The following is a 72,089-nucleotide window of genomic DNA, read 5'->3' as shown; positions in this document are numbered from 1 at the left end:
ATTGATTATACATTTTGAGGTTATTGTAGTAGCTGCTGGTCTAAATGTAATTTCTGCCAGTTTGAAATACTTTATATTTCCAGCCCCTCCCTGCCCTTAATCCTTTCTTCTTTCAGACTTCCTTATTTTTGTCAAGGATATAATATTCTTCATGTCATTCAGATTCTCAACTTTGGAACTATCTTCTTTTTCTTATGCTCCCTCAGCCCACATATTGGATCAGCTGCCAAGTTTTGTCAATTCTAGCTTTACTTTAGTCTGTCTTCTTCTCTTCATTGACAGTCATCACCTGAATTCTGGCCTTCATCACCTTCAGTGTTGGTCTCTTAATTGTTCTCCCTGCTTTGCCTCTCTCCTCTCCAATCCATCCTCCATACCAATGCCTAAGAAATTTCCCTAAGGCACAGGTCTGACTCAGCCTGACTCCAATCTATTTTCCCAATCTTTATACATTATTCCTTCCTCACAATTTCTTCAACCAAGCAAACTTTTAGACAGTTACAAGGCAGAACATACCATTTCTTTTCTCTCTAATTTTGCACAGTCTATCTAACCCCTTTGCCTGAATGCCCTCCTTCCTCATCCTCACCTTTTAAAATTTCGATTGTCTTCAAAGTTTAGCTCAAGCACTATTTTCTATAGGAACCCTTTCCTGACCCCCTGCAATATTAATGAATTACCTTTTAAAATCACATTGCATTTTTTAAAATAGACTTCTTTATGTAAATGTCTTTCTGGTAGTAAGTCATCTTTAGGAGGGGGAATATTTAGTTTTGTCGTTTTGCCTTCAGATCCACTGTGGATCAATCCTTTCAGTATTTTGGAGTTATCTAGTTAAAGGTTATAATTGAAGTAGCAATAGAATCACCAGGGAAGAAAGTGTGGAGAAAGAAAGGAAGAATGAGGAAGATTATTTTTTACCTCAAGAAAGGGAGAATATGAATAACTGAAGGAATGTGAAAAATTGTGGTTAACAGGTAGAAGAAAAACAGAGGAGAGCAGTGTCATAGCAGCCAAAAGAGAAAAAAAAGCATCAACAATAGTGGATCAATGGTGTTAAATGCTGCAAATTGATTAAAAATGATGAAATCGAGGGGAAAAATAATGAAATTGGGTCTTTAGGCAATCATTGGTATAATCAAGAGAGGATGATTTCATCAGAATTGTGAGATTGGAAGTCAGATTGCAGGGTGTTTAGAATTGAATGGGTATTGAGGAAGTGGAGTGAATATAGAAATACTTTTTAGTAGTTTGGTAGAGAAGGACAAGAAAGAAAAAAGCTTGAGAGGGCAGTAGTAATAAGGGAAGGTCTTATTTTATTAATGAATAAAAGAACATGTTTGTAGGTGGAGGGGAGTGAGGGAGGAAAAGAAGGGGGGAGAGAGAGAGAGAGAGAGAGAGAGAGAGAGAGAGAGAGAGAGAGAGAGAGATGAATAATGTTCTGGAAAAGTTGATAGAGCAGCTGATTGATCCATGAAGTTAAAGTAATTGAGTTTTTAACTGATGCTAACTTTGGACAAAGAAAACCCAGCCTAATGAGAGAAATTTTTTCCCTTTACATGTTGGTGGACATCATCACAAAGTGGTGGATGAGACCTGCTGCCTGGGTCAAGGGGGTTTAACCTTAAATTATGAAGATACTTATAAAATTTTAGAAAAAAATCTCCTTAAATATTGCTAATCCAGTTGTATTAGGTAGCATGGCATGGGCAAAGCAACCTGAACTTGAAACCCTCTGATTCTCTTGGCAACCTCTCTAGTGTTGTTGTTGGCACATGGGAAATAAAGGCAAAAATATGGTCATGCAGGAGAAAGACAATAATCTTGCACTTTGGGCTTTGTTTTCAAATTTGCTGAGATTCTTTGGCAAATGAATAACAAAATCCCATGGATTTGGGGGACTGGGAAATATTTCTGAGGATGAGACCCAAATAGTTCTGGGGGTTTATTGAGAGGAGTTCCTCCCCACCTCTGAGATGGATTTAGAGACTTAAAATTCCCTTAAGGGAATTAAGTAGGAGTTATAAAAATTTTCAAATCTTAAGTCAAATAGAAACTCAGAATAGAGACCCTGTCCTGATTAGCATAATGTCTGTAGATGCTACTTAGTTGGCAGAATATTCTATGTTCAAAAGGAGACTGGCTTCCATATATGTGGAAGTGGTTTTGTTTTGGATAATAGAAGCCTCTCATAGCCAAGGATCTGAGAATAGACAGACTTTCTTTATATAGGAGAACATTACTTCAACAGGTTGTTCCCCTCACACCTGGAATGCACCTGGTTCATTGCACAGAGGTTATCTAATAAATTTTTATTTATTGAAATAGAGGCCTTTTGAAAGGACATATGTGTGTTGTTCAAGAAACAGATGAGCTTGTTTTAGAAATGTTCATCACCAGAAAATAGCTAGGGCTAATACATTTCTCTCTCTCTCTCTCTCTCTCTCTCTCTCTCTCTCATACACAGAAACACACTTTTCCACTGTCTTTCTGTCTCTCTGTGTGTTCCTCTTTCTTGCTCTTTTTCTGTTTCTCTTTCTCACCCTGTCTCTGTCTTTCTGTCTCTGTTTCTCTATCTCTCTGTCTCCCTGTCTCTCTCTCTCTGTCTGTCTCCATCTGTCTTTATCTCTGACTATCTCCTAGACCTTAGCAAGTCAAAGACCAACTAAATGTGGAAGATTGTTCTGTCATATGAGGACACAGCCATACTGACCAAACCATTGTTCTGTCAAAGGATTGGGGTAATCAGGACACCAAATCTCCAGAACCTCCAAATTAAAGATCATCTTGTCATCTTATCCATCCCTTTAAAGGGGGGGGGGTGATTCAGCTTCTATTTGAATAATTCCAATGACAGCCAATTTACTGTCTCTATTCCTCTCTGAGTGGAGACATTCCAAAATATCCATTCATTCCAAGAAAATACAAAGTTGTGAGGAAGGGAAAGTCATGTTTTCTGAAATTTAAATTTATTATTGATTGAATAAAGAGCATTTTCAGATGCTTTATTCCAATGGAGGAGGCAACTGATAGAGGGAAGTGGTGGTCAAGCAGGGGTATTTTGATCTGAGAAAGAATGGTAAGTATGATGGGGGAGACATAAGGAAGCTGATTGATATATCCTTTCTTTTTTATTATGAACTTAAAAGCATCATCAAATGAATATTTAAATGTACTTAGAAGAACAAAGGGAATTCTCTATAAATCTGTGAATTTCTTTTATATTAAGTTAGTTTTTTTAAAGCACATATTAAAAATAGCACAATTTTAACAGGTGTCCTACTTGTCTGTTTATATCCCTTTCTGAAATTTTTCTTGCTTCTCATTATTTTAAATGTTTCACAGTTATTTTTATTCTTCCTTTACTTCACTGCCATTACTTATTAATTATATATTTCCTCACCCTATAATATAATAAATGCACTTCCTTGAAATAAAATATAGTCAAGCAAAAGAGATCGACATATTGGTAATATCTGAAAAGGGACATCTCATTCTAAACCTCTTTGCTATGAGACAAGAAGAATGCTTCATTATCACTATTCTGAAATTATGAATTTACTACAATTGTTAAATATTTCAGAGTTGTTGTCCTTGACATATTTATAGTCATTGAATAAATGTAATCTCTGGTTGTGTTAACTTTACATCAGTTCATACAAATCTCAGAATTTTCTGAATTCTTAATATTATTCATTTCTTATGGCACAATAATTTTCCATTACATTCACATAGTATAATTCTTTCAACTATTCTCCAATTTATGAGAGTTCTTTCTTTACAAATCTTTGATACAATAAAGATACAATACATGTATTTCTGCATTTGTGAGTTCTTTCCATCCCTCTTCAAACTTTTGGAGTCATATCCTGACTAGTGATAATGTTGGATATTCTATACTCAGTTTGGTGACCTTAGGGACTTAATTTGAAACTGCTTTGTAGAATGCTTGATCAATTTGTGACTCTAGTTCATTGGAATTACAGTGTTTCCACAGCCCTACCAACAATTTTTATCTCTTTTGACACATCCTTTCCTAAAACAAAACTAGAGCAAAAAGTGAAAAATCGACTGAGGAGTGGGGCTGGTGAGTGGGTAGGAAAGAAGGGAAATGACCTAAGTGAATGACTGGATTGTATATGAAGCATGGTCTGATGATCTGAGATCTAGGAATGTAAAACAAACATTTCTCCAATGTTTAGTGTTCTAGCCCTTCTTTTCTTATTTCTCATGTAATGCTTGGCTAACTTGAAGAGAATTTATACTTCTGTTGAGGCAACAATTCTCTGGTTTTGAGGGGGAAATAAAACTTTCTTGAATGCAAATTTCCTATACATTCAGCATTTTCCCATATGTCAGGATATGAATTTGTTTGATTCACATCCACCTGGTCTTTTTCATATACCTGGAGGGGTCTATCTACCATTGAGTCAGTTTCTAGTGGTTTTTGCTGAGGACCTGACTCATAGACTTCTTACTGGGCCCTAGGGCCCAGGATGATCCTAATAGGCCTTTAATAATACCAGTAGTTTGAAAGGGATGTGTTTCCATGGCTTCAGAGCTAATAATGAGGAGTAGATTTTGCATAGGAGCAAGTCTCTCTCCCTGAAGGCTGTCCAGAAATGAAAAGGTCTGGCTCAATCCCCTGTGACTTCACAAATCAAAACATACACCCTGGTCAGCACTCCTCTCAATATGTTGTCATGATGAAAATATGGAACTTGGGGAGATATTCTGTAACTGGTTCCAGTCTTCTAACCATAGGATTAGGAAGGAGATGCCTTGGAAAAGACCTGGATCTGCCTTGGTATAGGATCCCTGGCCAGATTGTCCTCAGCTGTTTGCTGATGGTTTGGCTCCTTTGTTGACTGGTGAAAAATAGTGAAAGAAATCTCTCTGAGACCACGAGGTCTGATGAAAATATCCTGTGGTCCTTGGTCTCTGTGACTGTTTCTTAGTTCTAGGTGAAGGGATTGCAGAGGGTTTTTTAGTCATCTTGGCATCAAAGAATGGTCTTCAGGACTGTCCTGCAGAAATATTCCATGAGATAAGACTTCAGTTAGCCTTTTGATGTGAACTGAATTGTATCGATATTATGAGAGAACTGGGTTGAGTGTGCTCCCAAGGCAATGGGGAGAAATATTTTATATCTTTGTTCTTAATATATCTTTGAAGTAAATATTCCTTTGTAAAATTTAATTGATATTAAGTAGTTAAATGGTTTAGCACAATATTCATTGATACCTAACAGTAAGAAGAAAGCTTGGAGCTTGTATAACAAAGATGAGATACACCACCCCCATCTCCATCTCCTCATTGTACCCCAGAACCTTGAGGAGGAGATCTAACTGACTTTGCTCTGAAAAAAGGAACCAGAACATATATACTACACTTGTTTTTGTATTTTTGTAAACCTACTGCTTAGTTCACTGCCTATTACATATTAAGCACTAAATAAATGCTTTTCAATTAATTAATTATTTTTGAGGGGATATTTGATCTGGAATTGGTCCTTTCTGACTCTGATTTTGTGACAGAAGTGATTTCACAAGTCACTCATGGAGGTCAGTCTCATAAATTTGCAGTCATGCCATGCAATAAGTAACCCTTCTTTTTATTTCAATAGCAGCAATGACTTCTTATCGCCTGACTCTGGCATTTTTTTTTCTTACCAATGTACTGATATTATAAGATTTTAGGACTAGAGGAGGAGAAAATATATTTCATAATAAATTAATAAGATTGTTTTCTATATTTAAATGTTCTTATTAGAATGTTTTGACACATCAAAATTTTGTTAAGAAAAATCAAGTTTACCTTGTGGACAAAGAATAACTGAGTCCAACTTCTTACTACTTTGCCAGATTCAATATACAGTGTTCTGGTCTTGATACTGATTCCTTGATAAAGATAACAATTATCAACTAAGCACATAATGTCATGTTTCTATAGGGGTTCTGGAAAATGCTTCCCTAATAAAAACTCTGCAACACAGTAAAATTACTATTCCAGTTTTCAAATAAAAAAAAGAAAACTAGGACTCAGGAGGCTGAATGTCTTTCCCATGGGCACAACTGGAATCACAGTGTTCTATCATGTAGGAACCTCAGCCACTAGTCCAAGTCATTGCTGAAAAGACATTTCTTCTAACAGGATTCTATCTTCTATCCTCTAACTTTCCTTCATCACCTCTTTATTGCCTCTGTAACAGGGGAACAACACATTGGCCATTAGCAGGATTGGGAATAAAATCTACATGGAATTTAAATTCAAATAATAGATAAGCAATTTGGCAATGTTGATCAAGTCACTCCTGATCCAAGTCCCCTTATTCTATTATGCTACTTTGTGTCCCTTAGGAAACAAAACATGAAGTTGACATCAGAACTATCAATCTAGTTAGAGGACATAAAGTTGTTCATCCTTAGTGAACATTAATAATAACAATTCTAATCATCAAATATCAGAGTTGGAAAGATATTCAATGATCATCTAAGCCAATCAGTAGTTAAATAAAAATATTCACAGTAACACATTAGACACAAGGGCCATCCAACTTTTGCTTGAAACCCTCTAATGAGAGGGAATCCATTACTGCTTACAAGAGCTATTTTACTCTTAATTGTTAAAAGTTTTCCCTTACCTCTAATTTTATTTATTTTTACAGGTTGAATCTCCCTTCAGTTTGGAAGTAAATTGGCTAATTCTGGATCCAAACCCATCACTGATCCCCCAGGCCTCCTCTCTCCCACCCCACCCCACCCCACCCTACCCCACCTATGATTGACATGGAAACTTTGACCTCTTTTTCTGATCTCAGTCAGTTTGCTCCTTTTTAGGTAACTTGGTCAACCCCTATCTATGCTAGTGGTACTGATCTTAACATGGGCACCAAATTGTTTAACTCACAGCTCTCAGTGAACTCAGCATTCCACTAGCCTCAGTTTCCCAAGGAGGAAGAACTATGGGAATGCTAACAAACAAAGCTGTTAACTCAAGTTCATCCTCTTACTTCTCATTCTATTCTCTGAGTCAAGGGGAACAAATTGAATTTCTCTTTCCTAATATAAGTGTTTCAGTACTTGAAGATACTTATTATGTTCCTCCCAAAGTCTCTCTAGGCTAAATATCTCCTCTTGTCTCAACTGGTTCTTATATGATATGGTTTTCATATAATTTCAGATAATATAGGATGATGATAAGAAATATTTAAAGCTTGGTTCATAGAGCTACCAGAATATTCCTTTCTTCAGTTCATTTCCTTCATCTGTAAGTTTATAAAGGTAGCAGAAATATTGTCCTTTCTCTAAGTGAAAGGAAAAAAAGATTTAGATACTGAGGTCTTAGGAACATTTGGAAGGCATATTGGGAAAGAATAGAGACAGAAATTCTTTTTCTCTGAATAGAGAAAGAAGATATAGGGATAGAATCTCTAATCTCCAAAAGATAGAAGTCATAGGTTTATAGAATTTTGGACTGGAAGGAATTTTAGAGAAGGTTTAGTCCAACCTTATTTTATACATTGAGAAATTCAGGTCCTATTAGTGGGTACATGACTTACTTACGATTTCCCTGTTAGTAAGTAGCAGAGTCAGGATTTTGATCAGAATAACTGATCTAGCCTTTCCTTCTACAACAAATTAAAAACTCTCCTTTTGTGAAACTTTTCCTGAATGCTGAAGGTGAGGAGATAAGAGAAGAATAATTTAAAGTATATATAAGACATCTTCTGCCTTTATTCATTTTCCTGTTTAATTGGAATGTAGAATACAACTAGATGTGATCAGAGACTTAGAAGGAATTATGGTTATCATAGCCCCAGAACTAGAAGGAACCCAGAGGCTGTGTTCAACCTCTCACTTACTTTTTTTTTTTTTAACAAACTAGGAAGCAGAGGCACAAAGAGGTTCAGTGATTTGTCCAGGGTCACAAAGTTAGTTAATATCTAAGGCAGAATTTGAAACTAGCTCTTCCTTAGTCCATGTCCAGTGCTCAATCTACTCTACCACATTGCCAGTCTAATACACAATATTGCCATTTGAAAAAAAAATATTATGTGAAATTTAGTGGTGGGTTTCTAAGGAAGGTTATTATCACCTGGGAGCATAAGAAAAACTTTCCTGGAGGAGGAGGCATTTGTTTTAGATTTTAAAATATGAGTAGGACTTCAATAGGTAAAACAAAAAGGAAGGAAGATGCTCCAGGCACAGGGTAAAACAATAGCACAGACCAAGAATAGCAATATATATTAAAGAATAAATGTACCTAAGTCAGAAACAAAGGGGAAATTGGAGTGCCCAGATTCATGAGATTGGGAAAAGGATTAAGAATATGAGAAAAGTGATCTTTGGCTATAATGTTCCATATACTAGCAGCCTAAAGAATAATAATCACCGTCCAACTCTGGATCTTGGGTAGTGAATTGAGGCACGGACCTGATTATTATTTGGCTTAGGGATCTTATAAATCAATCAGTCATTTCAGCACGAATCAGGATATTCCTGTAATACCCCATTAATCACTCCTTTTGGAAAGGTAGGAAGCAGCAGGAAGCATATGAGTTCAGTTGTCTGGCATCTCTAGTCCCAACTTTCCATTTTTGTATTTTTCTTGCTAGATGATGTCGTAAGTTTGAATCAAGTTGGAGATGGTCCTAGTTGAGGAGTCAGTTTTGAGAATGGAATGCTAATAGTTAGTCAGCATCAGGCAAACTGTGAAACCAAAAAAAAAAATTTCCCTTATTTGCCAAAAGTTTGCTCTATCCCTTGAATCTCTGTGTTTTTTTTTGTTTTTTTTTTTAGACAAATTACTTAACCTTTTTGGTACTACCAGTTTCTTCACTGGAATAATGAGAATAATAGTATCAACCTTTCCCCTCTTCCCTCACTTCTGATTATGGTCAACAGATAACAATAGCATAATGCTGGCTACTATTAGCATTATATTTTCTAAGCATTTTTTGGACCATAACTCTGTGGAGTAGAGAGTATAGGTGTTATTGTCTACATTTTACTGGCAAAGAAGTTAAGAGTAAGTGAATTTCCCAGTATCCTGTAGCTACAAAGTTTCAGAGTTAGACCAAGTCCAACATTTTTTCCAGGACATCACATTACCTGTAAAATAAGGGAAATATTATGACTCAGTAAACCAACTGAATCAAACCACAAATTCAAAAAAAAATGTATATCTTAAGACAAAGCAATGAATTTTAGAAGCCTGGCTCAGAAAGACTAATTGGAAGAGAGATTTGGTGTTATTTTTCAGTCCGTCATCCTTTTCTTCAAAAAATTTAACTATAAATGAAGTCTTTCTCTTTGTCTACTTCTTTCCAAAAACTATATCAAATGAAGCATGGGAAAATGTTTTCCCCAGATTTTGGAAAGAGCAAGGCTAAAACCTTTCTTGAGAAATTATGAAACCTAGTTATAGTTAGTGAACTAATATTATTGTATAGGCAACTGAATTCCTTAAGGAAAATGTCATACTAAGCATGACTTTAGAGGACCAACAATAAGGCATTCCCACCTCCTCTCAGCAGTCATCCTTTGTCAGAGATGACCAATGTGTTAAACTGTTTTATGTTAGGTCTATTTCTTTGTTGCAAGAAAGAGTTCTATTGAGATGTTTGTGGGCTGAATCATTGGAAGGACAGGTATATTTAAAAATAAATACATTTTAAATAGAAAAATAAATCTAATATCATATCACAGATAATGAATTTCTTCAAAAGTAGGGAGGAAAAAATTCCAGAACCAGATGAGGTAGAAAAGACATGAGTTAAGAGGAAAACATTTAATTAGAATCCTCTTTTCATGTATAAAGTTGTCCTGTTGTTGAAAGAAACCAATATTTCTTTCTAATATTGGACAGGCAACACAACACTTAGTTTTTGTTTGGGGCTTGGGGAGCCATTATTTTGGGCAGTTAGATGGCACAGTGGATAGAACACTAGATCTGGAGTCAGGATGACCTAAATTCAGATCTGGCCTTTGAAACTAGCTATTTGACCCTGAGTAAGTCATTTAACCCTGTTTGCCTTGTTTTCCTCATATGTAAAATGAGCTAGAGAAGGAAATGGTAAACCACTCTAGTTTCTTGGCCTCGGAAACTCCAAACAGAGTCATGAAGAGTCAGATATGACTGATAACTGAACAGCAGATGTTATTTTATATTTGCATGGACTTTAAAGGAACCAAGGAAACATTTGTAATCCTTCTTTCTGGGATTTGGAAAACATGTTCCTAAGGTATGCCTGGGTCAGATGTACAGAGTACAGTGTGTGACCATTTTATAATCAACTGGAGCATTCTTTGTCTTGGTCCCCTGGTGTATGATGTCCTTAACCAAAGACAAGTTCAATTTTCATTATAAAAATGACAATTAAGTTATTTCTAACTCTTTCTTGTTCCTAGGGAAAAAAAGGAATTTGATTTATTTTTGGTCTTTGCTCCTACCTTTAGGTTTGGCATCATTTTAATTACATGCTGCTTCTTCTCCAAGGCTAGGATATTCTTGCTATCTCAGTGTGACAGCATGGTCCCTTATATCCCTAGCTGAAATTTGACAAATGGATGGGAACATTTGCAACATGTTCACTTTATCTGTGATTGTAGCTGCCAACTCTTGAAAATTAATAAGGATATTTGGATAGATATTAGGGAAAGCCCTTAACAATTTTAAAATACATTGAATTTGGAAAGATGAAATGGAAAATGTTTAGCCTTACACTAGAACATAGGGAGCAGAGAACAGCTTTTGAACAGGTACAGCTGGTGTACATCTTAGTGTGGAGGTATTTGCATTTTAGCTATTAGTGTCTAGTTGGCCTTATCCACTAATGCTGGTCATGTACTGATGGTTGGTTTGAATGATTTTCTTTATGGAGATTTTCTGATCAATCACTTACATGATTATTCCATTTAACCTGTATTCCCTAGATCATTTCCAGGAGTAATTTATTTTATATTTTGCTAGATTGACTCATTCTTTTCTACTGTCCTTTGGTCTAATTACTTAAATGATCTAAATCAATTTGATTTTAGTTATGATGTCTCTTATGATTTTCCTCTCCTCTAATTTTACTATCATCTGTAAATGAGAGGATTTTATTCTCTCTGCCCACATCACTTCTTTATTATGTGGGAGATATGCCTCAATCTTCTTATTTGAAAAAATCTAAGTTATTGTATTTGGATATGGCTCATTTCCCAATTTTATATTCAACAAATATTTATTGAGTCTGACACCATATTAGATTTTCATGTGTTCTCTGTGTATTGTGCTTCCAAATCTGTTTCCAAGCCAAGTGTCAACCACCCATGCCCCCAACTATTCCCCCCAACTTTTTAACCTTAATAGTGAATTTCAGCTGAGAAACCTTGTCAAATATTCCAAACCCAAATCTTGTCAAATATTCCAGCATCAAATTTGACTCCACTGAGTTACTTTCAACACTACCCTTATGGTGCTTAGTAATAGGGCCAGTAGGTTAGATAAGCAGAGAATCTGTGTTTGTGTGTGTATATATCTGTGTGTGTACATGTGTGTTTATAACCCTACTTTCTTGCTATAATTAAACTTTGCTATTCCAGGTGTTCTCCCATCACAAGCCTTAACCTAGTTTCCAAGGTCTCCCCAATACCAGATGTTAAATATGTTTGGGCCTGGTTTGTGTCTTGACTTTTTTCCTTTTTAAATCAATATAATTTGTCATTTTTTCCCAATCCTGGGAATTTCTCCATAAACTTATAAACTTAAGGAAGAGTCATCAAACTTCCTTAGTTTCTCTGACCCCAGTGAACTAAAACCAGATAGTAAATTTTTATTAGCTTTCAGTGATGTTTAAGATTATCTAGTATTGGAAATGGAAATTATTTACTCTTGGAACCCTGCTTATTTACATGGGATTGTAGTTTTAAAGTTGGAAGGTGCCTCAGAGATTATTCAGGCCAGCTCCTTCATTTAACACATGAAGAGACTGCAGCTTAGAGAATTCAATGACCTGGTCCAAATCACACAAACACAAGTGGCAAAGCTGATGTTGCCCACTGCACCATTCCATCTTCTAGAAATATCTATTCTTTCCACTCCCGAGTATAACTGTTTGCCAAAATTTTTGTTTATTTGCAAGTTCTCAAAGCTAATTATTAAGGCATCAATTTTGATAACCCAGATCCTATTACAATAAATTCTCTGTGTGACAAAAAGATTTCTAAGACTCCAATGCTGCTTCACTTCTTTTGGGTGATTCTTGATACAATAAAATCCCAGTTCAAACAGGATTTGACTCCTTTTCTGGAGGGAATGGGAAGATATTTTCTGAAGCCATTTAGCAGCTCAGGGGCAGAGACATTCCAAGAACACAGGAATTCGAGATTTGTGTATATTTGCACTGATCACTCGACCATGGTATGGTGCAAACTTCGGGTTAGATTTTGAGTGACAGAGATTTGAGTCAACCGTGACATTGAGAAGGAGATTAGATTACCTGGGTAAAGAGTTTATTGAAGGGAAAGACAAAACAAAGCAGGAATGATGGTGGCAACTGGGAAAGGCAGAACTTAGTGTCAAGTGGAAGGAAATGATATTAGTCTGTTGTCTGAAAGGGCAGAGACAACATGGATTATGCTAATAAATCCATGAAACATTTTTCAAAGCAGTATGTGATTCAAGACTCCACAGAAATCTTTCTCCTATTACAGAAAAAAAATATGGTCCAAGCTATTAAGAAGAAAGGAAAAGGAGAAAACAGACCATTATAGAAATCATTTTACAGGCACTAAAATATCCCTCGTTTTGCAAGATGTTCTAAGTGAAAGAAGTTTCTGGGTTTATGATAACAGACCAATCAGTTACTTTTGCATAATCCATTTTTTTCTTGGTCTTGATTTAGGATTACATTAATATAAATGGATACTCTTCCTCTACCAGTGTGGAACAACAACTGTTGACAATTTATAGTATCAGAGGCCTGGGTTTTGACAAGTTAAATGACTTGCCCAGAATCACTTAGCCACTGTGTTAAAAGATGGACTTGAACCCAGGTTTTCCTTACTCTGAAGACAATGCTCTGCTTTTCATATAATGCTTTACTATTTATAAAATGCTTTCCCTTTGGCCTTGATAAATGTTCCTTGGATACTTCCCAACAAATGGTCAAAAAATTCACTGCACAAAATATATTTTGACTGAAAACCAATTGAAAGAACTTTCGAATGGGGTGATTGTGATTGATCTCATTTTAATTCTTCCTTTAGAAGTTACCAGAGAATTAATAGGAAGAGAGATTGCTTTCAATTAGATAAATATGACACTTAAATTGTCTATAAAATGTGGAAAGAGAAGGGGACTGAAGTTTAACAAGTTTAAATGACTTGTCCAGGGTAACAAAATCTTACTCTTCCAAAAACATATCTTGAGTTTTCCCCATTAGACCAGTACTGGTTCCCTCACATATGGCCCTGCTTCTTTATATTAGATATATTGACTAAACTATTCCCATTGGTATTAGAATGTAGACATTTATCAGAAAAAGTGACAATTTTGTTCACAGCTCTATTGCACTCTTGCAGCCAGAGTAAATCTATTGCAATTTCACTCTATCCTGAAATAGTTGGGCTACAGCTTGACACTGTCAGAATCCATGTATGCTCATAAAAGGAAGGCCTAGTTAAAATCTTTTGAACATTAAGTCCTAAATGTTCTTTCTGTAGAATATTCTGCTTCCCTTCTTTCTTTCCAAAAGTGAATTTTTAAGGGCCTTGTGGATTTAGAAAAACCTGTAATCTATCCTTGCCTCTACCAGTTGATTTGCCTGTCTCATCAGAAATAAAAAAGGAATCCCTAATATAAACATTTGGCCTGTTGTGAATCACTTGCTCCTTAGCTCTAATAAATTGGTTGAAATAGGGTTATTTAAGAAGATTTCAATGTATTCCATCAATGGAATGCTTTTTGTCACAGGTTCTCATCTACCACATTAGGGTAATGGACAAAAAAAAGATCAATTTTATGTCTTTGCTCTATTGGCTGATTCCCCTTGCCTCATCTCCCACTGCCCCTCTTCTCCCTTTCTACCTTCCCAATACATTTGTTTGAATGGAATAAGGTTGGTGATTTTTTTTTTATTCTGACATTTCCTGGAGAAGAAAGCAGTGTTTTCCTAGATGATTGTGTGTGTGTGTGTGTGTGTGTGTGTGTGTGTGTGTATGTGTTTGTTATTTGTATTATGTATGTGTTATTTATATTATATGTAACACTTTTAGGGGACACGAGGAAGCATTTGCCCAGAACTTTTATATAGAAAAAAATAAATCCATATCTGCTTGAAAAGATTTCATTTTCCAAATATAATTTTAACCAGTGGTAAAATCAGATTGTAATTCTGAGTTTTGGAATCTAGGCCTCACTTATTTTCTATCATTTTAACAGTTGATTCTGAATTTGAAGAGAAGTTGCATTGACTCTTGACTTTAGGTCATGCATACTGTAACTCTTGTTTTTTTTTTTATTCAAATTGATGTGAAGAGTAGAGGGACTTGGGTAGATACTTTAAAAAGCCAGGAGTCATATAGCTGTGGAATCCCAGACTTTAATTCACTATGGAAAAAATGATGGAGGAAATAACAGGTCAAACAGTGGCAATGACATTCTGCAATTGGTCCATACTTGTGGGCAAGTTCAAATGAAATAATAGGATCTTAGATGGTAGATTAGGGGAAATAACCTAAATGAATTCTCTCAATATTTCAGTGCAAATGAGTTCAAAATAAGACTCAAATCAAATTTTGGAGCAGCAGAAGCAACAGAAAGTTGGATGAGACATTTTTTCCAGTCTAAGAAAATTTAAGAGGTCAGCAGGGAAAGTCTATGCCATTGGGGTGGAAGTTTGCCCAGAGCCCACACGTAGTAGAGGCCAAAACAGCAGCAGCAACAGTTCATAGCCCCAAGAGAAAAGGGATCAGACAACTGGTCACAACATGAAGAAATAGACTGGAAAGATGAATAAACAACAACAAAATGATCTGTCTATAAAAAGCTATTCTAGTGGCAGGGAAGACCAAGACATAAACTTAGAAGAAATAACATAAATTTAGACGAGAAAATTAGGAAAAGAATATGAATAGGTTTATAAAAGAGGCACTAAAATACTGAAGAAAATAACATCTTAAAATAGAATTGAGCCAATGGAAAAAGAGACACATAATTACACTGATGAGAACTCCTTAAAAAACAGAATTGGTCAAGTGGGCAAAAAAAGGTACAAAAGGTCACTGAAAAATATACTTCCTTAAAAATTAGATTTGGGCAGTGGAATCTAGTGATTACATGAGACATTAAGAAACAATAAAACAATGTTAAAAAAAATGAAAAGAAAATGGAAGAAAATGTGAGATATTTCAGCAGAAAAACTGTTGACCTGGAATATATATACAGGAGAGATAATTTAAGAATTATTGTACTACCTGCTCCAACATCATATTTCAAGAAATTATACAGAAAAACAGTTCTGGTAGCTTAGATCTAGAAGATAAAATGAAAATTTAAAAAAATCTACCAAACACCTCTTGAAAGGGATCTCAAAATGAAAGCTTCCAGGTATATTATAGTCAAATTCCAGAGCTCCTAAGTCAAAGAGAAAACACAAAAAGAAAGAAACAATTCAAAATATCATGGAGACACAGTTAGGATCACACAAAATTTCATTTTTCTACATTAAAGGAGTGGAGGACTTAAAAAAATATTATATTTGGGAAGGCAAAGGAGCTAGGATTACATCCTAGAATCATCTACCCAGGAAAAAATAAGCATAATTCTTTGGGGATTAAATGGACATTTAATGAAATAGAGGACTTTCAAGCATTCATATTGAAAAGACCAGAGTTGAATAAAAGAAAATTGACATTCAAGAGAAGCATAAAAACATAAAACACAAAACATGAAAGTGTAATTATGAAAAACTCAATAAAAGCAAACTATTTACTTTCTTATATGGGGAAATAATAAATGTAGCTTCCAAGAAATATATAATTATTAGGGCCATTAGAAGTTTATATATATATATATATATATATACACACAAAAGGCATAGAGGGATAAGAGAAGTATATACTGGGAGAAGTGGGAAGGGAGAGGTAGAATGGTTAAATGTTTCTCTTATATATAAAAGAGGTTCCTAAGAAAGATCTTTTATAATGGAAAGGAAAATGAGTTGGGTGGTAGGCAATGCTTGAACCTCACTTTCATCTGAATTGTTTTAAAGAAGGAGATTGTGTATAGAAATGTAACTTAACTTACCCAGTGGAGAAATAAGAGGGGGAAAGGGAAATGAGAAAGGAAGAAGGGGTGACAAAGAGGAAGACAAATCAAGGGAAACTTTGTTTAGAAGCAAAATAGACTTTTGAGGAGGAACAGGAGAAAAAGAGAGAGAGGAAGAAACAGAAGAAAATGAGGTAGAAGGAAAGAAACAATGAGTAATCTTAGCTATGAATATGAATGGGATGAGTTCACCTATAAAACAGAGGCAAATAACAAAATGTATTAGAACCTAAAGTCCAACAATGTGCTGCTTACAAGATACCCTCTTGAAACATAGACATTCACAAAGTTAAAATAAAGGTCTTGAGCAGAGGTAATGGGTTAAGTGACTTGCCCAAGGCCACACAACTAGATAATTATTAAGTGTCTGAGGCCGGATTTGAACTCACTCCTGACTCCAGGGCCGATGCTCTGTCCACTGCGCCACCTAGGTGCCCCCTTGAGCAGAATTTAATATTTAGTTGGGGAAAAAAAGGCAGGGGTAGGAAATCATGATCTTAGATGAAGTTAAAAAAAAATTAAAAGTGAAAATCAGGGAAAATACATTATTTGTTAAAAGACATAGAAAAATATTTTCACAGCAAGTTTATCTGATAAAGACCATATTTCTCAAATATATACTTAGCATAGAACTAGGTTAAATTTATAAAAACAAGCAAACAAGCTAAAAGCCATTCTCCAAGTGGTAAACAGGTAGTTTTCTGAAGAAGAACTCAAAGCTATCTATAGTCATGTGAAAAAAAGTCCTAAATAACGATTGGTTAGAAAAATGTAAATTCAAACAATTCTAAAGTACTACTTCACACCTATAAGAAATGTCAAATACTGGAGGGGATGATAGAAAAATAGGTACAATAATGATCTTCTAGTAAGTTAGTGAACTAATCTAACCATTCTGTAGAACAATTTGGAACTATGGCCAAAGAGCTATAAAATTTTGATCCAGAAATACCACTATTAGGTCTGTATTCCAAAGGGGCTAAAGAAAAAAGAAAAGGACTTATTCTAATTTTTTATTTTTAATTTCTTTTGGTTTTTTTTGTAAGGCAAAGGGGTTAAGTGACTTGCCCAAGGTCACACAGCTAGATAATTATTAAATGTCTGAGGTCAGATTTGAACTCAGATCCTTCTGACTCCCCACTGTGCCACCTCTAGCTACCCCAAGACTTACTATTTTTTTAAATTTTTTCCCCTGGACTTACTCTTACAAAAATGTGTTGAGAGTTTCTTTTTGTGGTAACAAAGAATTAGAAACCAAGGGTTTGCTTACCAATGAGAAATGGCTAAACATATAGCATGTGATTGTGTTTGAGTACTATTGTATTATATTGAAGAGAGGTGATTTTAAAAATCCTGGCAAGACCTATATGAACTAATACAAAGTGAAGTGATAAGAATGAAGAAATCACTGTACACAATAATATCAGTGTTGTAATGGTGAATAAAAAGTGCTTGTTGAATTGAATTAATAAAGCAATGAACTGAGAATAAATTGGTTGTGGACAGAATGATTCAAGATAGGCATGACAAATGGAACAGAAAAACGTTCACTTTCTCTTAGTTTTTCGTTGTCTCTCCCCACCTAATCCACTTCTACTCTATCCTTGGAGAGGTAATGTGAAGGAGTGGATAGAGAACTGGCCTTGAAGTTAGGGAGAACCAACTTTCAGTCCTAATTCGGACACACATATAGATTACATGAAGCTGAGCATGCCATTCATCCTCTTAGAGCTCTAGAAACAATAGGATAAGTAAGTTTTGATAGGAGGCAAGGATCAGATGCATTAAGATGATGATTCATTGCAGTGGGGGCTTTGGGTAGACAGAGGAAAGCAAGAAGACACTGGGTACTGTGTGATCTGAAAGTCCCCCAAAGAGAAAGAGAGACTGAGAAATACAAGAAGAATGTTGAAAACAAACTTGTCTATACTATAATTTTACCTAGGATCAAACCTGTCCCTATCAATGAACAAAAATGAAAAACTTTCCATTCTATTTAATGTTTGTAAACATGTCATACTCCTTGGATGCAAGATATATATGTAGAAACAGTTTGATATAAAAGAAATGGTAAATATGTGAAGGGCTTTGTGTTGAGAAAATCTATATAAATTTATTATTGCATTTCTTTTTAATAACAATAATAAACAGTATCAATAAGGGAAGTTATTACACAACTATATGAAGGATCTGTGTCTTAGTATAGAAAATTTCCTCTACCTATCAATCAATTAATATTTATTAAGCACCTACTTTCTGCTAGGCACTCTGCTAAGTACTGGAAATACAAAGAGAGGCAAAAAACAGTTTTCTGTTCTCAGGGAGCTCTCAGTCTAATGGATCAAGTGACTTGCAAACATCTATCTAGAGACAAACTGTATACCAGGTCAGTTGTGGATAATCAACAGAGTGAAGACTCTATTAACTTTATAGTTAGCAGGAACTGGGAAAGGTTTCTTAAGGGAGATGAGATTTTAACTGGGACTTGAAAGAAACCAGAGCTAGAGATGTGGGAAAATAGAATGCTAGGTATGGGGGTACAAGTTGTGAATTAGAAGTTAGGGTCTTGTTTGAGGTACAACAGGAAGGCCACTTTCAGAGTACAAAGAGGAGGGTAAGGTGTGAGAAGATGGGAAAGAGGAGAAAGAGGTTACAAAAGACTTCAAAAGCAAAGGATTTTAAATTTGATCCTGGAAGTGATAGGAAACTGCTGGAATTTACTGAGTAGTGGTCAGATCTGCATTTTAGGAAGATCATTTTGACAGCTGAACAATGAGAGAGAAGGGAGAGAGAAAAGAGAAAGGTCAATGGTTTGATTTACTTCATTTGAACAAAGCATTTATTAAGTGTTTTCTGCCTATGAGGCACCATGCTGTATATTGGAACAGCAATCCCTCCTCACCAGGACCTTCTGTTGTACTAGGGGGGAAATCCATCTACACAGATAAATAAATATTAAATATTTAGAGGACAAAGTAAATTCAAATAATGTACTGGACTATTAAAAAGTCACTGACATAAAGGGAAATGAAAGAAAAAAAAAGATAAGTAAAGGAGAGTCACTTAGGAACAAAAAAGGCAGAGGGACCCTTTGGGAAACAGATTAGGAAGGGGCACGAAGACCAAATCTGAATTGGTCCTGTCTGACACAATCGACTTGTTCACCTTTCTGAAAGTGGAGTTCCTTCAACTCCTTGGGTACCATCTGTGTGATTATCAGTTCTTGGAACAATGGTTTGCCCTCCCACCTCAGTTGAATGTTTCCACTGGCTGATTTTGCTTTCCATGTCAAAGTGCAGTGGGCCTCTCATGTGAGCTATTTATTTAAATGCTGAAATATAAGTATTCAATGTGAATTCTAAAGAGCCTGCTCTATCTCTGCGCCTCTTAGAAAAGAACTGACTTAGCTGTTGGTGCAATGGGGTATTAGCCTGTCTGCAGGACAGATTGAGGAGAGACCATTTAAAGAGAATACAGTTCCTCTTGGGGGGACAGCTGTGTATCTGGGCAGCATTAGTCAGATGGAATTAATGGCAGGGGGGAACATCCAGGACAATAATATTCAAATGGATGGGTGCCATAAAACATTTTAAATAGGTGAAAGGCTCTCTTTGAAATGCTGAGGTCAAAACGTTAGGAACATTTTCTGTTTTCCTAAGAACTGTAGTCACTTCTTGGCCACTAGTAAGTGAGAAAACCAGAACTTGGTGCTAAATGGCAGCTATTCAGCTAAATGACGACGTATCTCTCTGCTAATTTGCCAAGGTGAAGGTCATACATGGGCAACTAAATGCCTTGCAAATATTCATCAGCAGTCACATATTGTGGCATGTGTCTGCCTGGTGAACCTGATCTAGTATCTTGGGATCACTCAGGCAGGTTATTTCACTGCCTCTCTGACTTCATGGGGACAGCTGATGAAGCTGAGACACTCTTCATGCCCTGTGTATTGTGTGACTGGGGTTCAATGAATGCCTTGTCTTGCACTATGATTATACCTTTATTTATCTGGCTTATTAAGGCTTATTGCTCTTTTGTGTTGTTCAATTTGCAGAGATTCCCAGGAATTAGCCTGAGCTGATCCAGATCCAAATGCAGATGTCCCCCTCCCACTTCAGGGACCCTCTTACTGCTTTAGCCAGTAATCATTCCAGATAATTTTCTTTGTTTAGATTCATTTATTTGAAGGGGGAATGGAATAAACACTTAGTAATTGTTTTAAGCACTGTCCAACTGTTATCTCATTTGATCTTCACAGCAACCCTGGGAGGCAGGGTTATTATTATCTTCATTTTACATATGAGAAAACTAAGGTAACCTGTGCTTAAATGATTTGTCCAGGGTCACACAGTTAGTATCTGAGGCCAGATTTGAACTTAGATCTTCCTGACTCCAGTCTCAGGTCTTTATCTACTAAACTAACTAGCTTCCTCTAAATTTTCAGAAATGAATCGTAACTAATATAGAGTGTGAATTTAATATTTAAGTCTATACATTATGGGCCAATGTGGAGAGAATAAGAGTAGTAGACACTTATTTAGGATTTTGAGGTTTGCAAAATATTTAAAGATATTTTATCCTTAGATGGGCCTTCTAAAGTAGATGCTGTTGTTATCAATATTTACAGATGAGGAAATTGATGCTGAGAGATTATAAGTTACAAGAATTTGAAATCTTGACTCTGAGTCAAACCTTCTTTCTCTGCACGAATCTGTCTTGATTGTACACTAGTCTATCTTCAGGGAGGCTGATTGGAAATATTAAAGGTCACTATTCTCTATATTCTTTCCCTTGGTGACCTCCTCTCTACTTCAGTGGATTCAACTATCTCCTTTAGAGGGATAACTCTTATTCTCATCTTTCTTCTATACTCTAGTCCCACATCTCTTTATGCCTATTGAATTCCCAGGAATCATCTCAAATTCAACATGTATAAAAATAAAGAGCTCATAATCCCAACCCACCACACCTCACCTTTGGCAAAAATTTGCTACTCATCTTTACTTTTCTATTTCTACAATGATCTGCTTCTTCCCCATTAAACTTTTACTTATTCTTGAGTGTAGCTGAGTTTTCAGATTGCCTCTATCTTAAACTTGAGTTTCTGAACTCTGTGATTTGACACTAGGCTCCTTTCCTGCAGAAACCACTCCACCTCCTGACTTTAATGCATTTATAAATATATATATATAATTTCTTATTTATTTATATTAAATATATATTGTTATATTATTATATATAAATAGATCACACATATATATCATGCTTCAGTAATTTATGTATTAAAGTTAAATAATTGTAGAATGTATATATATAAGAATATATATTTAATATAATATATTAATATACTATATATTAATATAATTATTTTATTTATGCTTCTATTTATCAATTCTTTCTCTGGATAGAGATAGCATATTTCTTCATATGTCTTCTTTCTTTTTTTTATTAAAGATATTATTTGAGTTTTACAATTTCCCCCCATCTTACTTCCCTCCCCCACTCCACCCCCCACGGAAAGCAATCTGTCAGTCTTTACTTTGTTTCCATGTTGTACATTGATACAAATTGAGTGTGATGAGAGAGAAATCATATCCTTAAGGAAGAGACAAAAAGTGATAACAAGATCAGACAATAAGATATCTGTTTTTTTCCTAAATTAATGGGAATAGTCCTTGAACTTTGTTCAAACTCCACGATTCTTTATCTGGATACAGAAGGTATTCTCCATTGCAGACAGCCCAAAATTGTCCCTGATTGTTGCACTGATGGAATTATTGAGTCCTTCAAGGTTGAACATCACCCCCATATTGCTGTTAGGGTGTACAATGTTCTTCTGGTTCTGCTCATCTCACTCAGCATCAGTTCATGCAAATCCCTCCAGGCTTCCCTGAAATCCCATCCCTCCTGGTTTCTAATAAAACAATAGTGTTCCATGACATACATATACCACAGTTTTCTAAGCCATGCCCCAATTGAAAGACATTTACTTGATTTCCAATTCTTTGCCACCACAAACAGGGCTGCTATAAATATTTTTGTACAAGTGATGTTTTTTACCATTTTTCATCATCTCTTCAGGGTATAGACCCAGTAGTGGTATTGCTGGATCAAAGGGTATGCTCATTTTTGTTGCCCTTTGGGTGTAGTTCCAAATCGCTCTCCAGAAAGGTTGTATGAGTTCACAGCTCCACCAACTGTGTAATAGTGTCCCAGATTTCCCACAACCCTTCCAACAATTATCATTATCCTTTCTGGTCATAGTGGCTAATCTGAGAGGTATGAGGTGGCATCTCAGAGAAGCTTTAATTTGCATTTCTCTAATAATTAATGATTTAGAGCAATCTTTCATATGGCTATGGATTGCTTTGATCTCCTCATCTGTAAATTGCCTTTGCGTATCCTTTGACCATTTTTTACTTTAATGCATTTTCACTGTCTGTCCCCTCTTCCTGGACTGAATCCCTTCTTTGTCTCTTCCTCCTGACTTCCTGGCTTCCCTTAAGTCTCAGTTAAATCTCAGTTTCTCTACAAGGAAGCTTTTCTTTGTTTCCCTCAAGGCTAGAGACTTCCCTATAATATTACCACACACACACACACACACACACACACACACACACACACACACATATATGTATATATGGTAACTACACACATATATATATATATATATGTGGTAACTACATATATATGTATGTATATAGGTAGTCTTTTTCATATTGCCTCTTCCATCACAATGCAAGTTTCTGGAAGCCAGGCTGTTTTTGTTTCTTTGTATCTCTTACACTTAACACGGTATCTGACACATAGAAGCTTATTGGTTTATGAACCTAGGCGCTGCAGAGATTATCAAATGACTGGTGACATTGAAACAAAAGTCTTCTTTTTCTCCTTCCCCCTGAATTACCTTCACACATCATTGATTTAAATTCAAAAGTCTAGCAAAATGAAACTCCTATGACACTTTGAGAAATCAAAATGACAAGATAATTGTTCTAAGACAGTGACCCGAACCCCTGACCCTGGGCACAGCACATAGCATATTTCAAAGAAGAAAGGAACAGTTTTTTCCATACTAAAGACTGTGCTTTCATTCTAGGGTTCTGCCAGAGAACTTCATGAAAAATGTTGCCCAGATTCATCATGAATATATTAGGCAACCTCCGTGTAATTATGACCACTAAACTGATGGAATCCATCTGCTCATTCATATAGCCCTGACTTATACCTGAGGAACACGGAAAAGTGGCAAGAACAATGGCTCTGGAGTCAGAGAATCTGGTTATAAAGCTCACTTCTGATGATCTTTGTGTGGTATTAGGTAAGTCATTTAACCAAATTCTTCAAATTGGGCAAGATAGTCTTTTTCAGTTCTACTTCCGTGATGCCAAGGGCTATCATGATACTGTTATGATGAAGAGGGTCTATATCTATGAAGAGGATGGTACAGACACCTTATCAGCAGTCCCTTTCCAAGCAGTTATCACCATCTGCAGCCTCACTGTAGCCAAATGAGTACCAGGGATGCTCAGTGACACTATTTATTAATCATTTATGTTAATGACACCATGATTGTCTCATTCTCTTAGATCTGAAATCTTAGTGTCATCTTTGACTCCTTCACTCTTGTCTTCTATCATCAATCAATCCCTATGGCTAAAAATACCTAATACACACCTGTATATATTATATACAACACACATACATACATACACATATAAACACATATACTATGCTTCAGTAATTTATGTATGAAAATTGACTAATTGGAGAAATTTTAAGTCAATAATTGGAGAAATATGGATACCAGAATAGTTCTATGATTATGGGGCAAGTGTAGTTTACCTGACATTTTGTTTCTAAACACTTATTAAGCACATTTTGAGTCAGTCACTATCTGAGCATTGGGAATTAAAAAAAAAGACAAAAGAGTTCCTACCCTCAAATGTCTTACAATTTAGTGGGGGTAGACAGCAAATAATAAGCCAGGGTAGAGACATTTGCAGAGAGAATACTGTATGAAAACTCAGAAAATAAGAGAGGTGAAAGGACAGATTTTAGAATTGTGTTAAACTATAACTCTCCTTCTGTACTCTCATTTAATAGCCAGGCAACTGAAAATCCATTTTCTTCCCCAATATTTGACTGAGTGATCACTTTCCTCAGTTTTCTTGGTAATTACTGCACCACAATTAATGTAATGAACAATGAACAATTGAATGAACAGGCAATTAATTATTTAAAGTATACTGTGTACAGGGTACTTTATTAGCCACTGATATAAAGTTTAGCTATAATATGGTCCCTGCCTTCATGGAATTTATAGTCCAGTAAAGGCTATCACATGCAAACAGAGCGGTAAGAGACCTAGCCTTTAGTCAAAGAATCTGGATTTCATTCCCAAATCTGTGATTACCTTCTCCTATGACTTGCAGCAAATCACTTAATCTCTCTGAGTTTTCCTCCTTCCCTTCAATGAAGGACCTCTAGATTTTACCATCCTGTGATCTAATAACCATAAGTATACAATAATATATTGTCACCATCATTGGTGTGTGTTAGAGCATGTAAATGTGAATTTCTTCAGTTATTATCTTGAATGCTGTTTAAATCTTATATTGCTGTTTATTTAACTTTTCATTTGCCTATAGTTTGTTTCTTCACTTAGATTGCAATTTTCTTGTTTACAGGGACAATGACACTCCTTTGTAACCTCTCCATCAATAGTGTCAAGCTCAAATAGATATGGGGACCACTAAACTGTTAATAAGTATCTCTGTGGACTACATATTGATTTAGAAAATCACATATTAAAATTATCAATGTTTTGCTTTATTTTTATTTATTTTGTTAAATATTTTTCAGTTACATTTTAATTAAGTTTGACTATATTCCCTTCATGCCACCCAGGTAGTGTTTGACATCTTTGTTCCACAAGGCCTAGCAAATGCTCAAATACCACTTGTTTGATTTATTAAATGATTATTAAATAAATGATATTAAAATGAAGTTTCTTCCATTTGCAATAAAGATTATAAAACAAAGAATTTGAAGGTACTTGTAAGACCCTCATTACAATGTGAAAACTTTTTCATTAAAGGGAATAAATTATACTTGTTCAATGATGTCCTATTCTTCATGACCCTATTTGGGGTTTTCTGGGCAAAGATATTAGAGGGTTTGCCATTTCCTTTGCCAGTTCATTTTACAGATAAGGAAACTGAGACAAACAGGGTTAAGTGACTTGCTCAGAGTCACACAATTAGTAGATGACTAAGATCATATACAAACTCAGTTCTTCCTTACTCCAGATATAGTACTTCATCCCCTGTGCCACCTAGCTGCCCCAAGAAAAAAAATAAAGGTGAACACATTCCTTCTTGAGGCTAGGCTTGTTTATACTATTTATCTGAAGTCAGATTATTCTTGTCTTAGTCATTTCTTATCCCGCCAAGTCAGCTGGATGACACAGTGGATAGAGAACTGTTCTTGGATTCTGCAGGACAGAAGTTCAAATCCAAGCTCAGATACTTGCCACTTACTAGCTGTGTGACCTTGGATGGGTCACTTAACCCTGATTGCCCTGCATCCTGAAATGATAACAAAAGGCTAAGTTCTGTTTGATTACTAGACAACTGTATGATCCCTAATGAATCACTTTTCTCATTTGAACAATAAAAGAAGTCAGCTAGACAAGCATTATACCTATCATATTAATGACACAACTGACAGTAATTTGAAGGGGATGAGGAGGAACAGAATATAAAAGTGTGTGCCTGTCTTTAAAAGGATGGATAGTTTGATGGGAAGTGAGAGAGTTGGGGAGAGATAATAATAATAATGTTTGTCCTTCATTTTCTAAGAAGACCATGATGACATCAGGGAGGTGATGCCATGACAAGCCCATGAATTGGGCTTCTTCAGTTTGGTAGTCAGTCTAATAACCTCTTCTGTCTCACACTTTCTTTCGGTGCCTCTTCAAATTCTGAGATAGCACTGGGAAATGCATGTGTTAACTTCATTGTCAATGTGTACCTCCCTGTAAAGGACATTGCCAAGGTAGGTGAACTTGTTCACAGTACTCAAAACTTCTCCATTTACTGTAATTGATGGTTCCACATATGGATGGTGTGGTGCTGACTCATGGAACATCTATGTTTTCTTGATATTAATGATTAGACTAAAATTAGCACAAGCAGCAGAGAATCGATCAATACTTTGTTGCATCTTAGCTTCAGAGGCTATATTGAGTATACAATCATTTACAAAGAGAAGATCATGCACCAGCACTCCCTCCACTTTGGTCTTGACATGGAACCTTTTCAAGTTGAAGAATTTGCTATCAGTATGGTAGCTGACCTTGAGGCCATATTCATCCTCAGTGAAGGCATTTAGCATGAAAACATCATGCTAAAAGTATGGGAGCAAGGACACATCCTTATTTCACTCCATTGGTGACTGGGAAATCTTGAGAGCATCAACCACTATCCAGAACCTGGGGATGAACGCCATCATGGAATTGACAGACAATATTGACTTCTCCAGGCAACCAAATTTTGACATAATTTTCCATAATGCCTCTTGAATGACAGTATCAAAGACCTTGGTCAGATCTATAAATGTTGTATAAATGTTGAATCTCTTTTCTATTCCTGGCATTTTTCCTGGAATTGTTGGGCAGCAAACACCATATCAACTATTCCTCTACCCTTTCTGAAGCCACATTGGATCTCAGGGAGGTAACCATCTTCCAGGTGAAGGGTCAGCTATTGAGAAGGACTCTGGCAAGAGTCTTGCCAGCAATTACTAAGAGTGAAATGCCCCTATGATTGTCACAGGACAATCTATTCCCTTTACCTTTATAGAGATGGACAATGGAGTCATCCTTGAATTCTTGGGAGATAACCTCTTCATGCTATATAACCTGGAAAATTTCAGTCAGTTTTAGGATGATCATTGGACCCCCTCCCATTTTGTAGATCTCAACTGGAATAGAATCAGTACCAGGTGCCTTGCCACTTGAGTCTAATAATATTCAAAACCTCTTCTTCTTCAGTTGGAACTTCAGCTAGGGATGGATAGAATTCAACTTGAGGTAAATGGTCAATGGCTTCTGCATTGATTGATTATGGTCTGTTAAGAATGCTACGGAAGTATTCAGACCATCTCTCTGGAATCATGTCCCTAGTGTTAATCAATGTAAATCCATCAGCACTAAGTAGTTGAGATGCACCATATGTCTTTGGCCCATAGATGGCCATCAAGATATCATAAAAGCATTGGTTTGTTACTGTCTACAAGAAATTGAATTTAATCTGCCTTCTTACTCAACCAAGGCTCCAGCATTTCTTTAAGCTACACTTGTGCTTTGATATTTTTCATTTAGCAACTCTTCTGTATTTCCCCATCATTTTTATCAAACCACTCTTGATGTTTGTGAGTGTTCTGGCCCAGATGAGCAAATGTGGTACTGTATACCACATCTCTGAAAGTTTCCCACTCTTTTTCTGCTCCACTGTTGCCAACTTTGTGTTAGCTCAGTTTTCCCTCCAAGTTAGCAACAAACTGTTCCCTGCTCAGAGAGATACTCCAATCTTTTGACATTAATTCTTCTGGTATTCATTTTGCCTTGGGGTTGCCACTTCGGTAGAATGTGAATATTTAACTTAGAGGAGATGAGTCTGTGATCAGTCCAGTGCATTACCTCTGTTACTCTTACATCCTGTCTGTCTCTTCTCCTTATTATCACAATATTTGCCAATATGTGCTACAAGGGTGCATCCAGGAAGTTTTATTGCATTTAAGTAAAAGGAAGTCAATGTTTGTGATGAGAAGGTCATGAGATGAAAAGTCTTCAATATTAGATGATCATTGCTGTTGCTATTTCCAACTCTATTCCTCCCAAGGACTCCCTGCTATGTCTGGTAATCTGAGCCTACTCTAGCATTAAAATCACTCAGAATTATAAGCTTGTCTTCTTTTCATATATTGATGATAAGGTCTCCAGATATTCATAAAATTTTTCTTTAATTTCATCAGCATTCATCATGGTGGGAGCATAGGTACTGATAATGGTGGCATGAATGTTTACTAGATTAGTTTTTGTTGCAAAATCTATCCCAGCTTCATGGCATGCCCCTTCACTGTGGCCACTCCAGAAAAACGTGTATCCAACTCTGACTTCAGCAAGCTGGACTTCAATTGCCAGCTTTGTTTCACTTGGGGCTGCTTTTTGGATATGATACTTGCTGAGTTCTCTTGCAACAAGAGCTGTTTGTCTTTCAGGTCTGTTAGATCTTCTGTTGTCTATAAGTGTGTATATGTTCCATGTACTGATGGTAAATGGGATCTTCTTTGAAGAAGTTTTTGTAGATTTTTTTTTTGTATGTGTCTGGACCAAACTTTGGGATCCCCACATGCTGCAGTAATCAGGCCAGGGTTGGGTAAGCAGACAATTTTTAGGACACCTTTTCTAGACCCTTCCTCACATCAGGAGGTGAATAGTATAATCCTTAAAAGGGCTGCTCAGTCACTCAACAGGTTGCTTAATCTTACTGCTGCTTTCAGTGGGGAAAAAATCCTATGACCTAGGCCACCTATGTGCAGGTTTGTGGCTACAGCTCCCAGTGTTTCTATACTTGCTGCTTCATCACTTGCCTGTTGCCACAAGACTTCGAGGAGTGGTTATCTGTGATGTCTTTTGTTATGTGGGTAAATTGGATTTAAGTAAGGTAGAGCTGCATGAAATCATCTGCCTCATTCTCTTTTCCATATATCATATTTACCTCATTTATCATGTTATGATTTCTGTTTAAAGATGTTTACTACTATTGTTTCATGTATATTGAAATGTTTGCTTTTTTTAAAGATCACATCCCCTATAAAAATAGCCAACATTTATATAGCTATTTAAGGCTTGCAAAATACAAGTATTATCTCATTTTATTCTCACAACAACCATAGGCAATAGAGGTTATTATTATGCCCATTTTATAGAACAAGAAACTGAGACACATAGGTTAAGTGGACCCAGTCTTAAATCTACTGTACCAGCTGCTGCTTGCCTTTCTACACATCTGACCTCTGTTGAATTCCTTTATGAATTCATTCAACAAAATTTATCAGAGTACCAAATGGTATATAGAACACTTTTTAAATGCTGGGAGAGGTACTGAATTTGGCTAAGACTCAGTTCCTTTTATCATGGAGTAAGGAATGATTTCATTTTCTTTAAGTCAATTTTGAAAATCTTCATTACTTCATTATTTTGAATCCAGTGGGCATTCTTATAACTAGCCCAATCCAACAAAAATGTAGAAGTAGCAGAATAAATAAAATGAGTACATCTTAAACAGACTGAAGTCCTGGTGTCACGAGCCTAAGGAAGCTCTTTCCTCTCATGGGGTACTGAAGTGTGTCTCAGGTGTGATTATTTTGTCTGAGGGTATGAAAGAGCTGCAATCTTTTCCCCCAAGTTTCACAGAGCTGTGAGAGGAGCTGGTCAACTGTAGGCCTGAAGCTATACTAATCTACAGGACCAAAGCATCAAGCATCAATTTAAGTTCTCTGGCCTCAGGAAGCCTACCAGCCATGTGTAATGAATGGTACAAGGGACATGAGGGAAAGACTTTGCTAGTTAGTTAATATGTGACAACCTAGCCTGTGGCCTCTCTAGTTTATTGCAGTTAGGTAGGAAGTTTTTTTGTATTGTAGGTTTTTTGAGTGGTTGTAGTTATTTGTTTAGGGAAGGAAACAATTTGGTGTTCCCTGTAGCATGAACAAATGTTAAAATATGCAAGGAAGAGTGAATCAACATCTTGGGCTCCTAAATGCAGCCTGAAAGCTGACTGTTCCCTCTTGTATTGACACCAGAGTATGAGCAGTACCTTCTCCAGATGGGGATAGCTGTCTCATTAACAGGATGACAATTATAGACATAGGGCATACAACACATCTAATATAGGTCTTATAACTGTACAAAGTTTTACTCATTCAAAATGTACAATAAATATTGATTCCCAATAAATGTCATTCCCTTTTCTTCACTGAAAGTGGTACTAGAAACAAAGAAGTATTAAACTATCTTAACAAAAATAACATGTTGGATTAGAGTGCTATCTGTCCCCTATAGATTATCTAGTTTTTATAAACAAAAATATACATTCTAATTAAACATAGCTCAGGTTCTTCCATCTTTGTTCATGCATACAACTCTTTTAGAGAGCAAATCTCATTAAACAAATTTAAAATGTATCATTTGTATTCTCTTTGATGTGATTTTCCCAGGAAATTCCTTTTATACCTGTTTATTGTTTCTTCTTTTTTTTTTTTTAAGGTTTTTGCAAGGCATTGGGGTTAAGTGGTTTGCCCAAGGCCACACAACTAGGTAATTATTAAGTGTCTGAGGCCAAATTTGAACTCAGGTACTCCTGACTCCAGGGCCTGTGCTCTATCCACTGCACCACCTAGCCACCCCCTCCTTTTCATCTTTGAACAGTTTTTTAAGTTATTTGTTTAACTTACCCCTAGCACTTTCAAGTGTCAAGGCTAGTCAGACTTAAATGACATCTACTTCATAAACCTACATGAGAATTTTCTCTTAGGATCATTTACATCCCTTGGAGAAACTAATTTTTGATCCAGAAAATCGATCCAAATTAAAAAATGAACATATCCAACTTGTCTGTGATGTGAAAAGCAACCAGCTAATACATAAGCTTCCCCAGTAAGCTCTGTTAGTATCCAGGTGAGAGCTTCCCTGTACTTTATATTTTCACAATAGAAATTAACTTGTGGGTAGGACATTGAAATAGTCTGGCCACGCTGAAGGGGTTCTTTGTAAAAGGATAAAACTCTTGAGTATTCTCTATCCACTTCACCACCTAGCCGCCCCATACCTGTTTATTTTTATAAGAATGTTATCTTTAGCTATGTTAATATCTTTTTTTAGTTCTACGCAACTCCATGGAAAATAGTAATTTTCTTTAAAATGTTTTTCCTATTAATTCAATATCTTAATATTTATAGGAAGTCTTTCAGTTGAAGGGGAAAAATTGTTCTCACTGAAGTATACAATGGTTAACAATGGAAAATGATAGGATAGGAATCTATCCTTACAAAATACATTTTCACCAGAGACACACACACACATTCAATAAATAAAACAAAGCATTTGAAAAAAGTTCATTGAAAGCATTTTCCAGAGGTCACTTGTGTTTCTGGGCATAGAATGCATTAAGAAATGACTGTCAAGAAAGTTTGCTCTGTCAAGAAATATATAACTCCAATATATATGAGTGGTGGATAGTCCACAGTAAGTTTTCCTGTTGTGTACATTAGGGATGACTGCTTCAAAAGTGCCTAACAGGAGAAACTTTCACTTAATTTACATCTTTTACTAGGCAGTAGATTTTGCTTGTGAAGTTTGAACACTTAGCATTTCCTCCGAAATCTTTTGTCAAACTCTTTTTAATTGTTGCAAAGCAATCTGTCCTGATCTTTGCCACATGGTCATACCTCCCATATGCTGCTGCAGTAGCATCACAGAGCAGTGGGATTGACTGTGTCCTCACCAGCAATGTCTGGGCCTGTTCTATGAACTAATTCAAAGATTCCCTTGGTACCAATGTTTCCACTGAGTGTGATACCAAGATTGCCTATCAGGCCAAAGCATAAATCATTAAAGTATATCCATATAGGTTTGGATCACAAGATCATCAAACTGGGGCAATCTTGGTACCATATTCAAATATATGGTATCAAGAAATATCTTATTAAATTTAATAGCTTTGTAGTTTTCTACAATTTCACTGTACTTTTGAAGGAAAAATTCCATCTGACACTAGCATGATGTTTGCTTTGTGCAAAATGGTTACATTGCATCAGTTACTGTTCCTTGGATACTCAAAGGCAAATCTGGCACCAAATATGCTTGCTTCTTCAGTGATGAGTTCCATACTCATTGACATCATCATCAACACATCCTCAAGGATGTATTTGCTTTTGATGTCCTCCTAAATTGTGATATATTTATATACATGAAATGAATTTCCTATTCTTTAATGGAGGTACATGGATGCACATTTTTATAAAGGTCAAAAGTTTTATGAAGCAGCAGATTCAAAGAAGGATTGGTCTCTTTTAGGGGCTGTTTATCTCATCTTGTTTTCGTCCATGGATTCTTTGGCTTCAGGAAGAAATTATTCATCTTTCTACATGTCTTTTATGGCAGAGACATTCTTCTCACAGAATGGGTACTTTGGAAGTATCAAAAATCTTCATTAACAGAAGCTGAAATTTCCAGTGCAATTCCATCTCCTGGAATTAAGATCACTTACCTGTGCCTGTTTTGGGTTGCTGAAGACCCCAGCAGTGGAGATGCCTTTCAATATACTTGGAACAACCATCTTGTAGGCTCCTTAAGCCCAGGCTACAGAAGGTTACATATTAGGAGGACCTAGGCCCTGCCCTTGGGCAGGGGATGGGCAAAAAGGGGAGGTGGGGCAGTGATTTCATAAAACTGATAAATAGCAATTGTTTCTGTTCAGTCCAGAAACTCTAAGGGCCTTCCCCACCCAGATTAATTCTTTTGTGAAGGCAAGCTAGGCCACCTTTGCCTGTCCTTACCTAGCCTTTAATTACTGACTGGGTGTTGTCTCAGACAAACTGAGACCTAAGATAGACCTTGGTTTAAAAAGACCAAGGTCCCACACTATATGGAAGCCCTCTCCAGTTTCCCTGATTAATATCTTGTCACTGGACCCAGATGACTCTAGAGGAGAGAGTGAAGGTGATAACTTTGCACAGCTCTGCCTCACTTAGATCCAATTCACTTGAAAATCATGACATCAATCTCATGATATCACAGGTCCTCTTTCAGTAGGAAGGATAAACACAACAACTTTAATGAATAATACATGTCAAATGAAGTCAATATTTGCAAAATTAAATAGTGCATGAAGAATGAAAGAAATTAGGACATCTAGGCTGTTAGAATAGAAAGGGTCCTTAGAGGTTATTTAAGCTTAACTCCCTCATTTCACAGATGAAAAAACTAAAAACTAAGCAGAAAACCACTGTCCTTAGGTCACACAAGTAGTCACTGGGGAAACTGGAAATTGAGACTTTTTATGGCAAACATAGGGTCCTTTATGTTATTCTATACTGTATCTCCTGGAAAAAGTACATTTGAGTTAGCTTGTAAAAGCTGGCAAGAACTTATGATATAGAGGAACAGAAGGGAGGAGAAACTTTTAGGTTTAAATTTAGGACAGCAAGAACAAAAATCCATGAGGCAAAGGGGAGGGTGGAAAGTCTTTGCTTTAACTTTTTGAGGATTCATTGCTTTCTTTGTTTTTTATGGAGGCAATGGAGTTAAGTGACCTGTCCAGAATCATACAGCTAGTTAGAGTCTGAGACTGGATTTGAACTCTGGATCGCTGGACTTCCAGACCAGCACACCATCCACTTTGTCATCTAGTTACCCCTCATTGCTTTCTTTAATTCAAGACTGAAGATACTCAGATTTTGCTGAAACCAAATTATTTTATTGTTTTCTTCTTTTATATATTACATTTTCATAATACATTTGAAGTCTGTACAAAGCAGACTGACTTAAGTCAGAGAAACTCACACTTCTCCCTACCCCAAGTGGTTTGAAGTCAAATGACTAGATTTTTTTGAACTGCATCCCTCCACATAGGTTGGGTTTTTTTTCCCCCCTATTTGAAGGCTACTGAAGCAACTGACCATGTTGTTAAGTAGTCTGTTAACTTGAAATAATACACAGTATGAGAAAAAAGTGTCCTTCCTTACCCCAAATACAATTAAGACCAGACCTGTAGCCAACTCAAATTCTTGAACATAAAAGTAGATACATTTATCAATGCCCAAAAAGTGAACTTCACAGATCAACTTTGTAATTAGTTACTGGCCCACTCTGTGGGATAAGTAAATATTTGAGTTGGGCAAATTAAAAGGAATATATTTGTCAATGATGTTACTTTACCATCTGGGTTACTCAGGAAGGGAGGACAGGTTGGAAAGATTTTATACCAAGATTATGAGGATTTTTTTGAAGGGGGAATTTTGTTTACAAGGTTGGAATAGATTGTCTTGTCCTTTTAGATGGGGGAGCATATTTTGTCCAAGCACAAAATGGAATCCAAACCTCAGATGGTGCCAGGGCATCACAGAAGGAAGTGCAGACTTGATGTCTCTCTAGCGAGTTTCCAGTACTTAGGTGAACCAATGAATATTCAGATGGTGAAAAGGACTTTTTGACTTGAATCAGTTTTGATTTATCTGTCTCCATGGATTGATTAAATTAACCAGATAACTGTCAAATCTCCATTTTAGGCTCACATATAGAACCATTCTTTAAAAGAAGGGGAAAAAACCTGAGCAAAATGAATCCATCATATTTTTTTAATATGCCAGACATTATATACACTTTGATGGACTAAGGTCATGACCTCCTAAATTCTTCCATCTGAGTTGTGATATTTCATGGAAAATGTGGTTATTTGGGTTCCTTGTGGTTTCTTCAGCCCCAAACAAATCACATTTGTATGCCCTGCACCTTAAATGATAGCAATTTGGCTTTCCTAGGTCTGATCCTTCCACGATAACTGGCTTATTAAAAGCAATTATTTCTTCAGGTTGAAATAAAGTGCCAGTTCTTGAGATTGTGCAGTCTTGGGGAGAGCTTATATTCTAGTTCTCACATAAAGATGTTTATCATTTTTCTTATTTTTGACAGATGCAGATGACTGGCAGATATTTCATCTGAGACCTTGCCAGCCAAGAGCTGCACTTGTTTCTTGGAGTATAGAATTTCCCTCCAGTGAATGTACATTATAGAGGTCTAGATTCTACAAAGGACACTCCTCTAGAAGTGAAGATTTCCATTAACCCATCTGTGTTTTGCAGGGCCCTGTACTAGAGCATATATCTCTCTAATTTCTAGACAAAACAATTACTTTATATCCTTTTTTAGGCTAATTCTTTTTAGAAATTGCTTAGGGCAATTATTTCTGTACTCAACATTACATTTATCATATGTAGTTAACATATTACTTGTAGAATGACTGTGTCACCTTTAAGTGAGATACATACAAGTTGGTGTTCTGCTTTGGCAGATAATGTTGCCAAATCAGGAATTCATTATATTATCATCACATCCAGCATTTAAATAAGTGTTTCAAGGTTTGCAAAGCATTTAATGGATGTTATCTCATTTGATATAAATTGTTATCTCATTTTATATAAGACATAAGAGAAAAGAGAGGAGGGGATAATTATTAATTTTCTGTTATGTGCCAGATACTATACAAAACATTTTATATATATTATCTAGCTTAGTCTCCACAGCAACCTAAGAAGTAGTTGCTGTTGTTATCCCATTTTACAATTGAGGGAACTGAGATTAAGTGACTTCTCCCAACATTGCACAGCTAGTAAAGACTCAATTTGAATTCAGCATTGTCTGACACCAGGCCCATTATTCCAACTGAAGTGCCACCTAGGTAGATGTTATTTTTATACCCATTTTTCAGGTGGGGTGGAAAACCATGAGTCTGGATTCCCTTAAACTCTTCACCTCATCCCTCAAATTAATAATATAGATTTAAAGGTGATGGTCTAATATCTTCATTTTACATATCAGGAAACTGATAGATTAAAGTATTATGCTCTAGCTCACACAGGTGAGCAGTGGCAGTGACCTCCATTCCTCTGACTTGAAACTCTTTTCACATCTCATCTTTTCACCACCCAAATTCTCCAAGTCACACATATTATTAAGCAATAGAATTATGATACAACCTAGGTGATTGGACTCCAATTCAAACCAATCTAATTATTGTCTGCTATGTGATAGGCACTCAATTAATAAAAAGAAAAATTGGTCTCTCCTTTCAAAGAACTTGCAGACTGCAATACAGAAAAGGGGGCAGGAAAGTATGGGGTTAGTGGAAATTGTAGAGGGGGTTTTTGTTCTGTGGAGTTGTCATGAGACAGAGCAGCAGATACAGAGAAGAGTGAACCAAGAATTCCAGTTTTTGTCCTCAAAAAAAGGAAGGCATTGGGAAGAGTTTGGTATTCTACTCTCCAGCCCTCCAATCAGAGAGAGACAGAGAGACAGACCATGGAGGTGGCATCAGAGAAGGACTCAATGAATAAACCAATGTCATTTCTGCTATCCCAGGTTTAGTTATCATTTGAGATCCTGTGTTGTTACAAATGGTTTTGTTCTCACATCTGAAATTAATCCTTACTTTTCTTATAAGAACATAGATTTAGAGTTGGATGAAACTTAAAAGATCATTTGGTTTAGGGGTGTGTGTGTGTGTGTGTGTGTGTGTCTATGTGTGTGATGGACTCCTAAGAATGTTTTCAAATGCATAAACTATACTACATAAGATTACAAAGTAACCCAGTTTTATTAAAATAGGTATCACACACATACAAACATTACACACACACACACACACACACAATCTACATATATGTACATTATCGATTATATACACAAGGTCATGCAAAATATATATATATATACATATATGTAGATGTGTGTGTGTGTGTGTGTGTATATATATATATATATATATATATATATATATATATATATATATATTTAGTTTTAAAAACCTAGTTGATGGACCCAAAGTTAAGAATCCCTCAGCTAGTGCAACCTCATAAAATTACAGGGGAGGAAACTGAGACTTATGTGCTTTGTTCAAGGTTACAGAAGAAGTAAGTACTATAACTGGATGGCATTTGAGCCTGCCTTTATCTAAGCCTAAATCTAGTATTCTTCTCATTAAGGACACTACCTACTTTAGAGGGAAGCAAGCCTGAGGCACCATGGTATAGTGATGCTCCGAAAAAGAATCAAAAGAAATAGGCTTGAATATTCAGTATCTGAATGACCTTGAGCAAGTCATTTAAGAGGATTATTCATTCTTCATAGTGTATCTGAGGGGAAAGTGCTTAAGAAGCCTGTTAAATATTTTATAAATGTTAGTTTTACTATGAATGTTGAAAATAAAGATGGTTATATGGCAATTAGACAGCAGAATATTTGGTTTAAAGGACCATCATCTGGTTCTCCTACTGCTCATGAATATTTATCTTGCTGGTAGAGAGAGATGTGCCTCAGAAATTAGAATTCCTGGATTTTACACTTTTATTTTTTTAAGGCATTGCCAATAATTAGCTGTATGAACCTGAAAAGTCATTTAATATCACTGTCCCTCAGTTTCCTCATAGTAGAAGTAGAAATAATTAAAGTTAGCATTTAGATAGCACTTTTAATTTTGCAAAGTGCTTTGCATAAGCTGATCCTTACAGCATCATTGTGAGTTAGGTACTATTTTTTACCATCTCCATTTCAGATTTGAGGTATTTAAGTAACTTGCCCAGTTTCAACCAGTAAGCATTGGAAGCTGGATTCAAACTCACATAGTCCAATGCTCTATGCTTAGACATCTCTTAGGAATACTTTCGTATGTCCCTCTTATTCTAGAAATTATGTTTCTAGTAATGTTTCACAAAAAGAGTGGCAACTCAATATAGTAGATTAGTAATTATAGACCATTGTGTATTAGAATCAGGGAAATCTGAGTTTAAGTCCTATATATTGGATATATATATATATAGGCTATGTGACAAATGTAACTGTTATTAGCTATGTAATACATATATTGGATATATATTGGCTATGTGACAAAAATAAATTTAAATTTTTACTTAATGGCTCAGTATCCCTGTGAAGGGAGTTTCAATTTTAAAATTCAGTTTTAAAAATTTTGAGTTCCAAATTCATTCCTTTCCTCCCACCTCTCCCCTACCCACAAAGAAAGCAAACCTAATCTATTACATACACGAAGTCATGCAAAACATGTCCATATTAGCTATCTTGTATGTAAAAAAAATACAAAAACATAAGCAAGAAAATTAAAGTACTCCATTCTGCACTTTGAGTTCATTAGTTCTTTCTTAGAAAGTGGATAGCATTTTTCACCTTGGGTTCTTTGGAATTGGTTTGGATTATTGTTTTTATTAGAGTAGATGAGTCTTTCATGGTTGATCATCATTACAATATTGCTTTAACTGTGTACAACATTCTCCTGGTTCTGCTCATTTCACTTTGCATCAATGCATGGAAGTATTTCCAGTTTTTCTGAAATCATCATGCTTGTTATTTCTTTCTTTTTTTTTTTTTTTAGGTTTTCTTTTGCAAGGCAATGGGGTTAAGTGTCTTGCTGAAGGCCACACAGCTAGGTAATTATTAAGTGTCTGAGATTGGATTTGAACCCAGGTACTCCTGGCTCCAAGGCTGGTGCTTTATCCACTGCACCACCCCTGCTTGTCATTTCTTAAAGCACAATAGTATTCTATCACAATCATATAACATAACTTGTTCAGTCATTCCTCAATTGATGGATACCACCTAAATTTCCACAGAAAGAGCTGCCATAAATATTCCTTTCTTTCTTTTATTTTTTTCAACCTCTTTGGGATGCAGACCTATTCAATGGTATTGCTTAGTCAAAGGATATGAAAAGTTTTATAGTCCTTTATGACAATTCCAGATTGTTCTCCAGAACAGTTGGACCAGTTCACAATTTCATGAATAGTGAATTAGTGTATTGATTTTGAGATACTCCCCCAGCATTTATCATTTTCTTTTTCTGTCATGTTATCCAATCTGATAGGTGTGAGATAGTTATCTCTGTGTTGTTTTGATTTGTATTTCCCTAGTCAGCAGTAATTTAGAGCATTTTTCTGTGACTACTGCTAGCCTTGATTTCTTCTTTTACAAACTGCCTATACATATGCACGGACCATTTATCAAGTGGGGAAAGGCTCTTATTGCTATAAATTTGGTTCAGTTTCCTATATATTTGAGAAATGAAACCTTTGTTAGAGAAATATGCTAAAATGTTTCTCTCCTCCTGCCCCCCCAACTTACTGCTTAGATAATTTTTGTTTGTACAAAAATGTTTAAATTTCATATAATGAAAGATATTCATTTTACTTCCCATGATCCTCTCCATCTCTTGTTTGATCATAAAATCTTCTCTTATCTGAGGATCCATGACAGGTAAATTTTTTCATGCTCCCATAATATACTTTTGATATCCCCATGTATATCTAGATCATTTACCATTTGACTTTATTTTGATATAAGTTGTGAGATATTGGTCTGTGCTGTTTCTGTCAAACTGCTTAACAGTTTCCCCAATAATTTTTGTCAAATGATTTCTCGTTGCCCTTCCCAACCCCCTGGTAGAATCTTTGAGTTTATCAAACACTAGATTACAATGGTTATTTACCTTATTCTGTACTTCATCTTTTCATTGATCCACTACTCTATTTCATAACTAGTACTTGGTTATTTTGATGACTACTGCTTTCTAATATATTTTGAAATATGGTACTGTTAGCCTATATTTCTTCTGGGTAGAATTTCCATATCAAGAATTCTCCCTTCCAATTAGTTCATGTTTTATTTAATGTCTTTCTCAAATAAATATTATTTTAGAGTTTTCAAAGTATTTCTTTACAACTATTTAATAATGCCAATAGAATTATTCCCATTTATAGATCAATAATAATAATAATAATAATAATAATATTCAGAATAATATAGTGTTCTGAAGTTTACAAAACATTTTATCTCACAACAGCCTTATGACCTAGGTGCTATTTCATCTCTATTTTAGAGATGAAGAAACTATGTCTAGATGAAATTAAATGACTTGCCCAAGGTCATACAATAAGTGTCTGTGGTAGGGTTCAAATCAAGTTCTCAAGATTGCAGGTTTGACATTTTGGTTCATGGAAGGATTGTAGGGTTGAAGTAGTCTACTTCTAAGGTCCCTTTTGGGGACTGATTCTAAGATAAAAGTCATGGCCTATGGAAGATAATACATCTGGTAGGTGAAATAATCTTTTTTTTTTTAGGGGTTAAGTGGCTTGCCCAAGGCCACACAGGTAGGTAATTATTAAGTGTGTGAGACTAGATTTGAACCCAGGTACTTCTGATTCCAAGGCCGGTGCTTTATCCACTACACCACCTAGCTGCCTGTGAAATAATCTTTTGGAAATTCGAATACCAGGTCTGCCAATGCCTTTGGCAAATGATGTAATCCTCACCTGTCTCCATTTTTATCCTTCAGATAACAGAAGCAATAGCATGTATTTTGGCTCTGTGAAACACATGGAAGTTGTGGCTGTGTTGGCTATTTAAAAAATAAATGAGGGTCTGGTTTTTCTACTGTTGGTTTTTGGTTTAGAGAAACCTGACATACTGAGATTTTTACCAAGGTGACCTAAAGGTAAAGGTCAACATGCTTTGTTCCCTGAAGTCCCCTGAATGACACAGAATTTTGCTAACATTCATCATGGCCATTGGAATGTTGGAATCCAGTTTTCATTTGGGGCAATAGGGGTTGGTAATTATTGTTACATCTGGGGCTGTTCTGTGAAACCCAGGAATTCTAGTCAACAAGCTATAAGCTGCTTAATTCCCAGTGAGGTTGGGCATGTACAAGTAAGCTCCTGCTGAGTTTTGGCATTCATTGTCAGTTCAAGTCCCTTCTTCTGCAAGAGACTTTCTCTGACTGGTCCTCCCAGCTGGAATCACATTTTCTCTGAAATTGCCTTCCATCTACTTTGTCTATAGTTTTAATGTGTTTAATATTCACAGATGTTTCCCCATTAGAATGTGAGCTCCTTGAGGCCAGAGATGGTTTTTGTCCTTTGATTTTTGTATCCTCAGTGCTTACTATAAAGTGTGTACTTCATAAATGCTTGTTAACTGACTGAAATTGAAATGCATTTACCAGGATTTTTCTGAGTTACAAAACTTGATTGAATGCATAGGAAATGTTAATTTGCTGGGTTTTAGTCCTGCTTTGCAAATAACTAATAGAAAAATCCCTAAAATTTGTAAGATGAAGGCATGAGTTTATGTCTTGCCACTGACACTTACCAGCTGATCTTTCTGAGCCTCACTTTCCCTGTTTGTCAAATGAAAATAACAGTCTAGCATTACCTAACTGGATTGTGTGCAAAGTTGTTCATAAACTGTGAAAGACTCTATAAATGTAAGTTATTATTATCTGCCCACTTAAAGTAAATAATGATTTATGCTGGGCAAGTTGTCTAGGATGTGGGTTTCATTTATTTTACTAAATAAATGTTTAGGAAAACCTCTAGTGGGAAGGTGACACTGATAATTTCTCAGGCAGCTGTAGTGAGTCCAAGTGAACTGGAAGGAAGTGGAAGCCTAGAGTAAACTGTTTAAAGGAACAGCAAAAATCTTTCCTATTTGACTCTGGAAGGAAGCCAGGGCCATGGATACATTTTAGTTATTTGTTGACATTCCTAAACTCACCTGCCTTAATGGTAATTCCTACCTCCTCCTAGCTTGGAGCCCCTGTTGGTAGCCTAGGGAGGAGTCTTCAACAAGTCTGAAATAGTCCACCAGGGGTATAACTCTCTCTGGATACCTTGACTTGTCCTTCATTTTGACTATCCTCAATTGAGTATTATATCCTTCTCCCAGAGGAAGATTAAAGGGATATAGATTTAGAACTAGAAGGGGACACTGATGGAGATGCATGGATTCAGGGTGCCAAGATTCAGCTTGAGCAACAGAGAAGTGGTGGAACTAACAACATATGGAAAGGCAATTGTGGGAACTTGAAATCCAAATGTTTGAACAGAAGCACTGTTCTTTTAGGTTTCTTGAGAAAGTCACTTCCATTCTCAGCACCAATCAGGAATCTAGATTTACTTCTTGGCACTTCCACTAATGCTTACTGTCCCTCTTGGCAAAATTCCATTTCTCTCATATAGGTTTCGGGACAAATTAGAGAACTGTCCCTTCTCTCTTCTTTAACCAAAAGTGAGATTTCGATGATTGATTCACCAGCAAGATAGCTGCTACAGCCTTGGCTTAGATCCAAATGTAGATAATCAAGACATGGATGATAGTGTGGAAGGATCCCTTATGTTTTGTAAACATGTAGGGTGTCTTTGGAGGGAGAAGAGTACATTCCATTCAAACCTATCAAGTGTCTTGAAAGGTATTTGAGCATTTGAGGGTTCATGCTCATTGGTTCTTGTCCAAATATGACTTTCCATTTCCAGGGAAAAAGGTTATAAATAGGCTGTTTGGACTTCAAAGGGATAGTATTTTGATGCATTAAGTGTATATGAGAAGAAGAAACATGTGGATTAAATTTCCCATTCAAATACTCATAGACTTGAAAACAAGAAGAAAAAAGCTTTGCCAAGAATTTCTGGGATTTAACAGAAATGAATGCTTTTTTAAATTTAAAAAGGTTTTTATTTCCTCACATTTATCCTTCCATGGAATAATAGACACTTACCTGATATAAGCACAGAGGGCAGCTGGGAAGAGAGTTGGGATAGCTCCCTAAGAGCAGAATTTCTTCATTTTTGTCTTTAAATTCCCAGTATCTAGCATAATGCTGACACATAGTAGTTACTTAAAAACGCTTAATAACTGATTAAAATAAGTTAATAGAGTCATAAGATTTAGTGCTAGAAGGGGCCTTACAAGTCATCCTTTTACAAGGTGACATGATCCAGTGAAAAGGATATTGGATTTCCATTCAGAGAACCTTGCTTACTACCATTGTCACTTAAACAGTTGCTTAATCTTTTCCATCCCTTTATTTATAGAATGAAGGCCTGAACTAAGTGGCTTGTGATATCTCTTCTACTTCTATAGCTACAATTTTATGATTAATACATTGGATTTAGATGATCTGAGTTCAAAACCCAGACTCTGACCATAAACCAGGATAAGGTCAAAATAGGTTCCTGATTTAGACATGAAGGGTGAGAGGAGGAGTAATTTATCTGTCAGCTATATGGAGAGAGAAAGAATTTATGACAAAACAAAAGATAATTTTAATATTCAAAAGGAATAATTATTATTACACTAAATTAAAAAGGATATTTGCACAAACAGAACTAAGATAAACAAGATTAGAAAGAAAGCAGAGGGCGGCTAGGTGGCATAGTGGATAAAGCACCGGCCTTGGAGTCAGGAGTACCTGGGTTCAAATCCGGTCTCAGACACTTAATAATTACTTAGCTGTGTGGCCTTGGGCAAGCCACTTAACCCCATTTGCCTTGCAAAAAAAAAAACCCCTAAAAAAAAAAGAAAGAAAGCAGAAAGCTGGGAAACGATTTTTGAAGTCAGTGTTTCTGATAAAGGATTCATTTCTAAAATATACAGAGAACAGAGGCAAATTTATAAGAATACAAGTCATTCCCCAATTAATATATGGTCAAAGGATATGAACAGATAGTTTTCAGATGAAGAAATTAATGCTATTTCTAGTCATATGAAAAACTGCTCTAAATCACTATTGATTAAAAAGGCAAATTAAAACAACTCTGAGACATTATTTTACATCTATCAGATTGACTATGTTACCAGAAAAGGAAAATGATAAATTTTAGAGGAGATGTGGGAAAACTGGTTCATTAATGCACTGTTAGTGGAGTTGTGAACTGATCCAACCATTCTGGAGAGCAATTTGAAACTATGCCCAAAGGGCAATAAAACTGTGCATACCCTTTGATACAGCAATACCACCACTTTAGAGATGTTTTAAAAAAGTGGAAAGGAACATATTTAGAGCAGCTCTTTTTGTGGTGGCAAAGAATTGGAAATCAATTGGGGAATTGCTGAACAAGTTATGGTAATATAAATGGAATGGAAGGCATCGTTCTATAAGAAATATTCTATATTCTATGTTCTGTAATGTAATATTGTTCTATAAGAAAAGATGAACAGTTGGACTTCGGAAAAACCTTGAAAAGTTTGCATGAACTGATGCTAGTGAAGTGAGCAGAACCAGATCATTGTGCACATTAATAGCAACATTGTGTGATGATCAGCTATGATAGATCAACTATGATGCAGTGATCAAAGACAGCACCAAAAGATTTCTGGTGGAAAATGCTAAAGAAGAATTATGGAGTCTGAATGCATTTCAAAGAATGCTATTTTTACTCTGATTTTTTTTTCTTTCTCATGGTTTGTTCTCTTTTATTCTGATTCTTCTTTCACAACTTGACCAATAAGGATATATGTTTAATATGATTATGCATGTATAACTTAGATTGTTTTCTGTCTTGGGGAGGGGAGGGAAGAGAGGAAAGGAGAAAAATTTGGAACTCAAAATCTTATAAAAATGAAGGTTGAAGACTATCGTTATATGCAATTGGAAAAAAATCCCATGAAGTTAAAAAAAATTCCAGGCTCTGTTGCAAAGATAGTATCTTTTTGACTTTAAGTAACTTAACATTTCTGGGACTCAATTTCCTCAACTATCAATGGATAAGGATGAACAAGATGACCTCTCAGGTATCTTCCAGCCCTAAATCTATAATCCTATGATCTTTGACTGAGTTTACTAAAATGAAGAAGGATCTAGGCTGTCTTCAGAGGGTCACTGTGGTTTGCAAAAATCCCAAACCTAACCAAACATTTTTACTGGAATGAAGGCCTGGGAAAATGAAACACTAATTACATTGGCGACAAGTGTTCTGGGTGCCTGTGGTGTCATTGCTTAACTGACTCAAGCCTAATGAGTAGTGTCCTTGCCCTTTCCGCTCAAGGCCACTACCAAGATTTACAGGACTCTGGCTAGACTAACACTTAAAGAAAACTGATGGAAAAACTAGTTTGCTTGAGCTTGGCTGCCCAGTCCCAAGGTTTTTCAGCAACCTAGGCTATAGTTCATTTTTGCCTTTTGGGGTTTGGAATTTCCAAAGGCTTCTTTCCCTAGAGAAAGAACTAGATCTGAATAATTAGTCTCAATGATACATCATTCTTTCTCCTACATTTGATAAGTGAAAAGAATCTTTGATTCATTGTTGAGTAACATAGAACAAAGCTGGGTTCCCAGAAGAATTTAGTTGATAGTTAAATCACATTGCTTTCAAGTCATTAATATTTTATAGGATATCAACCTTGTTTACATTTTTTGATGAAGAATCCCAGAATCTTAAAACAGAAGAAACCTTCCCATGACATACCTAATACTTAATAAATTCAACAAGTGGTCATCTAATTTTGCTTGAAGATTTCTAGGGAGGAGACCCCCCTCCCCATTACCTCTCAAGGTAGCCCATTCTATTTTTGACTGGCTCTAATTGGAAGCTTCTCCTGACTTCAAACTTAATTAAATTTATCTCTATACAAATTTCACCCAATGCTGCTCATTCTCTTTTCTGCACCCAGATAGAATAAGTCTAATCTCTCTTCTATAGAATGATCCTTCATTCAATACTTGCAGACAAATCCTGTCTTCCACTAAACTCCAACCTCTTCTTTCTAAGCTAAACTTCTTTATTTTCTTCAACCTATCATCATATGACATGGACTTGAGATCCTTCATCATCCTGATTGTTTTCCTTTGAATATCCGGCAGCCTATTGGTGTTCTTTCAAAAATCTGGTGCCCAGAACTGAACAATACTCCGGATATAAGCAGAACAGGGAGGAGTAAGGCAGGACTCTAACCCTTTTTCTTGAACCTATGAATCAAAGCCCAAGATACAATTAACTTTTATGGTTACCATATTACAACTGTTGTACCTTCAATTTCTTACAATTTTTCTCTTTTCTAACTGTGCATCCCCCATCTTTCATCTGTGATGTCAATTTCTTGAACCCAAATTTAACATTTTATATTTATCCTTATTAATAGTCTTAATCCTTAATAGTCTCAGCTCAATGTTCTAACTTGCCAAGATCTTTTTGGATCCCAACTCTCTCATCTAACATGCTTAGTTATCCTTCCCAACTTTGTGTCATCTGCAGATTTGATAATGATCCAAGTAATTATTAAAAATGTTAAATAGCCCAGGGCAAAGCACAGACCCCTGGGGTACTCTTCTGGAGATCAGACAAGCTGACATCAAACTATTACTGGCTACTCTTTGAGTCTGTTTATTCACCCCGTGAATGCAATTGTGCTATTGTCTAGCCCACACATCTGTGAATAGAGAACTTAATGAATTTGGGACCACACAGAACAGATGCTCTGGAACAAGAACAATAATTCTTGGGGAGAACAGACCATTGAGATATGGAGGTGATTTTTCCTCTATGATTCCTAGAAAGAACTTAGAAGAATTTCTAGGGCTCAGATTCAATTAGCCTGATTTTCCTCTTCTTTCCCTCAGACTCATCTTGCCTTTTTCACCTTATTGGAGTTTCCAAGGGCTGAGATAGAGGAGTGTATCTTTGAACTTAAAGCCCTAAGTAAAGAATCCTCTTCAAACTAACCTCAGATTGTGTGGGTGGCAAGCGGTCCTCTTGATCCCTGGGCCTTGATATATGAAGCTTGTCTTCCAGCGAGATGCCCTCCTGGGACATGGAATTATAGAACTTCAGAACTAAAAGAGGGTCCCTGAGGGTACACCACATTCAGCTACTATATTTCATAAGTGAAGGAACTAAGCTCCATATAAGCAAAGTAATTGGTACAGTGGAAAGAGTGGTGGATTTAGAAGACCTGGGTTTGAATCTATACATTGCCTCTTACTATGTGACCTTGAGTAAGTGACTTGACTTCTTACAATATAGTTCCTCATCTGTAAAATGAGTAGATTGGAATTTCCAGACCATATTTCTCTATGAATCAAAAGTTGATAATTTAATCCTCTAAAATTATAGAAATAATATTAAAATTTTTCCTAGAAACCTTAAAATAAAAAAAAAGACTCTAAAAATTATAGTGTTACTTGGCCTCAGTCTATATAGTGTCCAGAAGGGCATGATTAATGATATAATTTCCTGAGTGTAACTTAAAAAAAAAACCTTACAACATATACGCATAAAACAAAAACCCAAACAGGTAATTAAAATGTTTCCCATTTCTAATGAGAGGTCTCTTTGGAAATATGGCAGTCATTCTCCATCTCAGCTTCCTACTTTTTATTAACTGACATGTCAAAGAAGAAAGCCATATCATTTTTATGTTCCCATGGAGCAGAAACTAATTTTAGGTATTTTAGGTCTGAGAGATTTATGGGCAAACATCAGAAACTTCTTTTGGGTTCCTAAGAGAGTAGTAACATTCCAAGAATTGGATGGATTTAGTATCCATCCTATTTAAAATATGGGTTCCTGTTAAATATGTGGATATCCCTGAGTAACCTTCTATTATTTCTTAGGTTTTCCTTTAAACAAGCCATGGAAAATGTCAGGATTCTTTGGTATGCTTCCCTCACTAACTGGGTCACCTTGGAGATGACATCTTTGAGCTGCTATACTGATGGAGGGTTCCCTGGGTCACAGGTGTCTCAACCACAGCATGCCACTGACTTTGACCTCTGAAACAGAGGGCTGACTGAGCATCCATGGCCATTTCTGTGGGAGGAAAGTATAATGATGTCTGTGAAATTAGACTGTGGGGGTAAATCTGGGGTCCCTTTATCCATCATCCTTGGGTGAGCTCCAATACCTGCAAAGCAAGGGACAGGGGGAGGAAATTGAAGTTTCAGTTGCACATTTGAAATGCTCATTGAAGGTAAAACATGAGATTGTATGTTTTATGACATACGTTAGTGATTAACTGGTTAAAATTCCTAGCTGGGGGGGGGGGTCATTTCTTAGGAGATTATAGCTAAGGGAAAACAAAACTGTAATACTTATTCTGATCAATTAGTTACTTTCCAGAGAAAAGAGAACTTTCACAGAAGGATATTCCCTAGGAGTTGCGGAGAAATGAGCATCTTTTGTGCCCACAAATCTTTTTTATACCCCAGTCCTTTACTCCTATTTTTCCAAGATTTTGTGATCTAGTTTTAAGAACTTAATATTATCCCTGAGAGAGTTTCCTGATCCCTGTCCTCATCACCATTCACCTGGGCTATCACAATAACCACTTAATGAGTCTTCACATATAGCCACTTCATTTTCCAACCATCCTCCATACAGCTGCCAAATTGACATTCCTAAAGCAGAGCTCTGAACATGGACTTCCCTGCTCAAGAAGTTTTAGGGGCTCTCCAAAGTCCTTCTAGGGTTTTAATGTATTCCTCTCCTCTCACACAGACAATGCTTCAACCACACTGATTCTTTCTTCTGAGTCTTTGCCTTCTCACAGATTGACCTTCATGCCTGGAGCAATCTCCTTTCTCACTTTCTCACTTTTAGTTCTTGTTAACCTTAACTCCCTTTAAATTTCAGCTCAAGGCCTAGCTCTTTCAAGAGACTTTTCTCAGTTTTCCCACCTGTAAGTCTTCACTTTCCAAATCGCTTTGTGTTTATCCTATATTTACTTATTGTGAATATTTTATGCCACTGCAGTCATCTTAAGGACAGGGATTATCTCACTTCTCTAGTTGTATTGTCCCTTCCCAGAAGAGTGCTTACAGAAGCTTAAATCTTTCTTAATTGATTGATTGATTAATGGGAGAATCAAAGTATCTGCAAGGATGATCCCATACTCACATTTTTGAATATCTAAAAGAAAGCCCTAAACATAAGCAGAGAGGAATTAAGACTCATGGTGGTGACTGGTTCTTTGCCCTGGCTTTATGAGACTCCTTTGGGGTTCTGCCCATACAAACCTAAAAAAAAACCCACAATCCTGCTCTTCTTTCAAGTTCTAACTCAAATATTAATTCCTTCAGGGAGCTATCCTAGATACTTGCAGCTCACCTCAAGCTCTTCCATCTTTCTTGTCCTTACCACTTCTTTGGTGTGGATCATAAAATATCTTTTGTTAAGCAAGGGACTCTGTCTCATTCCTTCTGTAGTTCCCTTCCTAACTGTCCAGTGAGGTATAGAATGAATGTACAACATATACTTGTTAAGTAGATTAGATTTGAATTTAACCACTCCTCTAGGGTGTGTGTGTGTGTGTGTGTGTGTGTGTGATAAGCACAAACTGATAAACTTAATAATGACCTGTGAGGTCAATATGAACCAATGGTGTGATTTGGCAGCCAATAAAGAGAATGCCATATACAGCTGTTTGAAGAGAGACCTTGTTTCTACATCTTAAACTTTCAGTCCCCTATGGACCTCTCTCAAACTAGAAGCTGTATGACAGGAACTGATAAGCATTAGCAGAAGCTACTTTCTCATTGGAAAATTATTATATCGATGAAATAATAGGCCTGAGCTCCCTCAAAAGAGTTTCTAGGACTAAAAAAAGTCAAAACAAATGCTACTAAGCCCTTGATCACTAATGGAGTATGTATTGTGTTTAGTTCTTGGAACCATCATCAGGAAGGACACTGAAAAACCAGTGTCCAGAGAAGGTAGTCAGGATAGTGAGGTTTGGGGGATGGGTGTGTGATTGCTGTCTTTGAGTATTTTAGGTAAAGTCTTGGGAAGTGGGGATTAGTTTTTTTTTTTCTGGTTGATCCCAGAAGGGCAGAGTTGGAAGTTACCTAGAAGGTAGGTGTCACAGGGAAACAGAATTAGGATCAATGTAAGGAAAAACTTCTTAACCATTAGAGCCAGCCAAGGGTGGAAGGGGCATATAATAATGATAATAATAATAATGGTCATTTTCTCACTTGAGGCCTTAGTTGAAGACTGGATGTACTGCCAAGAGGATTTTGCTTTACATATGGATTGGACAGATAGTATTGCACAGTAGAGAGAGAGTTTGCCTCAGTGAGGAAAAGTTGAATTCAGTTCCTGCCTCTGCCAAGTGACCTTCATAGAGTCACTTACCCTTAAGGCACTAATGTACTTAAGTAATTCTCTAAGTCTATAAATTGCAGTGAAAGTGAAGATGGGGCGGCTAGGTGGTGCAGTGGGTAGAGCACCAGCCCTGCAGTCAGGATGACCTGAGTTCAAATCCAACCTCAGACACTTAATAATTGCCTAGCTGTTTTTGACTTTGGGCAAGTCACTTAACCCCATTGCCTTAAATACATTTTTTTAAAAAATATAAAAAAAGAAAGTGAAGACTGGTATTGTTAGAGGGAGTTCCTGACTAGAAGCTTCCCACATAGATGCAGTCGCAAATCTGGTTTTAAAAAAAAAGTTAAATTAGTTTCTAATTTTGAAATTCTGTTATTCTGTCCTCTATGAGTGCTCACTTCACTCTTCAAATTAAGTTTATTCTTTTCAATGTCTTCCTAATCAATTCAAGAAACCAAGTGTCTGCAGTGCAAGCTGGTCAGTTTTACTAGAAAATGTTGAAATATTTTTAAAATTTCACCAGCAGTTAAATTGAATTTTATTTCTCCCCCCCACATCCCTCCTCAGAGAATACACCTATCCCTGAAAGATACCAATTTAATTTAGATTTGATATTGGCTTATGAACTTACACAGAAGATGTAAAAGTGTATGCTTTGAAATGACTTATTCTTTGAATCGGCATTAAGGGGAAAAATCCATTTGTTTCTTGAAGATTTCAGCTTCAGCATCTAACAGGTAAGGAATTTGACTCCTCTCTGATCATATTTCATGGCTACTATAAGTGACTGCTTGAAGACATATTTAATTACTGCAGCTGGGGCAAATTGGGTGTGTTCCAAGTTCAGTGGCATGGTATATGTGGATGGTATGTATGTGCTTTCATATGTAATATGTTTGGACATCTTTGCTTGTTTGAGAGTTCTCCATTGCTTCCAATATTTGTCTCTTGCTTCTTCTCCTTTCCCTTTCACTCCCTAACTAGATTCTGACAAAGAACCTTGTCTATAAATGACCAAGACCCCAAAGGATGTCAAGACTTCAAAGGATGCATTCTATGAGAATAATAATATTATATATAATTCATATTTAATGTTGCAAAAAATCTATATTAAACATTGACTCTTTTCTTCTTTCCAACAACTCTGTGAAGTTCCAATTAAATTTTCACTTCACAGATGAATAAAAAAAATAGAGACATTAAGTGATTTTCTGAGACTCACTTGAGGTGACTCCTAGAGTGACAGATGTGAGGGTGAAACTCAGAGCTTCTGGTACCATTCCTCAATTCTGGTAGTCCTGGCTGGAGATCTGGGATCTGGAAGTGAAGAGGAGTAGGTAAGAATAAAGTACTCCTAATGTCTCTTTGGAGAACCATGAGCTCCCATCTTGGGATGATATCTGGATTTTTACCTTAAAGAAAGGAAAACATTTGAATTCTGGTTTAGTATATAGGGTTAAGTTACATAAAGATGGAGAACCAAGGAATATGCCAACTATTTCCTCATTCTGTATAGAGCCCTCACGGGGAAGGTAAAAGGCAGAACATGATCATTTATTATGATACTTGATATTAAGTATCCACCTGGAAGAGGAGGGATTAGCACATGAGAGTTAATTGTAGGGAGATGGGCATAATGATAGTATGTTCTGGAGCTATTATGGAATGCATTGGTTAAAGTATACATACCATCCATAGAGATTACTCAGTAGCTTGTTAATAATAGTTGTTGGAATTGTACCTAAGCTGATCTGGTTATTTCCAAAGTAGTCTAAGGTTTCTATTTTTAGGAAGTGCTTTTAACACTTTCCCCGTTAGAGAGACAGATACTAACTGTGTGACCCTGAGTAATTTGCTTTGGTTTTCTCTTGAGAACTTCAAGCAGACTGTAAGGTCATTTAATTGAAAAATTGTAGGGAGAATTTCCCTTCAGGTGTGGGTTGTGTTGGATGGTCTCCCAAGTCCATTTCAAGACCTAAAATCACTGTCTACATGAATGAGAAGCAGTTCTTGCTCTAAAAGAGTTTTAAAATGTGTATGCCCTGTTGATGTTTTTTAAAAGAGTTAGTCCAAGAGAAATTTTCTACTTCTTTTTCTGTTATTTGGGGATGATTTCATGGAAAAACTGGAAATTCAGAAGTTAGATAAATGAAGAGATAGGTCTTGTTAGCTTGGAGTTCTCTAGTTGATCTTATGTCTTAACTGCTCATTGTATTATGCAACCATTTTTAGAATAAAGGAAAGATTCAAAGAATGGAAAGATTTTGGCTGCTCTATTTATAAATGAGAATCTCAAAATATGGTTAGACTTGGCAGTGAAAATCATCTTGTCCCCTAAGCTGAGCAGTTTCTGGAATTTTTTTCTTGTCTTCTCATTTTCCTGGGGCAGTCAAAACTGAAAGAGGTGGGACAAAAACTTGAGAGGTCTTGATAGATTATAGAAAGGATGATATCTAAATAAATTCTGATAATAAAACTAATAAGTAGAAGTTCAGAATGATACTAAGTCAGATTAAAACTTTAATAGAGTTCAAGTAAGAAATTTAAGTCTAAAGGCACCAGCTTCTAAGGACCACTTGGATTTTCAAAGAGCTTGTTGCCTAGCAGGAGGAAGCTTCTTCTAATTGAGACAAGAACACTCTTGTCCAGAAGACACACAGAGAGACTTCTCATGAAAGAAAAAGCTATTGAAGATGATTTGGGTTTTTTTTTCCCTTACCTATCGTGATGATTGAATATGTTAGGGACCTCACCTGCTACTTCTTTGAATTCTCCACAACAAAAGCATCAGTGGTTGAACATTAATAGATTCTCAATTGACACTTTATTTAGCAATTGATGTGACATTGTGTAAATTTTTAGTATTCTTAGGAAGGTTCATCCTATCCACAACTTAAATTCTACAACTTTATGATTGACAGAATACTTGATAAAGAGTCATGAATTCCTAAATTCAAATCCAATTTCTGACACATATTAGTTGTGAGACCTTGAATATATCACTTTATCATTCTGAGCCTGTTAGACCCCATACTGATTCTGCTAGCTGGTTATATCTAGCTCACATAGATAATAGCTGTCCTAGAAGTCACACGGAAGATTTGATCACCATCTCTTCTTGGAATGCAAATACATTTCAAATATTTCAAGGAATATATAATCAAATGATTGAGGGGAAAAAAAACCACTTGGCAAGCATAAGCCTTCAGAACTGAGTGATCAATATTCTAAACTCAGCATCCACTTAGAGGCTGGTTACTGATATAATCAATTTCAGTAGGAATTATCTTCCTTCATACAAAGTGAATCAAGTCATGTTGTTTTCATGTGGCTCGATCACATGGGGCATAATAAGATTTTAAGTGAGTAAAACCTAAAGGAGGAAAGATACCATGAATAGCTCTTCATTCAAACAGGACAATAAACCATCAACTAGCTTAATGGAGCCAGTCACCTGCCTCTTCCAGGAAAATGCCTAATTCAATTTCTTATCCCAAGGCAGACACTTGGGATCAGGAACCATCCCTAGAAGCTTCTACTGTACCTGCACTGAATTTTGATTTCCTCATTTTCATGTTATTTTTCTTTTTTTAATATTATTTTTCAACAGCACATCTAACAGATATATTTGGTTCTGAATGAAGGCTTCATTATGTGGGTGCTACTGTAAGCTGGCAGGAAATAAATTCAACAAAGAAGAAAATAAGCCAACCTCTTGCTTGACACTTAGCAACTTGCCTTATTATTTTAGTCTAGAAACAACAAATGTGTGTTGTTTCAAGACCTCTGAAATAACCAGAACTGATGGAGCAACCAATGTGAAATCTTAACTTGGCCCACATTTTCTTGGATAGACTCAAAGAATGAATCTGGCCCCCTCTAAAAGTAAAAGGTTATTTTCTTCCCTGTGTTTCCTAGACAATTGCTTGGTCTGGTTATCTTATCTCACACACATGGGTTCCATGTTCCTAATATAGGGATGTTTCACATCCTTGGAAATGCCCTACCTTTGTGAATGACCCAATTAGCATTCTTAGGGATATGCAAACCCCTATCTTCCTTTACTGCCTCCTCTACTCCTTGTGCACTCTTACAGCAAAGCAGGGTTATTTAAGAACTTTCCCCAGGCCCTGTGGTAATATTGAATAGCAATAGTTGGTTCCAGCTTGTGAGTGAGGGCAGTGTACAGTTACAGGAGTAGGGAGCTTCGAAATTTTTCTTGCTTGGCCTGACATTCCAGTGAGCTGCTTGGGTAAACAACATCTAAACTTCACAGGCTTTGAATATGTTTCACTCATTGTAGACAGTGGGGATCATTGGAAATGACGAGTAATTTTGAATAAACAGGATTTCTTGTCGAGTTCAATGCAAAATTTCTGCGGCATATGTTTTAGATTTTCAAGGCTGTGAATCTGGAGAGGTAGGAGCTTCCACAATGAGGGGGCTGGATCTAAATAGGGCCAAAGAACAAGATTTCTGAAAATTAAATAATCTGGGTAATACAGGTAACGCTTATCACACTTCAGAGGCCAAAATCTTGCTGGGGGTCTTTTGTGAAAAGTTAATTGGATTCAGCTGCTACCCACTCTTCCATTCCAAGTCAAGTGGAACCTGGTCTTGGTTTCTTTTCTTAAAGTTTGATAAGTAAAATATATCCCTTGGTTTTGGAAGAACTGATTTTTTTCAATGAGAATGCTGGTATTCCCTCGATCCTGCCTAGCCTATTAAAAGCAGAAACCTGGTCACAGAGGCATAGATTTTCAGTTGGAAAGGACCTCAAGGGTCATAAGGTCTATCGCTCTTATTTTATACTTGAAGAAATAAAGTCACAGAGAACTGATTAAAGTGACAAATAAGTGATAAGTAAAGTGATATGTAAAAGACAGAGGCAAGGGACAGCTAGGTGGCCCAGTGGATAAAGCACCAGCCCTGGAGTCAGGAGTACCTGGGTTCAAATTTGGTCTCAAACACTTAATAATTACCTAGTTGTGTGGCCTTGGGCAAACCACTTAACCCCATTTGCCTTGCAAAAAACCTAAAAAAAAAGACAGAGGCAGAATTTGAACTAGGGCTCAAATCTAGTAATCCTTTCATTCTACCAGGTCATGTTGAAATTAAATTTATTAGAAGATGAGAAAGAAGAAGTAAAGGATTTGCAGACCAATTCTATGTAAAGTTGAATAACCAGGGAAGTTTTCTCATAGGTAAACTAAAGATAAAAAGGTAAAACTGATTAATAATTTAAAGCCAAAAAATAGATAACTTTCAATCTGCATGGTTACAATGAGTATCTATATTGATGAGCATAGATTCTTCTAAGGATACAGACTACTGTAATTAATATATGTGTTTTGGTTAACCATATATCTTGGAAAGGAATATTAGAAGAGTAGAAAAGAACATTGCACTTGAAATTAGGCAGCTGTGTCTTTGAGTACTGCCCCAACCATTTGCGGCATAGACTAAGTGATTTAACCTCTCAACCTCAATTTCCTCATCTGTAAAATAAGGATAAAATAGTCCCTAACAGGGTTGTTGTAAGGATCAAAAGAAATAACAAATTTAAAAATTAATGCACTAACTATATAAATACTAATTTAATTACATTAAATCTCAGCCTATCTTATTTCTTACAGAAAGCCTTCTCCAAATACTCTAGCCCACACTAATCTCCCTTTCACTAAATCCCTATAGTGAGCTATAGAGTCAGGAATATATAGCATGTCCCAAAAGTCACCCTTGTATATTTTTGACTCTAAGGGTTTCTTAGGGATAGAGATTTCACTCATGTCCAACTCTTCATTACCCCCTTTTGGGGTTATTGTGGCAAAGATATTGGAGTGGTTTACCATTTTCTTCTTTAGTTTATTTGATAGATGAGGAAAGTGAGGCAAACAGGATTAAGTCACTTGGTCAAACAGCTACTAAGAGTCTGAGGAAAGATTTGAACTCATGAAAGTGAATCTCCCTGGCTTCAAGCCCAGTGCTCTAGTCACTGAATCACCTAGGGTAGGTAGTACAGCAGATAGAGTGCCAGGCCTGGAGGCAGGCTCACTTGAGTTCAAATCTGGTGACTTTGGGCAAATCATGAAATTCTGCCTCAGTTTCTTCATCCATAAAATGAGTTGGAGGAAAAAGTGATAAATTGATTCAGTATTTTTGCTGAGAAAACCCCAAATGGGGTCACAAAGAGTCAGACATGATGGAAACAACTCAACAACAACAATAGATTTAGAAATAAAGATCACTTTTAAGTTTTCACTTCTTGGGGAATATGTTGCCCAGTTGTCCTTATATCCTCTAATCACCATATCATAGATTTGGAACTGAAAGAAAACTTAGAAGTCATATAGTACAATCCTTCCATTTCATAAAGCAAGACTTAAGGCCTAGAAACATGAAGTGATATTCCCCAAGGCCACATAGGTAATAAGTGGCAAATGATTAGTAATCTGGGCCTTTGACTTCCAAATCAGAGTTCTTTGCACTGTCACTATCATTTGATATGCCAATATTTCTTCCCCATCTCTGTTTTAATCTCCTCAAGATCAGGACCTATGTCTCAGTATTTTCTCTGGACCACTCTCCCAATTCTTCCCATCCTATTGCATCCTATTTCATGACTCCACAAATACTTATTTTTTAATAAGAGTGGTATCAAAGAAGGCAAAATAGACTGCAATTCTGGATATGTTCTTTGTATAATCTTGGGTAAGTCCCTGAAACCATACATGCCTGGTTCCCTCATCTGTCAAGCAAGGAAATTAAACTTATCCATCTCTCAGGTCTCTTTGAGCTCTAACATTCTATTATTCTGTGGTAAGACATGTATCAAAGTTAGAGCTCCAGGGGCTTTTACTGAAAATAGTCAAAGGATGGGACAACCGGCTCAGATGCACCTGATACCTCCTCCAAGGAGTAGTCAGTCAATTTGCCAAGGTGGTATCAACTGTTTCTAACATTATAGTGGGGGAATCATGTTACTCCCATCATTCCAAGTGTAGAGTTCCTAGTGAAGACAGATGAGCTCAGTGTAAAGGAAGACTATGAATTGATCATAATGATGGTAATGGGATACAGCCATAACAAAATTAAGTTTAATGCAAACGGAAGTGAGTCTGCTCTGATTGTAAGTAGAAGAGCCCAAATTATTTGCAAAGTCACATATTTCTAAAATTAGACACTAGAAAAACAACCAATTATGTTTGTGTAGCTTTGATTTTCAATATCAATGATAGATCATAGTGTTTTTGTACCTGGGGTGGTGGTACTTCATAATTTCATCAGTATTTAAGAAGGATTTTCCCTCTGTCAAAATAACTTTCAAAATTCTTTAAGAAAATATAATGTATTCTATTAAGGGCAGGAATCAGTGGAAAGAAAACCGGACTTGGAATTATGTGGCCTCTTAGTAGCTTTGGTTTTTCTGCTAACTATATGATTGTATGAAAGTTACTCACTTCTCTTCCCAATTTTTCCTCTAGGAAAAAAAAAGTTACTTGCATCTCTAGGACTCAGTTTCCTCATTAAAGAGGTAAAGTCCTAGTTCTTAAAACCTATAAAAAAACACTAAGTTGCTTTTTTTAAAGACACTGTCAGACTCTTAGATGAAAACAGAATTAACTTAACATTCACATATTTTAAGAAATATTTCCTTCCTGTTTTTTATTCCTTTGGTCCTTAGACCTCTTCTCATCTTACCCTTCCTTCACAGTCATCTTTGTGAAAACAGTTCAGCATTTTGTAGATTTCTCAGTCACATTCATGGTAGAGGGAGAGTCACCCAGTGAATCACTATTATAAGATCTTTGCATTTTTTAAAACTATTTTCCATGCTGAAATAATTTAACCAAAAGAATTATATTTCCCAATCAATGTCTGCTCCAGAGATAGTTAATAAAATCTTATTTAAAATATTTTTAAGCCAAGTTGGTTTTATTGAATTGAAATTTAATTCTGGTTGAATATTTTAAATATTAAGGTTCAATAACTGTGGTACCTCATATTTTCATAAAATGTAATCGTCTTTACTACTTTTTAGATGGTGGCTAAGTGGCTTGATGGAGAGTACAGGGTCCAAAGTCATTAAGTCCTAGGTTCATGTCCTTCCTCTGACACAGACTGGTATTGCACCCTCCTTGACTCAGTGACCCAGGAAATATTGACTGTAGAGCAGCAACTGAATAGGATTTCAAGGGATTTCTTCACTATGAATTTCCCTGAAGTGATGAAAGGTCCAGGCTTGCCTCCTCTATGATCCCCCAAATAAAAGTTTACTAGAAAGGGACTGTTACTTCTAGAGGATCACGGTTTTACAAATTCTTCATTCTTTCTGAAGTTAGTCACTATTTATCTCAAAGTGAAGACTTTCTTCTTTTTTGGTTTATAAAGTTCACTATTATGCCAGACCCTTCTCCCTGTTACTTACCTGGTTTCTAGACTATCTTTCCCCATGTTCATTCAGTGAATATTCACAAAATACAAATTAATTTTGCTAGAAGTCTAGAAAAATATATAAATCTTTTTAAAAAATAGTCAAAGAATGTATTTCAAAGTAAAAAATAAAGTATTTTGAAGTTACTGCTTATTTCCATTGGCATGGATTTTGAATTGTAATTTTAAGAATTTAATTAACAATAATAATAATAATGATAATAATATTCATATGGTACTTCAAGGTTTGCTGAGTACTTTATGTGTGTTATTTCTTTTGATTTCCACAATAGCCCTGCTTGTGGTATGGGATAATATTAACCTCATTTTACAGACAAGAAAAGCTAAGAAGAGAAACTAAGTGACTTGCCCAAAGTTATACAGGGTCACTTGTACAGGTCCTATCAGAGACAGAATTTGAACTCATTCTCACTATATACCTGGATGCATGAAATACCTGAAAAATATGATCTATATTGATCAGTAGTAGATTTTATTATAGAAAATGTAGATAGTAGTTAATTGTCTATATCTGTGATAAAATACCCAAATGGTAATAGCACAGTGTCAAACACAAATGTAGATTTTTAGCATTCATACAAATTAATTTTGGGGAACCTTTTTCCTGCTGACAAAATAAGACTTATGACTTTTGAAATGATTGGTGGATATGGAAGTTATAAAGAATTCTGGTGACCATAAGCCATAGATACACACTAGTCCCTGGGAGTCAACCAAGTAGCAACTTCTGATCATGGTGGTCTGAATACGATGAAATTTGAGTAGGGAAGTAGTCCTGAGTAGAAATTTTATGATGTGTAATTAGGGTCACATTACGATCTGGATGTGTGTGTGTCTAACATGGAGAAAAAAAAAAAGACTTTCAGAGGATGTGATAGTTGTCTTCAAATATCTGAAAGGCCATCTTGTGGAAGTAATATCAGGCTTATCTTGATTGCCCTCAGAAGTATGAACCAGAAAAACTGAGTGGACATTACATGAAAGCAAATCAAGAGCATTGTTAGGGGTAAAACAAATAAAAAAATTTTCTTCCTAATCATTAGAAATGACCTTATAAATACAATGGTTGCCTTAAGGGGTGTTGGGTTACTCTTCATAGAAAAGTCATTAATCAGGGCCTTGTCAGTCATACTGTACTAAAAATTCTTTTCAGTTATGAATTGCACATTGTGACTGTTTCAAATCTCTCATCCTGTGATTGTGAGATAGAAGAAATTTATGCAACATGTCAAAGAAAATGAACATTTCAAGTGGGACCACAATTTGCTACCACTGGCTTCCACCATTAATAAAATCTAAAATGGCAGCATTTGTTGCTCTAAGTAAAATCACTCACATTTGCCTGATTTGGAATGCTCATCATCCCGTATTTCTGTGATATTTTCTGGTATAAGCTTGCTCTTTTACAGAACATGCTTTGACTTCTTTTAAGAAGCCAAATATAAAGAACTTCTTTTGGAGTTTTGGCAATAGTAAGCAGGAGTCTCAAGTGCATTAAATGTGTCATGTTCTTTCCCTCTCCCTGACTTTGGCTTCCATTACTCACCTAGATATTTGACTTATAGGGAACTGTTTGTATGATCTTATGTTTGATAAACTGAAGAATGATCAAATTATTTCTTTACTAAATGTGTCCTTCTTTGACTTATCTATTTATTAGAATCTGAACTCCTTAAAAAGCAGGGACTTTTTTTATTATTTGTTTGTTATTTTTTTTGAAACTTCTGAACTTAGTACTTGCTGTAAAGAAGATGTTTAATCAATATTTGTTGCCTGTAGACTGTTTAGATGATCAGGGAGGCAAAATTTGAAGGATAATTTTGCTAATCCCCTCTTCCCTACTAGGCAGAGGTATTGTGACTTACTGCAAACATATTGTGGTTAGTTAGTTTTATTCCTTGGCTTTGGGATGAGAATTTTAGTAGTTTAGAAGGGGAGTTTGATTCCTCTGCATTTGTAATAGCCTAACCCTAGATTCTGACTCTTGTCTCACTCAGCTCAATCCATCTTCCAAGTTGTCTCTAAATTAATCTTTCTAAAACATCACTTTCAGTAGATGACTCCCCTGATCAAAACCCTTTAATACCTCCCATTTGCCTCTGTGATAAGTACCTCTTAGCCTGCTATTTAAGCCCCACATAATTTGGCCACAATATAATAGATATGGGGAAAACTTCTTTTGGTTTCATCTTTCTGTCAAAATACCTCAGCATTGTTCCAGTTGCCACTGTTTTTGTTTAGTGTTTTGAAGAAATAAAGAAACTTCCTTCTCTTCCTTCAATACCTTTAATCCTGCAACTAATAGCTGGGATTATGTGGTTTCAAATTTATACAATCAGGATGGCAAACACACTGAATTAAATGACAATCACAATACTTGAAATTTGTTCAAAGTAAGTTGGGGATCAGGAATCAGGAGCCCTGGATCTAGATTTAGTCACATTTTCCCACCTCTCTGAATTCCAGTTCTTTTCCCTGTAAAAATGCAGAGATTGGGCTAGATCATCTGCTAGCTTCACCAACATTCTAAGACATAATGTCTTTTAATCCTTATCTCAACACAAATTCTATTTGAGTCATACTGGTCTGCCTGTGCCCCACGGATAGCTCATGGGTCTTCTTCCCTCCACAGAATGCCTTGTATCTTGGAATGCCTTCTAGCTACCCTTGCCTATTGAATTCCTCCTCATCCTATAAGTTCCAGTTCAAATTCTACAGACACTTTCCTTTTCTTCATTATGACTTTTGAAATTACTTAAACACCTTTTACCTATATTCTTCATTTGACAATTTTAAAATGCTATTTATTTTTTTGCCAATTATTTTTGAGTATAGATCTCATTATTCCAGCTTCTTGAAGTTAAGACTATTACATATATTTCTATTTTATTCTTTGCTTCCAGTTTTCATCAAATAGTTAGACAGATAAGATACAGAGCCTAAATTGGAGTGCCTAAATTCTAAATTGGAGAAATACAAAAGAAATAAATGAAATGCAAAGTTGAGTGTAATGAGTTCCTAAAAGAGAAATGTTCTTTTTCTTGTTCTTGATTAGCTGAAATCCAGCTCAGGTTTCAGTTATCAGTGAAGTCAATTTGCCCATATCAGAGGTCTGAATGCTCACATTGAACTGGCATCAACAAACCTTTGGGTGTAAGGAATAATTGTTGAGAAAACAGGATATGTTGAAAAGGCTGGTGTAGGGTATCTTGTCTAATACAGAATATACATTCAGCAAAATGAATTTATTGATTGATTATTTTGGGGGGAGAAAGATGAAGGAAATAGACCAACTGGAACTGATCTGCCTTGATTTAACATTCTATTAAAATCTGTAAGAATCACCAGTTCAATTTCCCTTAATTTCCCTTATCATATCAGATATCCTAAGGGCTCTATATGTTCCTTGGTTAGTATATCTGCATCTTGACCCCCACATGGCTTTACATGACAGGAAAATTCCATGGTCTTGGTATGAATGGTCTGCCTGATGGGGGCTATGCAAGGGGCTTTTGCTGGAGTAATGTATGCTTGCTTTTGTCCTGAGGATGATGAGGGCCAACATTTGGCCCTTGGAACCCAATTCTAACAACTCTGCACTGGAGCTCTTTTGTATGGAGAATACATTTAGATGAATAATTCAGAAACTTTTCTTCTCCATGTCCATAGCTTGACATTTACCCAACACTGTTATAGGATGATCATTTGTAACACTGACAGGGTAAGGAGACAAATCATCAGCTTTAAATTAAAAAAAAAATACAACTGGGCATACGTTGGGGTTGTGAGTGGGGGTGGAAACACTCAAAACACAAACTCTTTCATTCAGCAAAATTCTCTCTGTATGACTTGAACAGAAGAGAACAGAGAAAATCACTTTGGTGGTAAATTATTGGATTAGTCTGTGTATTTCAATCTAATAGAAGAGGTATTTTGTTGTTGTTGTATTCATTAGTATCTAACTCTTCATGACCCCATTTGGGATTTTCTTGGCAAATCTTCTCCAGTTCATTTTACAAATGAGGAAACCAAGGCAAATAGGATAAAGGGAGTGTCTGAGACTGGATTTGAACTCATGAAGATGAGTCTTACTGATTCCAAGTCCAGTGCTTTGGGAAGGGGTACAGATGTGACAAATAAGATTCAGGTAGAACAATTCTAGATTTCAGTTTTAGTGGTAAAGCAAATTACCAGTTTGATAAAACATCTATTCCTTTCCATACTCTCCTCTTTTTTTGTTCTGTTTTGTTTTTGACCCCTCAGAATAGAAACTGTCATTAGATAAACTTCCTCCATTAAAGGCTTAGAGTTGCCTAGGTGGGGCAATGAGAGGTTTAATTGCTTGTCCTTAATTATGAAGCTATTATATATCAGGATAGATCTTGAACCCAGGACTTCTTGTTTCTAAGACTAGAATTTTCACCACAGTGTCAGACTGCTTCATTGATTACTTCAAACAAAATTCTATTTCTAGTGAATAGTGAATTCTATTCCTTCTTTCCCCTTTTTTTCTAATCTCATAATCAGTTGGACTATCACCCAGTAATCACTTTGCTTTTGAAATATTTTTAGCTTTGCCTATACAATTGTTCAGAAGTCCTTTCATAATTTCTTTTTGCTAAGAGGCCGTGCAAACCTTTCAAGTCATCAGATTGCTTTCAAAGTCTCCCCAAAGGCCCCTGCCAACTCCCTCAAGCTTTTAAAGAAAACATGATTCCATTGAAGCAGACACACTCGAGAGGCCTTTATACTCATCTAAATACCCACGCCAAATCTATAGGCTTATAAGCTTAACATTTTTCTTTTTTAGACAGACCCTACTAGGAAATCAGCATATATGGAGTGCCCTTGAGCAAAGTCGAAGGATTAGACCAGTATGGGTCACCATTTCAGTCCTAGGGAATGTTGGTTGTTAAATTTAGGTCTGTTGAATTACTTACTTTCAGTCTAGGATATTAAATGACAAAGACACCACAGTATTCTGATCACAGATACAACTCTCCACTGTTGCTTCTCTATGAGGTCCAAGGAGACCTTATTTCTTTCAAACACAGCTCCTGTGCTTCTCAGACATGAAACATTTTGTTACCTTCCAGGGGTCCATGCTTCTCTCATATCAAATCATCTCAGACTTTGTATATTTTGTATGCACTTAAATATATGTTTATTGGCTTCTTTGATAGAATACAAGCTCCATGGATCCCCTAAGCCTGGCAAATAGTAAATACTCATTGATTAATTAGTTTATTGACTTATTCACTAAAGAAAATCTCCTCATGGGTGAAGTAAGAAAGGGCCTGTATAGATAAAAATATATGCTCTTCATAAATCAGCCATTTTACAAGTCATTGGCATAAGATCCATCATCATTACAGAGTATATTGATTCCCATGGTAATCTAGGCCAATATGTAGAGCTCATGTTTCAGAGTCTGGTTGAGCATTTCATTTCCTTCTAGTGATATGAAAGATTATCTTTTAATTACTGGATAAAGGAAAGAACTCTTAATACAGCAGGTAGAGCTAAATAGGCTGAATAGGTGTCAACCATTGTGGTATGACATTGGCATCTCAGGAGAAGAGTGTTTCTGATCATCTTTCCTTGATGCTTAAAATTAATTTTTCTGAAGAGGACAAAGTATTTTCTTATTTAATTAGAAACAAGGTATCCAATTAAAATATCCTTGAATTAACAAATTGATACATTTTTGCTAAAAGTATAATTTTGCAAAAGTATAATTACTTATATCATACCTTTTCTAGATTGACAGTTCCTTGAGGATGAAACCTTTTATATATTTGTTTACTCCTGGAGGAAAGCTATAGGCAGTTTGGGTGGACCCAATATAATGGAGAATGAGATTCATTCATATAGCAGAGACAGGCATAATTTGCATTGCAGGAGAGAGTACATACATTGATGAGATCCATTGAAGTATAGCTGTATGTGTGTATGTGTATGTGTACCCCCCCATCACATGTAAGCTCTGGCCTCATTCTTCCAATCTGGAACCTTGTTACTGCTGCATCTTTCTCTAGAGTTTTAGGAGTACCTCTAAGGAGCTATGACTTCTAATGTTATTGACTTGAGCTCTTATTTCAGTGTATTCTCTCCCAATCCAATCCAAAGTGATTACTTTTCCAATATCATTTTCCCAAAACAGTAACTCCCCAATATTATCTAACCAGTTGTCTGTTCCTCAATTTTATTGATAAACAGTTAACATCTATTAGCTTTTACAAACTGCTATCTACTAAGAAGAAAAAAAGGGCAGAAATACAATTACATTATCTAAACCTGGGACATACTCTCCTCTCATCTGATGGAGAGTAGGTTGAAACTTAAAATGGATATTATGAACATTTGGCTCACCAAATTTACATCTGGGTATGGCAAAGCTGTTAGATGAGTTGCTTGCAAGGATAGCTTCCAGGTCAATCCATTGCAAGTCTGGCTAAAAAAGATCATTCCTTGAAGCTATATCTTCTGCCCTTTGAACTGATTTGGAGATGTACATGTTTCAAGAACTGGACAACAGGAAACCCAAATCTTGTGAGAGTTAACCTCAAGGAACTCTTTATCTGAAAGTCTGGAACCCTTCTGCTCAATAAATCAAGTGACTCCCCTTTATATTTAGGGTTATATGCTGTACAAACTCTCTATCTGGCATTAAGACCTATAAGCTAGCTTCAGTCTACCTTTATATCCCTATTATACATTATTTCCCTCTGAACACTCTATGGTCCAATCTTCTTGCTATTATTCATGCACAATACTCTGTCCTCTCCCTTTGCATTGGCCATTCTTCTTTCCTAAAATATACTCCTTCTTCATATTTGCCTCTTAGAATGCATAATTTCCTTCAAGCCTCAGCTTAAGCTTATATATGAAATTTGTCATTCCTACCTCAATTTCTAGTGTTGTCTCATCTCCAGATTATCCTATACATATTTTGTAAATAATTTTTTGTGTTCATTCTGCATACATCTCTCCAAGTAGAATGTAAAGTCCCTGAGAGTTGGGAGAGTTTCATTTTTCTCTTTGTGTCTTTGGGGTCTTGCACAGTGACTGACATATTGCAGGCATTTAAATGCATACCAAATGGTTTCTTAATGAATTGAGTAGTGGGTTCTCAGTGGACATATATCTCTATCCATCTTTTTCTCCCTTTTTCTCCTCATGAACTGTGAAAGAATGTGGTCTGATGACTAGCTTTGGACCAGTTGATTAAGTCCTGAGAAGTGCCTCTTGTTATATTTAAGTATATTTAATTACTTACCTCCATTCCCAGGATGTTAAATGACATCAACACCACAATGTTTTGACCCCTCAAACCACTATCTATTGCATCTTCTCCTTAAGGTCCAATCTGAGTTTTCAGACCTCAGTGACCCTGTTTTCCTATTCTGTCAATGATACATTTTATTTGGCAAAATAGCATTTATTAAAAAAAAAAAAGCTTTTAACAGTCCTCTGTATTTTGTTTCAGTCAGTGAGTCAGGCTCTCATTACTTTGGTCAACTTATTTAGTTAGAGCAGTTTTCTAATGAGGCCAGGGTCATGGGTTTCATTCCTTTGCTAGCCAGCTAACTTAGAATAGAGTGAAAACTTTGTTCTATGGCCACAGACTGCCCCACTTCCCTTTTCCATTCCAGTGCTATGCGAGGACTCTGGGTCACAAAGGAAAAATGATGATAGAATGTGGATGGACAGGGTATCTTTATCTGCTCTGCTGGGAAATCATCCCAAAAGTCATACTTTACAGATTGGAGCTAAGTGTCTTATGTATTAGAATAAGGACCTTGATAGAAGCTCACATTTTCATAGTACTCTAAAGTCTTCAAAAATGCTTTTCTAATTCAGAAATAGATAGAGCAAAAGGGGGAATTGAGGCTCAGAGGAGTTTACCCTTACCCTAGAATCAAATGATGTAGAGGTAAATCATCTTTTTCATTCTTGCTTTGGAATTACATCAAGACTTGACAGTCTGTCATCAGAAAGAAACAATTATAATTCCTTTACTGTTTTCTATAACTTATTCTCTTGAGAGAGCAACAAAACTCTCAGTTCAGCTTTATGGGGCCAGAGCATAAGCAGACGTTTGCTCTGCCAGTTGCCAGTTCCTATAACTCTCCCAGCAACTCAGCAGCCTTGCCATGTTTACAAAGACCGGGCACTGCAGAACCAGGAAGAGTTTTGTATTCCTTTTCTGAGACTTCATTAGCTTTTAACAGTAACTGCAAATGAATATGCACCCTTTCCCACTGCAGCATTCTGGGAGACAGCAACCTCAACCACATATGTCACGCTAAATAAGCAACCTACACTGTGTGCGCTTCTGGGCATACTTGATAAATGCAAGTTCACTCAACTTACAAAAGCCAAGTGTGGTTACCCACATTAAGTCTCCTAGCCTCCCAAGAAGATCATGCGAGCAGTCCCCAATCTCACCCCGCTTTGTGAACTAAGATCCATTCTGCTATAACTCTCCCTATGTATTCTCCCAAAGCACCACACCATGCAAAATCATTCAATAAACATTATAGGGGTAAAGGGGGCACAACACTCAAAAACTTAGACACTGACATGTCACTTCTGCTATAACTCTATATATGTGTTCTTCCAAAGCACCACACCATGCAAAATCATTCAATAAACATAATAGGGGTAAAAGGGGTTAGGGGCACAACACTCAAAAAAGACGCTTACATGTCTGAAACAAGACTGAAACCTAATAAAAATGGTAGCACAGCTATTATACATGTTAAATGATTAAGAGATACATAAATACTACAATGAATAGTGGCAGCTTTGCAGCCTTCAGCTGCTTTTTAGTCTACTCCCTATTTCTCACAGACCTGAGCTGGCAAAGTCTCCCACAAGTTGGATTCTTTGACTCTGGGACCTTTTGGGAGCTGAAGCTGTGGAGAAAGATCATGATGGTGTGGTATATGGGCCAGCTCTCCTTGTTCTCCTGCATCAGAAGATTTGCAATAAACTTGACACTTTACTTTGAAAAAGACCTGAAATTTGTTTGTGAAAGTGGGTTGGAAGGGTGGCAGCTTGAGAGTTATTGTGAAATTGTGCATTCTGTATTCTCACAAAAGCAAACATGAAATTCAAGTCATGCTCAAATTGTTCTCTAATATAACAAACGAGTTGGAACAAATTTGTATTTTCAAAACAAACATTATAGCAGAACTGGCTATACTTTCAAATTGTAAAGTGAGTGATGAGTCAATCCAATCCAATCCAATTCAGACTAACCTCACTAACATTTATTACAAGACTACTATGCCCAAAATGATGTTCAAGGTATTAAGGCTACAGAGATGGGTAATATCATGGTTTGACCTGCAAGGAGCTCACAATCTAGTACCTGTATGATATTGAACAAGTTCCTCAGCCTCTATGGACCTCTGTTTTCTTATCTGTAATATGACAGAGTTGGACTAGATGATGGTCCCTTTCAATGATAAATTCCCTGATCCTATAGTTGGGAGGAGGGTTGTTAAAAGAAGTAGCAAATATCTAGAATACAAGTAATAATATGATAACTATGTAGGAGATATTCAAATAGTGTTAGCAGGAAATTTGAAAAGGAAGTAAACATTCCTAGTTTGTACAAGTAGTTAAAGAAGTATAGGAAAATCCCAAGAAGGAAATGACAACTAATTTGTGATTTGAAAGAAGGGAAGGATTTTAATGTGTGATGTTGTTAAAAGAAGACCATCTTTGGTATAGAAGACAGTACATATAAAGGAATGAAGGTTGGAGAAGGGCAGTTGAGATTAATTAACTATTCCTTGGTGACTTGTATTAGTGTATTATTAAAGGAAATAAATCTGAATTAATAAATTAAATAAGACTGAAAAGTTAGGTTGAAGTCAAATTGGGGAGGGTCTTGAATCCCAAGTTAAAGATTTTGGAATCACAGAATTTAAACTGGAAGGTATTTTATTTGATTTATGATATGGATCCAGTGAAGGTTTTTTTTTAAAGAAAGAATTGCACTATGAAGAGTACTTCTGTGGAGAACAAATTGGAAATGAGGAGAAACTGTAGTCATGAATAGTTAGCAGACTATTACATTACTTCAGGAAAAAGGAAATGAAGACCTGGGCTAAGATGGTGTTGTATGAAAAAGAAGAATGGGCAGATGATAGATAGATAACAGAGAGAGAGTTGAGAGTTGAAAGATCTTCAAAGTGGATTAGATTTAAGGATCAGGGACAGATAAGAGTCAAAGATTTTTCTAACATGTCAAGCCTGGGTGATTAGGAAGATAGTGGCATTTCCAATAGGAATTGAGAGGTTAGACAGAAATAGGGATTTAGCGGTTCAGTTTTGGATGTAGTCAATTTGAAGTGATGGCAAAGATATTTAGGTACCAATCTCATCTTCTAAGGCTAAACTTCACCCTGCTTTTAACCCTTGTCAAAAATATATAAACTTATTTCTAAAAGGCTGGAAATCGGGACACAAACATGAGAGGGAGTGTTGTAGTGGAAAACTGCTGTAGTGGAAATCAATCAGTAAATATTGTTTATTTTTTTTGTCTTTTGTTATAGAAAGATTTTATTTATTTTGAGTTTTACAATTTTCCCCCCCAGTCTTGCTTCCCTCCCTCCACCCCCACAGAAGGCATTCTGTTAGTCTTTACATTGGTTCCACAAACATTGTTTAAATGGGCATACACATACAGAATTGAAATGGTTCTGGACTTCATTTGGTAAAAGTAGGAAACAATTATAATAGTTTTTCCCATCTAGACTTAGTAAATTTGGAAGTCAGAAACGTACAAAACAATCACTGACACATAATGGGGAAGGTCTTTCAGATGCATGAAAAGCATTTCATTCTTTGGAAAAGATCTTAAGTTTGAATAGTTCAACTACATATGAAAAGGCTAATGAAATGAGGAGCAGCTAGGTAGTGCCATGAATAGAGTTCCAGACCTGGAATTAGGAAGACATTTTCCTGAGTTCAAATCTGGCCTCAGACACTTTCCAACAATGTGATCCCAGACAAGTTACTTTAACCCTGTTTGCCTCCATTTTTTCATCTGCAAAATGATCTGGAAAAGGAAGTGGCAAACCACTCCATTGTCTTTGCCAAGAATACCCCACCCCCCAGAAAGGGGTGATGAGGAGTTGGAGAAAAAAACAAAATAACTTCTTTTGCCTGAGAATAAGGAACATTTTGGAGCACTTCAGGAGTCTTTTGGAGAATCTGGAAGCATTAGTCATTCTGTCTATCATGTGAGTTATAATTAGTGGAAGAGAATGTGAAGAACATGAATTCTGATGAAGGAGGAATAAGGGAGAAATGATGCACTTGTGAAAGATAGGACTAAAGTAACTTCTTGAATAGCATAAACGTTGCTCATTGACAGCATCATCTAGGATTGAGGGATAGGGGCTTACTTCTAATCCCACTTTCCCTGATTTTCTAATTATTGGATGTTTGATTGTTTCTTTGCCCTCGTCTTTTGATCTAGAAAAATGGGGATGGCATTATTGAACTCTTTGGAGTTTCTATCATTAATGACTTGAATGCTATTAAGTTGTACTAGGTATTTTAACTGTTTGCAAATAGATTTTTTTTTTTGGTTGGCTCAAACTTTTATATATTGTTTCCATCAGAGTTTGCTTTAGGGTTTTCAGTTTTTAGCCTAACTCCTTACAGTGTATCAGGAAGACTATTGGCTAATGTGTCCAGATTTTAGCCTATTGGTTCATTAGTGTCTATGGGTATGATTTGGGATGACCAAATGTACCTTAAAGAATTGCCTTGTTTGTAGAAAACTTGTGTGGGGAAATAGAGCAAAGTGCTCTCATTATCCCCAACTGGCCTGATTGTTTATCTTGTATTTCTGTGTGTGTCATTTGTTCTATCAGCCAGAAAAAAAGGTTTGGTGTTTTCTCTTTCAAAAAATTTGGAAAGTGAGATCAAAGGAAATGGAAAAGACTTTACATATATAAAATTATTTTTAGTAATTCTTTTTTTGTGGTGGCAAAGTAATGGAAATTGAGGGAATGCCCTTCATTTGGGGAGTGCCTGAACAGGTTGTGGTATGTGTTTGGGATGAAGTACTACTGTGCTATACGAAATGACAAGTTGTTTTCTGCTGGGAGCAGAACCAAAAGAACCTTGTACACAGTCATGATAATATTGTAACTATGATCAACTATAATTCCTCTTAGATCAAGACAATGATCTCAGACAGTTCTGGAAGACTCATTTTGAAAAATGCTATCTACCACCAGAGAGAGAACTGATGAGTACACAATGAAGTATAATTTTTTTTTCACATTCCTTACTTTTCTTGTCTTTTTTTTTGAGACATGGTTAATATGAATATGTTTTGTATGATTCCACATGTATATAAATATTGCTTACTTTCTTAATGGATAGGAGAAAGACTAGAGGAAGGAAGAGATTTGAAATTCAAAATTTAAAAAAAGAATGTTATAAGAAAATAGCAATTTTTAAAAACTTTGAAAGTTAGCTGTTTATATGTAGAGAAGTTAATGATGATCTGTCTGCAAAGTATGGAGAAGATCAACTTCAGGAAGACAATGACTGGGCTTGCTTTATCTTACACAGGGTAGCAAGACTTAATAAATGCTTTTTAAATGCTCAGTGAATACATCTACGTTTGTATATTTTCTGGCTGATTTGTAAGATGTTTGTTGTTCCAGTCCTTGCTTGACTCAAGAGGGAGCATTCTTCCCATTCATTTGAAAGGATCACCACTTCTTAAATAATAATAATTAATAAACAAATAATATTTCTTTTAGCTAATAATAAAAATTAATATATTTTCTTTAAAAATAAAAACATTCAGTCTTCATATCAATCATTTGAGTTTCAGAAAACACACTCCTAAAGTCTGCTTAGCTTCATCTTCCTCTTCAATTTCTATAGGGTTCTCTTTGCTTGTCCTGAGTTTATTTTGCCTGTTTACAAGGCAGGTGTCTGCTAGGGATCTGAAGAAACAAAAAAATGCAACCTGAGTCAGTTATTCAATCAATCAAAACTTTGTGCCAGAGAAGCATAATAGAGAGAAAATTGGTCCCAAAGCCAAGAAGATCTGGATTTATGTCTCACTTCTGACACATACCAGCTTTATAACCAGGGGAAAGTGGTATAACTTCCAGACAAATCTTAAGATTACAAGTTAAGGGGGAGCTAGGTGGTGCAGTAGATAGAACCCTGAAATCAGAAGGACCTGAGTTCAAATACATCCTCAAACACTTGACACTACCTGGGTGATTCTGGGCAATTCACAACCCCAATTGTCAAAAAAAAAATCGTATAAAATATAGTAGATATTCACTGGCACAGATGGAGGAAGTTTACTCATGGGGATTTCTTTATTGTACAATAATGAATTAATAGGTCCCATTGATATCCTTATGTGCTAAGCAAATATGTTATAAAGACAAAAATGAAACATTCCCTGTTTTATAATATCAGGTGTTATGTTAAATTTTTGCATATATACATACAAGTATGTAATGTGTGCAGATATACCCATGATTTTATCCAGAATATTTCCACAAAGAGAAAGCACTCAGGAG

The 72,089-nt window shown here is 36.1% G+C and overlaps 1 pseudogene; it reads right to left on the bottom strand.

Annotated features, from left to right (window-relative positions):
* Positions 1-31,697: 31,697 nt before the first annotated feature.
* Positions 31,698-47,752, bottom strand: LOC141499044 (isocitrate dehydrogenase [NAD] subunit alpha, mitochondrial-like; annotated as a pseudogene).
* Positions 47,753-72,089: the final 24,337 nt, after the last annotated feature.

This window comes from Macrotis lagotis, chromosome X (genome assembly GCF_037893015.1).
Source record: "Macrotis lagotis isolate mMagLag1 chromosome X, bilby.v1.9.chrom.fasta, whole genome shotgun sequence".
NCBI classification, from domain to species: Eukaryota; Metazoa; Chordata; class Mammalia; order Peramelemorphia; family Peramelidae; genus Macrotis; species Macrotis lagotis.
This window is presented reverse-complemented; position numbering and strand designations above follow the sequence as displayed.